The sequence below is a fragment of the Solanum tuberosum genome, unplaced genomic scaffold (assembly GCF_000226075.1).
Source record: "Solanum tuberosum cultivar DM 1-3 516 R44 unplaced genomic scaffold, SolTub_3.0 scf00188, whole genome shotgun sequence".
In the NCBI taxonomy this organism is placed as follows: domain Eukaryota; kingdom Viridiplantae; phylum Streptophyta; class Magnoliopsida; order Solanales; family Solanaceae; genus Solanum; species Solanum tuberosum.
In genome coordinates, this window is record NW_006239119.1 from 212,768 (window position 1) to 276,727 (window position 63,960).

The 63,960-nt window shown below is 36.6% G+C and overlaps 3 protein-coding genes and 1 long non-coding RNA gene across 6 annotated transcripts; 2 read left to right on the top strand and 2 right to left on the bottom strand.

Moving 5' to 3' along the window:
- Positions 1–16,741: 16,741 nt before the first annotated feature.
- On the bottom strand, positions 16,742–20,182 carry LOC102587735 (pentatricopeptide repeat-containing protein At4g21065). Its single transcript, XM_006355216.2, has one exon. The coding sequence runs from the start codon at positions 20,088–20,090 to the stop codon at positions 18,333–18,335; it is 1,758 nt and encodes a 585-aa protein (XP_006355278.1). The 5' UTR covers positions 20,091–20,182; the 3' UTR covers positions 16,742–18,332.
- Positions 20,183–21,522: 1,340 nt separating this feature from the next.
- LOC102581450 (uncharacterized) lies at positions 21,523–27,419 on the top strand. Of its 3 annotated transcripts, none has more exons than XR_367902.2 (4): positions 21,523–21,699; positions 21,803–21,885; positions 23,556–23,691; positions 27,171–27,419. It is a non-coding gene; the product is annotated as an uncharacterized lncRNA (long non-coding RNA). The 3 variants fall into 3 exon arrangements; XR_367901.2 differs by lacking the exon at positions 27,171–27,419 and adding an exon at positions 24,280–24,474; XR_001474405.1 differs by lacking the exon at positions 27,171–27,419 and adding an exon at positions 24,286–24,474.
- A 12,229-nt stretch (positions 27,420–39,648) lies between these two features.
- On the bottom strand, positions 39,649–40,483 carry LOC102581776 (U11/U12 small nuclear ribonucleoprotein 25 kDa protein-like). Its single transcript, XM_015312286.1, has 3 exons — positions 40,185–40,483; positions 40,017–40,098; positions 39,649–39,787 (listed from the first exon to the last, which is right to left on the bottom strand). Exons 1-3 carry the CDS (start codon positions 40,324–40,326, stop codon positions 39,649–39,651), a joined length of 363 nt encoding a protein of 120 aa, XP_015167772.1. The 5' UTR covers positions 40,327–40,483.
- Positions 40,484–41,932: 1,449 nt separating this feature from the next.
- On the top strand, positions 41,933–45,514 carry LOC107062066 (uncharacterized). Its single transcript, XM_015312287.1, has 9 exons — positions 41,933–42,904; positions 43,001–43,090; positions 43,196–43,432; positions 43,619–44,059; positions 44,171–44,380; positions 44,549–44,664; positions 44,806–44,896; positions 44,987–45,106; positions 45,179–45,514. The coding sequence occupies exons 1-9, from the start codon at positions 41,933–41,935 to the stop codon at positions 45,512–45,514; spliced, it is 2,613 nt and encodes an 870-aa protein (XP_015167773.1).
- The last annotated feature ends 18,446 nt before the right edge of the window (positions 45,515–63,960 follow it).

Below are 63,960 nucleotides of genomic sequence, written 5' to 3' on the forward strand. Positions count from 1 at the left end.
TGTTTCTGGAAGTACTTTGGCTAATTGAATATAATTGTTGGTTAAACCAAAATCTAAACCATTTTCTTCGTGGGATCGACCCCAACCTACAAGTTGGGTTCTTTACTTGATAACGATCGCTTATACTTCTTTAGGGAGGTGTAATTTGAGCGTATCAAGCATACTGAGATAAGGGAGGAAGTGGAGACTAAAAGCTCATTGATCCTTATTACAAATATGGATCAGAGGTTGCAAACTAACCAATCTCATTTTTCTCTGTCACAACCCGATTTCTCGAATCATGATGGCACCTACTATACCCCACCAGTAGGTAAGCCAACCCGCAACCCAGAACATCAAGTAATTAGCGTAAGGGCAGAAACTAGCGAAAACAATAATCTAAACAAGGACAACAAGGCGGAAGCAAACCAAAATAAATACATACAAAAATCCCTCCTAGAACCTAGAAGTCACTAATACAGAGTTGTCTAAGAAAGAGTACAAGTCCCAAAAGTGGACAACAACAAAGCGTATCTCAAAAGCAACAAGACTAGCTAAAACAAAATAAAGAGACAAGACAAACCCAAAACGTCAAGCGCTCACCCTCATCTCCGAATTACAGCTGCAAAAGAAGGTTGGAACTAATCACCACTGGTAACTGGTACTGGAACCTGCATCACGAAATAGATGCAGAGTGTAGCATGAGTACCAAAGTAGCAAGTACTCAGTAGGCATCAAAGGTCGACTGAGTAAACAGGGTAAAAATAATAAGAAATGATAGAATCTTAACACAGAGAGGTCAAAGCGGTTATAAAAAGAAAGCACACGAGCATACCAGAAATAAACTAAGTACATCTAAACTAAACCTAACTTGACCCCAATAGCCCAGAAGGTACACTCGTGCGCAAGGTTAAATAAAACCTAAATGAACCACCATAAGCCCGACAGGTACACATAATAGCTAAGTCTATTGAGAAATAAGAAAATCGGGTTCCAAGCCCAAAGTAACCAAGATAACCCATCAAACTCCACCCATCCAGCAGTGCACTCTCAGCCCAGCTAGAAAGAGTGACCCCGTGAGAGGCACCCAACCAGACAGTCCACTCCCAGCCAACTAGAAAGAGGGACCCGAGGGTGAGGATGATATCGCGAGTCGTCCTACCATGTAGTCAGCTCCCAACCCAACTAGAAAGAGAGACCCGGGGATACCCAACCAGCAGCACACTCTCAGCGTAGCTAGAAAGAAAGGCCCGGGGGCGATCACCGAAATCACCGAGTCCACCCAGCCAACAATTCGCTCCCAGCCCAGCTAGAAAGAACAAACCCGGGGGTGTTGGTATCTCCAATAGGATCCAATCCAGCAACAGCCACTGTGGAACGCCGCCATTCCAATAAATCATAGAAAAGGCTCCAAGTCTATACTATCTCAATCCCGCACCTCTAGTGACACACCGAACCTCCGAGAATGCATCAAAACCGCCGAAATAGAGGGAGATGATACAGAAGTGGAACAAGCAACGATAGTGACTAATCTAAGGCTCAAACTCAAACTCAAGTCTTCTACTCCAGTCTACAAGGAGCTAAGTCATCTGAACAACGTCATTAGAAATTTAAGGCTATCCAGCCCACATGGGTCATAAGTCTAAGGCAATGCTAGCCTAACCTAGACTAAGGACATCATGATTAAAGTTGACGATGAACAAAGCATACAACACATAGCATACAATAGCATTTAACACATAAGGATGCAATTCTACTAATCCGTCTAACATGGTACTATGCCTGAAATATGGCCAATCGATCCTAACACAAGGTATCTGATCAAAGTAAGGTAAGAAACTGGTACCCGCCACCAATTCACTCATATCCACATGTTTTTACACAATTATTCTCAATCTAATAGAAAGAAAGTTGTAGCCTACCTTTAGGCCGACTGCGCTCCAACTCACTTTGTTGGAGCTTTTCCTGCCCGAACGACCTTTGAACATTGTCACACTATCAAATATAGGATCACAATGTTAGTATGGTCGTTTAGACACCAAAATTACAGCAAATGAAGACAGGTCAATTTTTTAGTCGAAACGGGAATTGTGAGACCCGCACCGAACTGTCTAGATTTGACTCTGCCAAAAGACCCAAAACAGTGCCCCGAACTAGTGTTTCAATATGAAGCACAATTCGGGGCACAAAACACAGCAAAACCCAACATGTAAAAAAACACACTTTAACCAACTTAAAGAGAAAGCATGCAGCAAGCTAAAATCGGAATTTACAAAAATTGAAGGGTGCCCACCACTCCTTGAACACTTCACAATGTAGGCTCGATAATTCTCAACACGTGGGACTTCGAATCACCCAAACCGAGCTACAATAAGCAAGATACCACCAATTCAAGAAAGCCAAAAATAAGAACTCGAAAAAGGACTACAACAGTCTGGTTTATCATTATTTTTACCTCGAACAACATGCCCCTGACAACTTCCAAACACTTTACAGAGAAGCCACCAAAAACACGAAGCTCTCGCACTTTGAATCGCCTTTATTTGGCTGAGAAATGAGGGAGATATAGGCTTTTAAAGGTTTTAGAAATAGAGCTGATTTTTCTGCATTAATACCCCAGATTTTCAGCATTTTTTAGAAACTTAAAAACTCCGACGGGTAGTCCAAACTCGTTCAGAAACCCCATGCACGCAAACGAGATATGCAAATATACCAAATTTGATATTTTGGACTCAATGGCGCAGTTAAAATTTCTATACGAGGTCATCTTGATAAAAAGTGAGTCCCACACCCAACAGTCATTTTAAGTCAAAACCACAAAAGGGCTCAGAAAAGTCTCGGTATCCTCGTGACACGAACAAAGGGTCAACATAGACCAAATTCAACATTCCAGAGCTAACCGCGCGAACGTAGTTCTCATCCGAGCCCTTTTGCTCAGAATGTTGACTAAAGTCAAACTTAGGCTTAAACTTTAAAGTTAAAACACCTAATCGCACCGACTCTCACTGAAAACCTCGGGAGTCATGTCGACAATGCTACTAGCCTAAAATGACCATTTCGGAGCTGATGGAATTGTCAGAATTGGATTCAGATGTCATCTTCTTGAACTTTTGATCGAAAATGATCGTCCAACGTTCACAAGCTCCAAAAATACTAAAACTCGTACAATAACCAAACGAACAACCAGGTGACTGAACTATCAGTCCCAGCAAGTCATAAATGACTTGGGGTCACTACACGAATGCTCTAAACAACACACAAAAGGAAAACCATAGAAATGAACAAGAGGGTCATTACAACATCCACTACTAAAAAGGACTTTCGTCCGTGAAAGTAAGGTTCAAGAAGTACCTGAAGGCTAAAACAAGACGGGAAACTGCTCTCGCATCTTCTGTTCGGTCTCCCTGCAGTTAGCCTCCTCGCCTACGATGCCTCGAATGAACCTTAACAGTAGGAATGGCTCTCGAGCGCAATCTTCTCACATCTCTGGCTAGAATGGCAACTGGCTCCTCTACAAATGTCAAACGGTCATCCAACTGAACTATATCATACTGGAGCACATGAGACTCATCAGGAACATATCGACGCAACATCGAGACATGGAAAACCGGGTGGATGGCTAAAAATGCTGGAGGTAGGACCAACTCATAAGCAACCTCCCCAACTATCTGGAGTATCTCAAAAGGCCCGATGTACCTGGGGCTAAGCTTCCCCTGCCTCCCAAACCTCATCACGCCCTTCATGGGCAACACACGGAGGAACGCCCTATCACCAATAAAGAATCTCAAAGGTCGAAACCTCTTATCCGCATAACTCTGGTGCCTATTCTAAGCCGTCCCGAGTCTATCCTGAATCACTCTCACCTGGTCCAAAGCCTCCCGAATCAAATCTGTACCCCGCGGCCTAGGCTCTGTAGACTCAAACTAGCCCACCGAAGAGCGATAATGCCTACCATACAACGCCTCGAACGGGGCCATATGAATACTAGAATGGTAGTTGTTGTACGCAAACTCTGCCAAAGGCAAGAATTGATCCCAATGGCCACCAAACTCCAAAACACAAGTCTGAAGCATGTTCTCAAGGACATGGATAGTATGCTCCGACTGACCATCAGTCTGCGGATGGAAAGCTATGCTAAGATCGACCCGAGTGCCTAACTCATCCTGAAAGGTCCTCCAAAAGTTAGATGTGAACTAAGAACCCTGATATAGTAGAAATTTGCACCCCATGAAGTCGAACCACCTCACGAATGTAGATACGATCCAACCTCTCGGCGCTAAATGAAGACTGGACAGGAAGGAAGTGTGCTGACTTGGTCAGTCGATCAACGATGACCCAAATCTATCAACACCTCTAGAAGTTTGCGGTAGGACGGCCATAAAATTCATGGTAATGCGATCCCACTTCCACTCCGGAATGGGTAATCTCTGAAACTCACCACCAGGCCACAAATGCTCGGTTTTTACCTGCTGGCAGCACAAGCAACGGGAAACATAGTCAGCAATATCTCTCCTGATGCCACTCCACCAATAATGTTTTCTCAAATCATGATACATCTTCACTGTGCCCAGATGGATAGAGTATCTAGACTCATGGGCCTCACAAAGTATCAACCGTATAAAATCCCCAACTCTTGGAACACAAATGTGATCTGCGAATCTCAACACTCCATTAGGATCTAAGGTAGCCTGACCACCATCACCCGCTAACACTTGATCTCTAAGGGCCACCAAGGCCTCATCCTCAAACTGGAAACCACGGATCCTATCAAGCAAAGAAGACTGAATTCCCATATAGGCCAAGACGCGTCTAGAATCTGAGATATCCAATTGAACCATGCTATTGGCTAAGAACTAAATGTCCAAAGCCAACGGTCTCTCCTCAACGGATAAGAAGGCTAGACTACCCATACTCACCGCCTTCCGGCTCAAGGCATCCGCTAACACATTCGCCTTGCCCAAATGATAGAGAATAGAGAGGTCGTAGTCCTTCAGGAGCTCAATCCAACAACGTTGCCTCAATTAAGGTCCATCTGGCTCATAATGTGTTGAAGACTCCTGTGATCGGTATAGATCTAACATCAAACTCCATACAGGTAGTACCTCCAAATCTTAAGCGCAAAAACTACTGCCGCCAACTACAAGTCACGGGTGGGGTAGTTGCGCTCATGCAACTTAAGATGCCTCGACGTATAAGCAATAAATCGGCCTTACTGTATCAATACACAACCCAAACCAATGTCGAATGCATCACAATAAATTGTGAAGCCCTCGCCCTCAACTGGAAGAGTCAATATATGAGCGGTGGTCAATAACTCATTGAGCCTCCAAAAGCTCGTCTCACACTCCTCTGACCAAACAAAGGGAACATCAACACGAGTCAATCGGGTCAGAGGTTCTGCCAAGGTAGAGAAACCCTGCACAAACCTTCTGTAGTATCCTGCTAGTCCGATGAAGCTCCAAATCTCAGTAACTGAAGTGGGCCTAGCCCAATCACAAATAGACTCAATCTTCACCGAATCTACCATAATGCCCTTCTTGGACACAACGTGCCCCAAGAACGCTACAGAGCCTAACCAAAACTGGCACTTTGAGAACTTAGCATAAATTCGCTGATCTCTCAAAGTTTGGAGCACAACTCTCAAATGTTGCTCATGATCACCCCTGCTCCGTGAGTATATCAAAATGTCATCAATGAAGACTATGAAGAATGAATCAAGATAAGGGTTGAACACCCACGTCATCATTCATCAAGTCCATAAAGAAAGTTGGGGCATTAGTCAACCCAAAGGACATCACTAGAAACTCATAATGGCCATAACAGTTCCAAAATGCAGTCTTAGGGATGTCCACTACCCTAATCCTCAACTGGTGGTAACCGGACCTCAATCAATCTTAGAGGGTACTGAGGCTCCCTGTATTTGGTCAAATAGGTCATCAATCCTAGACAGAGGATACTGATTCTTCACCGTTGCCTTATTCAACTGCCTATAGTCAATGCACATGTGCATCGTACCGTCTTTATTCTTTACAAAAAGAACGGGAGCACCCCAAGGTGATACACTAGGCTTGATGAATCCCTTACCAAAGTGATCCTGAAGCTAAACACTGAACTCCTTGAGCTCTCTAGGAGCTATTCGATATGGCGCAATAGAAATAGGTCGAGTACTCGGCTCAAGCTCAATCGAAAAATCAATATCACGCTATGGGGGAAGGCTAGGTAAGTTGGTAGGAAACACATCTAAGAAGTCACGAACAACAGGAACTGACTCAGCCGGAGGGACCTCCCTACTCACATCACGCACATAGGCCAAATATGATAAGCATCTGCTAGCCACTAGCCTCCTAGACCGAATAAAAGAGATAACCCCAACAGGTGTGCTACTACAAGAGCCTTGCCACACCACTGGAGGAATACCAGGAATAGCTAAGGTAACAGTCTTCGAGAAGCAATCTAAATAAGCGCGATGAGGGGATAATCAGTCCATTCCTAGAATCACGTCAAAATCAACTATGTCAAGCAATATAAGGTCAGCCTGGGTGTCACACCCCTAGATAGTAACTAAGTAAGACCAAAATACCTAATCCACTACTAAAGACTCACCCATGGGGGTCGACACACGCAACGGCGCTACCAGAGGCTCAGAACTCATACTCAAGCGAGAAGCATAGTAAGCAGAAACATATGAAAAAGTAGTGCCTGGATGAAATAAAGTGAAAGCAGGCTGCTGGCATAAAAGAATCGTACATGTGATAACATCATCCGATGCCTCAGCCTCCGCTCTCACTGGAGATGCATAGAAATGGCTATGTTTGCCTCTGCTCTGACCATCAAACCTACCACCTGACCTACCTCCTCGAAGACCACCCTGTATACCATGATGACCACCTCTCTGGTCCTGACCCTGACCACGACCTCTAGCTGGAGGTGCTGGAAAAGCTGGGGGAGCTACGTGAGGAACGGGAGCAATCCGACCATGCTGAGGGCAGTCCCTGGCCCAATGAACTATCTCACCACACTCGAAGCAACCCTGCCGAGAGGAATTCCCAAAAGAACGGCCATCATGGCCTGAAGTTTCTGACTGAAACACCTCGCAGCCCTGACTCAAACTGGCCTCGCTCCGACCACCATCTGATGCCTGAAGAGAGGCCTGGGTAGGCCGGTTAGTCTGACCGTGTTGAAACCGTCGTTTGGTCCTGTCATGATAATGCTTAGACATGGGGAAGGTGTCACTGTAGCTGCCCTCATGCCTAGCTCTCTTCTCGCTGCCCCCTTGGGCCTTGCGACAAAGATGTTTCATAGTACTGGCATGGTCAACTACATCTAAAAAGGATCGACCCGCAGAAACCAAGGACTGGTCTTAAACCGAAGCTGAAATCTCAACCCACGGACAAATCACCAAACCCTCTTCTCCTCTGTAGGTAATATCATCTCTGCATGATGGGAGAGCTCGTGGAACCTAGTCTCGTACTCTGCCAGTGACATGGAACCCTGCTCCAACCTGCAAAACTGATCCCTAAGGCGGTCTCTGATGCTACGAGGGATAAACTTGGCCAAGAAGGCCTCAAAAAACTCACCCTATGACACCGGTGGAGACCTAATTGGCCTGGTCTGCATGAACGTGCACCACTACTGCCTGGCGGGCCCATCTAGCTGGTAAGCGATGAAGTCGGCCCCTCTAGACTCCACTAGACCCTAAGTGTGAAGCCTCTCATGGCAAGTAGTAAGAAACTCGTGGGCATCCTCACCCACAGCCCCAGAAAATCTCAGTGGTGCCAACCTGAGAAACACACCAAATATCTTCTGGTCCTCGAGTGGCATAGGTTTGTCCACTGCCAAGGGATGTAATCCCTCAGGTGGTACATGGATCTAAGGTGCCCTCAATGTAGGTTGATCCTGTGGTATTGGTGCTGGTGTAGCTGGGGCGGGTGGCTGTTGCATACCTCCAAGCACACGCAAGAGTGTACAATAGCGACCTAGACATCTGGAGTCAGAACAAGTCTGGGTGGCGGCTGGGCTAGCCCCAACCCCACCGGCGGAGCTGGTATATGAGTTGTTGGAGGGTCTGCTATTGGCTCTGGATCCTCCTCTCTCTCTTGGGCTGGTGCTGGTGCCCGAGCAGGCATGGGAGGTCGACCGCACCGCCGGAAGTAAGAGCCATCCCTGCGAAAAGAATGAAACAAGAGAAATTTCAAGGAACTGACAATAGACATGATGTAGGATATGATACAAAATAGAGAAATTTCCTTAAGATACCTTATAACCTCCAAAAGATAAAACACGGACGTCTTTGCGTCTATCTGTAGGACTCTACTAGGTGCTAGCTTTGTACAAGTGAGACATGTGAACCTAGGGCTCTGATACCAACTTATCACTACCCGATTTCTCGAGTCATGATGGCACCTACTATACCCCACCAGTAGGTAAGCCAACCCGCAACCTAAAACATCAAGTAATGAGCGTGAGGACAGAAAATAGCGAAAAAAATAAATTAAACAAGGACAACAAGGCGGAAGCAAACCAAAATAAATATATACAGAAATCCCTCCCAGAACCTGGAAGTCACTGGTACAGAGCTGTCTAACAAAGAGTACAAGTCCCAAAAGTGGACAACAACAAAGCGTGTCTCAAAAGCAACAAGACTAGCTAAAACAAAAGAAGGAGACAGGACAAACCCAAAACGCCAAGCGCTCACCCTCATCTCTGAACCACAACTGCAAAAGAAGTCTGGAACTAATCACTGCTGGTACTGGTACTGGAACCTGCATCACGAAATAGATGCAGAGTGTAGCATGAGTACCAAAACAAGAGGTACTCAGTAGGCATCAAAGGCCGACTGAGCAAAAAGGGTAAAAACAATAAGATATGATAGAATTTTGACACGGAGAGGTCAAAGCAGATATGAAAAGAAAGCACGAGCATACCATAAGTAAACTAAGTACAGTTAAACTAAACCTAACTTGGCCGCATAAGCCTAGAAGGTACACTCATGCGCAAGGTTAAATAAAACCTGAATGAACCTATAAGCCCGACAGGTACACAGAATAGATAAGTCTAGTGAGAAAGAAGAAAATTGGGCTTCAGGCCAAAGTAACCAAGATAAGCCATCAGACTCCACCCAGCCAGCAGTGCACTCCCAGCCCAGCTAGAAAAAATGACCCAGTGGGAGGGCACCCAACCAGACAGTCCACTCCCAGCCCAGCTAGAATGAGGGACCCGGGTGAGGTTGATATTGTGAGTCGTCCTACCATGCAGTCAGCTCCCAGCCCAGCTAGAAAGAGCGACCCGGGGACACTAGCCAGCAGCACACTACCATCCCAGCTAGAAAGAGAGGCCCGGGGGTAATCGCCGAAATCACCAAGTCCACCCAGCCAGCGATACGCTCCCAACCCAACTAGAAATCACTGAGTCCACCCAGCTAGTGATACACTCCCAGCCCAACTAGAAAGAACGACCCCGGGGTGATTGTATCTCCAATAGTATCCAATCGAGCAACAACCACTATGGAACGTCGTCCACTCCAAGAAATCACAGAAAAGGCTCCAAGCCTATACTATCTCAATCCTACACCTCAAGTGACGTACCTAACCTCCGAGAACGTGTCGGAACAGCAGAATTTGAGGCAGAAGATACAGAAGTGCAACAAGCAGCGATAGCGCCTAATCTAAGGCTCAAACTATCATACTCAAGTCTGCTACTCCAACCTACAAGGAGCTAAGTCATCCGAACAACGTCGCTAGAAAGTCAATGCTATCTAGCCCACATGGGTCATAAGTCTAAGACAATGCTAGCCTAACCTAGACTAACGACATCATGCTTACAGTTTACGATGAACAAAGCATACAACAGATAGCATACATGCATACAATAGCATTTAACACATAAGCATGCAATTCTACTAACCCGACTAACATAGTACTATGCCGAAAATATGGCCAATCGATCCTATCACAAGATATCTGATCAAAGTAATGTAAGAAACTAGTACCCGCCTCCAATTCACTCCAATCCACATATTTTTACATAATTAAGCTCAATCTAATAGAAAGGAAGTCGTAGCCTACTACCTTTAGGCCTACTGCGCTCCAAATAACTTTGTCGGACCTTTTCCTTTCTGAACGACCTTGGAACACTCTCACGCTATCATATATAGGATCACAACATTAGTACGGTCGTTTAGACACCAAAATCACAATAAATAGAGATGGGTCAAATTTGGAGTCGAAATGGAAATTGTGGAACTCGCATCGAACTGTCCGGATTTGACTCCTCCAAGAGACCCAAAACAGTACCCCAAACTTGTGTACCAAAATGGAGCACAATTTGGGGCACAAAACGCATGAAAACCAAACATGCAAAGAAACACACTTTAACTAACTTAAAAAGAAAGCATGCAGTAAGCTAAACTCGTCATTTACAAAAATGGAATAATGCCCAACACTCCTTGAACACTCCACGACGTAGCCTCATAATTCTTGACACGTGGGACTTCGAATCACCCAAAACCAAGCTAAAATGAGCAAGATATCACCAATTCAAGAAAGCCAAATATAAGAACTCGAAAAAGGGCTACAGCTGTCTGGTTTATCGCTATTTTTACCTCGAACAATGCATTCCTGACAACTTCCGAACACTCTACAGTGAAAGCCACCAAAAAGACGAAGCTCCCGCACTTCGAATCGCATTATTTGGCTGAGAATTGAGGGAGATAAAAGCTTTTAAGGTTTTAGAAATAGAGCTGATTTTTCTGCATATTAATACACCAGATTTTCAGCATTTTTCGGAAACTTAAAAACTCCGACGGGGTAGTCCGAACTCGTTCGGAACCCTGTGCACGCAAACGAGATATGTAAACATACTAAATTCGATATTTCAGACTCAATGGCATAGTCAAAATTTCCATAATAGGTCATCTTGACAAAAAGTGGGTCCCACACCCAACCGTCATTTTAAGTCAAAAACTACAAAAGGGCTCAAAAAAATCTCGAAATCCTCGGGACACAAAAGAAGGGTCAATCTAGACCAAACTCGACATTCCGGACCTAACCACACTGACGAAATTCTCATCCGAGCTCGTTTACTCAGACTGTTGACTAAAGTCAAACTTAGGCTTAAACTTTAAAGTTAAAACGCCTAATCGCACCGACTCACACTGAAAACCTCGGGAGTCATGTCGACAATGCTACTAGCCTATAATGACCATTCCGGAGTGGATGGAATTGTCAGAATTGGATTCAAATGTCATCTTCTTGAACCTTTGATCGAAAATGATCGTTCAAGGTTCATAAACTCCAAAAATACTAAAACTCGCACAATAACCAAACGAACGACAAGGTGACTGAACTGTCAGTCCCAGCAAGTCATAAATGAATTGGGGTCGCTACACAAACGCTCTAAATGACACACACAGAGCAAACCACAGAAATGACCAGGAGGGTCATTACATTCTCTCCCTCATTGTATTTCCCTTCTTTTGCAGGATTATGATGATGCTCACACTTTTGAGTGGAGTATGTTTTTAGAAGATAAGAGTGTCAATCGGGCAAAAAAGGGTGTACTTGATCCATGTTCATGGAATTCCTTTCCATTTGACCTCGGTAATGAGTTGAATAGTTACATTTGTGTAGTGATTCTTGGTCGAGATGACAAGCATAATTTGGATGAATTTATTGGCACATTTCCCTATGATTGAAAGTCCTTATTGAGGGTTTACAATCCACTTTAGGGGCCTACGTTGTGGAGAAGGGTAGTTTTCTAAACCCTTTTCTTGACTATATCTTTGTGTATGATCATGTTGATTGTGCATCTTATGGGGATAGGAGTTATTTGTCAAGAGAAGGTGAAGTTTATCTTAAATTCGTCATGATGTCCTTGTGTGCTCCATCTTGTGATGTAATGAGTGTTAGGATCCTTGAACCTAGTTGTGATCTTGCATATAGGTACACCTTAGATGACCCCAGTGTGCATGACACCTTTCTCTACTATCTCTTTGCATATGATGAGTCTCTTATTTGTCTTAAAGGTGCATTGCATTTGGGTCGGGGTATCATTGAGGTCTATACTTGTTTGTATGACTCGATTATGTGGACCTATTATTATCTTGACCCCGGTGAATGTTTGGGAGTATTTGAGCTTGTAGAAGTGTCATCTTTTGGGTGGTATTATCCTTTGATGTGAAGAATAGCCAATTTCCTTGTTCTCTATCTATGGGCTTAATAATCATGATAATAACGGATACTTGGTTGTTCCTTGAGTTTGAGTCTCCTTCGTGTAATGTTTTTATGCTAACCATTGTACTAACCTTCATGCTATGAGGATATGTTTGTTGTTTGTACTTTACATGGTTTTGCAAGATTTGGACTCGAGGACGAGTCTCTTTTCAAGAAGGAGAGAATGATGTAATTCGGATTGCACCAAGGCCGTTCACTCGAAGTCAATCTCGGGACCTTCAAAGAATGCAAGCTTTGTTCATGAAGTTAGACGTTTCTGAGTTTGTGTTGATGGCAAAGAAAGGGTTCCATGCCTTGAAGATCGCTTGGGGAAGTGAAGGGAAAACAGTTGAAGAAACTGCCACTTTAGGCGAGCAGGATCCATTCGGCGACTCGCCCAATTGCTTAGGCAAAGACCCCAGCTCGCCTAAAGTTCCAGAAGTCCCAAGAGAAGGGGTCATCTCGCCGAGTCCCTTAGGCGAGGTCGACCCAGCTCGCCCATTTCTTATTTTGGGCCACTTTTGGGACTCTTTTGTAATAATTACCTAAAACAATAAATAGCTAATTTGGGTTCTCATTTTAGGTAGGCTATTTTGAATATTGATATTGTGAAACTCATGAATGAGTGTTGAGAGCTTGGTACAGGCTTTGGTTGACTTTTGTTTAGAAACGTTGGTTGCGAGGTGAATTTATTTCCTTCGAGTCTTCGTAAGAGTTAGGTGCTTCTTGTAGGATTAACAGATTGAGGTCTTAAGGTTTAATATACCTTTTGGTTGTTTTCTATTTCCTCTTTTTGTGTCTATCTATCTATCTTTATTTCTTGTCTTTGATTTCCGCACTTTCATTCGTAATTCGTAGTGATAATTACATCAAGTATCAATCAATATACTCGTATAATATCATTGACTAATGAGTAATTTTTGAATAAGAAACCTTAATGATACCAATACAGAATATATATATATATATATATATACTGATTTAGTATCAATTAAGTGAAATTATTAGGCTTAATAATACCAATACAATATATAATTTATTTATTTTGGCAATTAAAAGGAATTTTCATTACCAAATTGTTGTTCTTGTACAATATCAAAAACTACTCTGGCATGACAGCCAAGGATCAATCAAAACACTATCTCCTACTACATCTAACACCATAGTCAATCACCAAGCCTAGGAAACGAAGGATAAAAGTTCAGCCCTTCCAGTCTTTTTGCATTTTTTGGATAACAGAGTCCTCTGACAAACACCTCTTGTATGATTCTCCTTGTGTTTGACAAGGATGTACTGCTCTTGGCTTGAAAAATTCTCTGATTTCTTTCTATCCAAACATGATATATTTTTTATTTAGTATCAGTTAAGTGAAATTAGTTTGTAGGGGGCAGGGGTATATAGCGTAATTATTTAGTGTGGTATAAATGTAAAAGGGTATATGGTTGTAATTATTTTATTTTTATGGGGTATTTACTTAATTTCCCATAAAATATACCATGCATTTTTATAACGAAACGCAACTCAAATAGAAGATTTTTTTTATTAATTGAGTTTTCAAATTGAAGATAAAAAATGGGGTATATAGCGTAATTATTTAGTGTGGTATAAATGTAAAAGGGTATATGTTTGTAATTATTTTATTTTTATGGGGTATTTGCTTAGTTTCCCATAAAATATACCATGCATTTTTATAACGAAACGCAACTCATATAGAAGATTTTTTTTATTAATTGAGTTCTCAAATTGAAGATAAAAAATTAGACAAATTGTATTCGATGGAAAACAAATTATTTATAATGTTTATAATAAAATCATTAGGTTTAGGTTGAGCAAGGCGAATGTGAATCCACTAAAAAAATAAAATTGTTAGTTACTTTTTAAAATTTTGCACACCCTTCATAAAATGTTTGGCTCCGCCACTGCATCTTAGTTCAGTTCAAAATTAAATCAGACAAGTCTTAAATTGTGTAAAATCTCAAATAGTGGTCCTCTCAATTTTTTCGCAAGTTCCTAATCAGATCGGAAACACATGACATAAGTTAGATTAATGGCTAAGATTTAATATACTAAAGCAAGATCCTAACTACATTTAGATACTCCCTCCGTTTCACAAAAAGTGGCCTAGTTTGACTTGGCACGGAGTTTAAGAAAATAATGAAGACTTTTGAATCTTGTGGCCCTAAATTAAAGTTATGTCAAATGTACAAAATTGTCCTTTAATCTTGTGGTCTTAAACATGCCACGTGGAAAGTTGAAAGTAAAATGTTACCAAAAGATAAAAGGGGTCATTCTTTTTTAAACAGACTAAAAAGGACTGCATCTTAGTTCAGTTCAAAATTAAATCAGACAAGTCTTAAATTGTGTAAAATCTCAAATAGTGGTCCTCTCAATTTTTTCGCAAGTTCCTAATCAGATCGGAATTTTTCGTGCCCAACTAGATTAATGGCTAAGATTTAATATACTAAAGCAAGATCCTAACTACGATTTAGATACTAAATATGTTCTTATCAATTTATGAATATTCTCAATTATATCTCCGATTTATTTAATCTCTTTACTTCTTTTTCGTGCCAAAACATATTTCTGCTGTAAAAAATGTTGGCAACACCAAAAATAATTATCACAAAGAGTTCTTTGAGATTTTTACCACATAATTCAATTTCCTCAAGAAAATTGTTAAATAAAAAATCAACAAAATAGGCCTATAAAAGAAAATATATAAAATATTAATTATTTAAATCATGTTAGGGCCATATTTTAGTAGTGGAGCATCTCCAACCCTACACTCTATTTTACACTCCAAATATAGAGTTTTCTATTTTTTTAGACAACTAACCCAATTCTCTATTTTTTCTCTAAAAATAATTTTTTTTCTCTCTCCTCAATGTTACATTATTATTATTTCTATTTCATTCTTATTTCATAATATAAGTCTTTTATTTCTTTTTCCCAATAATTACTTTATATAATTGTCATGTGATATAAAATTTTTATTTAATTTAAATTTATATTTTATTTCTGAATATATATATATATATATATATATATTAATGAACAAATTACAAAATAAAAGTAGAAATACAATTACAATAAACATTACATAAACATACCGGATTACTAAATTATTGTTGTGATAAATCTGGAAACGGCCTACCGGATTACTAAATATTGTTGTGATAAATTAATTATTATGTTATGTATTGTAGTTTATCTTGTATCTAAATTAATATGTTATGTATTGTATTGTTATCTTGTATTTAAATTGTCATATTATGTATTGCATTTTTAAATTAAATTTTTCATCTTATCATTTTAATTTTGTGTATTCTTGATAGTGAAAATTAATAATAAAATCAAATTATATTATTGACGAAAATTAGAAAAAATTTAAAAACTATTAATTCGGGATGAAAGTAGTATATATTAAATAATGTATTTTTTAAAATATTATATTATATTTAAAAAGAATTATGAATATTAGATATTTAATAGTAGACAATATGTAAAATAATATGTTAATTAGAAAGTAATAGATATAATAATAAAATATTCAAAAAGTGAAATAGAGAATGTAAATAGTAGTTCTTCAAATTTGGAGAACTAGTGTTGTAGGGTTTGGAGTGCTCGTTCTCTATTTTACTCTCCAAATATAGAGAATGGAGAGTAAAATAGAGGTGGATTGGAGATGGTCTAAGTTAGTAATTACTCCTAACTTATGTCATGTGTCTCCTATCTAATCAAGAACTTAGGTCAGGTGTCTCCCTTCGATCATTAGGTTTTACTCCTTACTTTTATTCCTTGTTGAATTAAAATTTAATGTGAGCTTCAATAAATTTTTGCTCTGAATTTATCTTTCCACTGTTCTAATCGTATATATTAGGGTCGTTTGGTAAAGTGTATTAGGAGAAATAGTTCATGTATTATATGTTGTATTATTTAGTATTATGTTAGGTGCAATTTTTAGGCTTATATTAGTTATATTGTATTAGTTGTATTAGTTATATACTCTATTTGGTATTATAGGGTGTATAACTAATACCTTTCATTTGGTGGTATTAGTAATACATAGAATTTAATATCATGAGATTAATATATGTAAAGATAAAAATACCTTTCAAATCCTTCTTATCATTTTGTTTATTTTCTTAGTTTTATGTTTTATATTTGTACTAGTAAATTTATTTAAATAAATTAGTTTACAAATTTTATTATTTAGAGAGAGTTGTTTGTTGCTAAATAAATCTAATACAAATCAGTACAATATATGACCACATGACGTTTGTGATCTTAATTGAATGTATTGTTTGGTCATATATATATATGATTTTCTAATTATTTGTATTTTGAACAATTTATAAAATTGTATACAGATTAAAACTACAACTTGCAATTTTTATGAGTAAACATAGATGGTTTATTTAATTTTACTACTGTTTAAGATGACAATTATTTACCCTCAAATAATTCAAGTGATAATATCAAAATGAATAAAGAAAGAAAGGTTGCAAAGAAAATATACAGAGCCATAGAAAGTGGAGGGTATTTTTGTAAACAAACAATATTTTTAACTAAATATAGGAATACATATTATTTTTAACATATCAAACCAAATATTGTATAAGAAACAAGCCCAGCAATACTAATTTCGGCATTACTAAATACTAATACACCTTATTAAGTACTATTCTTATGCACTCTACGAAACGGCCCTAAACACACAATATTAAGTACAACAATACCCTATAATTTGTACTAAAAACCGATTAAAAATACTAAAGGTGAGGCAAACAATGGATAAAAAAAAATGATTTTTTGGCTAAACTTCAATTCCCTTCCATCTTTTTTGGGATTTCAGGCATACCATCATCCTTATAGCTAAATAGCACATCTGGCCAGAAGCCTGAATCAACTTTACCATTGATCATACCTGGGTCAAAGACCTCAGAAGTTTGGGTAGTTTTGTAGTTCAATAGACCTGTCATTAATTATGAGCTGAAATGAAGGCTGGAGATCCGAGACTTCTTCAAAGTTTCTATTTTATCTTTGGACAAAACCGCACTTAAGCCATGAAATTCATTATCATAGGAATGAAGAAACTTTGTAGCAGAACAGAAGGTTGGCCAGGATTGGCAATTTTGATCGAATCATTATTGATGGCTAACAAAGACTTCAGGCATGGAGGACTTCTCCTGGTGAACAGTGTAAGTGATTCTCTATGCAATACAGAAGTCCTCCAGGCAATTTAGTCCACCCCATGATTGATCTTTGTCTGGTTTCTGGAACTATGCCACCACTAGTCAAACATGCCATCATGCTTCAACAACCAACTGAAGCAACCCATTCCAGATCATTTTCCATGGACATGCTTGTTACTTCCCAATCAAAGCAGTTTATTCTAAAATTCCCAATCCACTCACTTCCTGATCTACACTGGGCAACAGTTGCTTCAACTGCTTCCACTAACCTAAAAGATCTGGATACTTCAGCTCCAGGGCTGTGTGTCCCGACCATGCATCTTGTTGTTGTGGGAGCATGTTGGGCCTAGAAGACACCTAAAAAGATATTTATTTATTTTGAGCATAAAAGTTTGAGAACCCATGTAGGTCATTGTCAACTAGAAATGGAATGTGTATCAACAGGTTATGAAAGGAATTCGGAAGAACTCTTAGATACTTGATTTATACCTGCTGTAACATGGAACATAGCTGTCAATTGGGTATTAACATCTAAAATCTAGCAGATTATGCAAGAATACTGAGTATATATCCATACTAGCTGAAAAGAATGCGCAATCATCTGATGTTATTAAAGGCTTAGTGAAAAGTGAATGAATCCCATTTGCTTAGGATCAGAAAACACCTTCCCTTTTTTGTGACTTATATAGAGCCCAGGACGATCTCTTGATATGATACCCAAAACACTGTAGAAGGGAGTTGAGGAATTTTTCTTCAGAACGTATAGAGTTTACATATCTGTCCACCAAGCAATGACCTAGAAATTCATATCTTGCTCTCCGTAACCTTTCCTCGAGCACAGAACGTAGATGTTGTCAGATCTTGTTCTCCACCATCTTGTTTTTTCAGAAGGCTATGCTTTAATTTAAGCAACTTATGCAAAGTCCAGTTCGAATTCCACAATTATGTCCTACCAATAATCTTTACAAGAGCAAGATCCATTGGTAAAATGGTGAAACCGGCTACGATCTCTAACCACTATCTCGCGATCAAAAACCTTAGATATTAGTTTAATGGCAAGGTGGCAATCAGCACAGACCCTTAAGTTCTTCACAATTCTAATAGGGGTCCCAGGCGGTGTACTAATCAACATGAATGCAATTGCAATTTTTTCACTATGGTAAGCCAAAGCAGTCTCCTTCTCCTCTTCCTCTATATCAGCAAGCACATTTGATGTATGAGGGACATAACCTTCCAATCTCAGTAATCTAGTCATTTCTCCAAGCATAGCATATATAGCCTCATTTTTAGGATGGGACCTATCTCCCATAACAAATTCATGCACCCGATTTCCTAACTCAACAAGGCTATGCCCTGGGACTTTTTTCACCCCTTCTTTAAGCATAGTGGTCCTTAGTTGATGCACATCTGACCAACGCCTCTCGGCTGCATAAAGGTTTGAAAGGAGCACATAATCCCCAGAATGATTAGGTTCTAACAGCTTAAGGTGATTTCTAGTCATCTCTGCCAGAGCTAAATGACCATGTATTGAGCAGGCACCAAGTAATGTTCGCCAAATCACAGCATTGGGTTGCAATGGCATGTCTTTAATATACTTGTATGCCTTTTTGACTAAACCAGCCCTTCCTAACAAATCAACCATGCAGCCATAATGCTCAATTTTCGGCTTAATTCCAAACATTTTTTGCATCCTTTCGAAGTAAGCAAACCCTTTGTCCACCAAACCACAATGGCTACAGGCATACAAGACCCCGACGAATGTGATCTCAGTAGGCACAAATCCTTTTCTTTCCATTTCCTCGAAAAGCTCAAGTGCTTTCTCACCAAAACCATTGACAGCCAAACCTACAATTAAAGATGTCCAAGACACTACACTATCCTCCTCCAACTCATGAAAAACTTGCTCTGCCTCTTTCACATTCCCACATTTAGCATAAAGATCCAAAAGTGCATTTGCAGCATGTAAATTCTTATCCAATCCCACCTTCAACATATACACATGTGCCCTTCTACCCAACGCTAACGCACCAAGCTCAGCTGAAGCAGTCAACAAACTGACCAAAGTAAACCCATCAGGCCTAGCACCTTCCACAACCATTTTCCTAAAAAGGGTCAACGTCTCATTAGGTCGACTATTCAAAGCATACCCATTAATCACTGAATTCCATGCCACAAGATTCTTGTCAGACATTTCCTCAAACACCTTATGTGCTTTTTCAGCTTGACTAATTGCTCCATAAAAATGAACCAAAGAATTCTGAACAAACACCAACGATTCAAACCCATTTCTAATTGCAATGCAATGCACCTTTTCTCCTTCCCTAACATCAATCACCTTGGCAATAGCTTTTAGAAGAAAAGGGTATGTATGTGTGTCAGGGGCAACATAATTAACACACATTTGGTTATGTATTTCAATTGCTGGATATGGATTTTCACTCTCAGCATAACCTCTAATCATTGTATTCCAAGTGAATATATTAGGAAATTGAATTTGATTAAAGATTTTTTTAGCATAACACATTGGACCTGAAAGAGAAACTAGAGTGAAAATCAAGTATTTGCCCATTTCTGGGCTTGATAAAGGGATGCGGCGCCTGATGGAAAATGCATGAACTTGCTTGAATTTGTAAGTAGAGGAAGCACATGAAAGCAAAAGAGCAATGCATTTCTTCACTATGTACGGTTTTGTGCTCTCTCCACTCATGTTATTATTGTTATTGTCACACTATAGTAGTTGCCAAATTATTTGTCCACAACTAATGATACTAACACTTCTAATTAACCTTCTATTCACATTATGTGTCGAGCCTTTACTTACTGTGTTAGCCCAAGTTCCATATCCTAGTTGCGTAAGTGAAAATGTTAGTTAGCCTATGTTTCTACTTGTCACATTTAAATTTTGAGAGTCAAATCATTAATTTTTTACAGTACTAAGTAAAAAGTACAATTCATATAAATAATTCAATTTTTAAAAAATATATTATAAAAAAATATACGATCAAAGAAAAACTTATTCAGATCTCGAAATCTGAAGATGAAGGGAGCATTTCTTATAAATATATTTTATATAATATTTTGAATCTCTAATTTATTTTATTTTTCAAAAAAGTTATAGTAGTTACTTTGGCACCAGGTTAATTTTTTTCTTATTAATACACGTGTTCTCATTAATAGATTTGTCATCCCTTCTCCCTACCTTTCTTTTCAATATTCTTCTTCTTGCTTTATTATTTATAACACGTTACCAGCACAAATTTTTGCTCGGAACACTTTTTTATGCAAATTATGGACTAAGGTCCGTTTATTCAATATCAGTCCAAAAGGCTCTAAAAGAACCCAAAAAATAAGAGGAATTTTCGAATATAAGCCACTCAAAAATAGCCTAATTTCGCTCCATAGTTATAGCTTGCTAATTACAATTCGTAACTACATGTTATAAGAAGGAGAGTGGCGAACGAGACTGGGAGAGGGAAGAGAGAGGTGAGCGACATAGGGCTGAGAGTGGGAGAAAGGTGAATTGTATATGTATATCGGTTAGATAATTATATATTATACATATGTATTTGTATATTCTGGCGAGAGAGGCGAGAAAGAGAGGACAATAATTTGTATAGGTACATTTGTATAATTCACATGTTTTTGTATAATTGAGTAGTATAAAGTCTGAAATTATACAAATATAATAAAACTCAAAATAACGAATTGATACAAACATAAACATATGAACTTTAAACAATTATACAAAATATATTATACAAAATCCGAAAACTACTCGTTTATACAAACTTTAAAAAGTTATACACAAAAGATTGAATGTAAATGATGACAAAACTAGAAAAACCAAAAGGAAAATACATCGTCATATACAAATACAGATCATCGTATACAAATACAAATCAAACAAAGAATTGTTAGTTGTGAATTATACAAATGTGGCGAATTATACATATACAAATGTGGCTAATTATACAAACTCGAAAGCAGTCCACGTAATTAAAGTTAATGTTAGTCGCGAGTAATAATTATAGCAAACTATAGCTATGATGAGTAATTAAATAGTATAAATTTGTTTAACCGCGTAATTTTCTCAAAAAATAAACTGGAAAAGAAAAAGGAAGCAAAAAATACTTACACATAAACTCGGTCCAAAAGTGACCAAGTTCAGATAGACTGAACACCCTAAAAATAGGATTTCCTAATGAAAGCAACTTCAGCTTTGTCTCCTCCGCTCCCACCACCAAAATGTCGCTTCGCACCCTTCATAACAAAGACCTTCACCAGCTCGTCCTCTGGGTGATCAATATTCTTCACCGGTGATTCTCGATCTTCATCCTCAACTTGTAGAAGTAGCTATTTCATTTTTTATTCCTGATATTTGTTCAAAAATCCCGGCTGATGGGCATCCCAAATTTTCAGGTGTGTATTTCAGTGGAGGTTTAAGAGTTTGTGATAAACTCGAAAAGGGGTTAGAACTGGGTATTTAAGTTTTGTAGCTCACAGTAAGTTAATCCAGTTCTCCCATTTTTCTTTCATTATCTAGAGTGATAACTTTTTTGTTGAATCTACTTGATGTAGTGGATGAGAAAACTAACTTGCTCCCAGGTTCCTCCGTTTGATCACTCAGTTGTGTACGAGTTGAGTCTTGCCAATTCAGTTTCAAAACCCTGGTTTTTTTAACGGTGATCCTTTTAGTTTGGAATTTTTTCCTCTGCTTGATTGATGGTTATGTTGGTGATGTAATCGGCTAGTTGATTAACTTCCCTGAAAATATGTTTGACCTGAATGTTGATCTGTTCATTAAATCTTTGATTTCCTCCATCCTCTCTATTAGCTCCCAGGGTATTTTGCATTCTCCAACAATCATCTTTTTGAGACCTAGTGAATCAGTCTCCAGAATGATGTTGTTGAAGTTATGGAGAGTGCAAAACTGGATGGCATTCCAAATGGCCATCGACTAAGCTTCCAAGATAGTTGCAATTTAAATGTCCTTAATTTGCTTTGCGTAAAAGAGTAGTTCCCTGGATTGCCTTTGCTAGCCCCATATATATTGCACTTCACCCACCTAATCTTTGATAGGTTTCACTTCACAATATGATAATAATGAAGTGGCGGTCTATAATGTTGTAGATATCAACCATCCCTTCCAAGTGGTTTGGAATCCTCCTCATCGAAGGGTACTTTACCATGATGAGTTGATTAAGGGATAACGATCTGACAAATATTTCAATTTTGATCGAATTTGCTGTTATGATACTAAACTTTCATAAGGACTTATTACCTCTCTAGACTATTTAATACCGTATTTTTTATCTCTGTAATTATTTTAATAGTGTATTTTAAAGGTATATATGTGCTCACTTGGACACATTACTATTTATAATTTTTGCATTATTTTTTATGTCCACGTGGACAAATATATATGTTTAAAATATGGTATTAAATAGTCTAATGAGGTAATAGGTCCTCATGAAAGTTTAGTATTGCAACAGCAAATTCGACCAAAGTTAAGGTATTTTTCAGACTCTTATCCCGTTGATTAACTGCTAGTTGACATTGTTGATGTTGATACCCAATTTTGACCCTCTTTTCTTCAATTTACATTTTTTGAGCTTCTAATCTTGTTTTCTAAACGAGTTCATGAGGAGTTTTTGAGCTTTATCTTTTTTAAGAGAATCTTTTTGAGTAATAATCTCAAGTTGAGGATGAGTTATGTTTTTAAACATATGAGAATGAGTTATATATTATTGGGAGTAGTATTGAGCACCGATATGGGGATGGGTTTAATTAGACAACTCAAAATGCTCATAAATCATGTGCATACATGGATAAATGGTCATATTTTTTAGATGATTCTTTATTGCTTTTAAGCATAACTTAGTGGACCCACTTAGTTGAGGATGTCCTATACCCCGACAAGGTATATGAAAGTTTTGGCAGCGTGGACGAGACGTTACATCATCACGTAGCTCATAGTGATGGTTGTGGGTTAGAGAATCTCCCAAATAAAAGTAAAGAGTTTATTATTGTATTTTTATATACATCTGAGTTATTACTTACTTTTTTTAAAGTTTGATATATTCATTGCATCTTTTATCATTGCTTTCATGTTGAGTTGAGACGAGGTGAGTGTCTTCCTTTCTTCCAATTCAAGTTTATGTTTATATTTCAGAGTCCCCCTTGCATGCTGTTACATTCAATGTATTGATCTGATGCCATTTGGACTGCATTGTTTCATGATGGAGATACAAGTATTCAAGATCATCAACCGGTACTCAGTTGATCCAATCATATTTCAGCTAGCTTTGGTGAGCCTCCTTGCTTTTCAGAGTGTTACACATTGAGATTTTCAGTTTTATTTTGTTAGGATGTCGTGAATCTTATCTCGACTTCCAGCATAGTTATTAGAAGCTTCATAGACAGTAGTGTTTCGAGGAGTATTTTCCATTTCCATTATTAATGTTTAAGACTTGAGTTTCCTTCTTTGGCTAGTTGAATGTTTTCAAACATTCTTGAGCTTAATTATTTTAGGAGAGTTGACATATGCGAGGGGTGTACGGATTTTTTTTCGTGTGACCGTGTAGCCTACTCACTCGAGTTGTCCACTCAGGAACCTTGCGTCTAGTACACCCCCTCTTAATCTATCTAGGATAGAGCTAAACCAACACATTTTATGATTCATGCATCATGTAAACTTAAGAGACTTAATATCATTGGTATATTAAGTTCATTAGTCAGTTTTATCCAAATGTTCAAGTGAGTTCACAATCCCGAGTGACTCTTATTATTTATGTGTGCATTATTGAAAATAGTTGTGTCAAAATATGGACCGTTTGTTCTAAATTAATTAAACTTTAGGATGGAGGATATTACTAACCCTTTTATAATGCATATAGCTACAGATCTTAAGCTTTGGCCTATGAAGATTAAGCCACGAGCATGTCATGAGACGAAAATGTGTAGATGCGATGGAGAACTTTATTATTTTATTTTATTTTACATGTAATAAAGCTTAAGTTTATTTTTGTACTTAATTTGGGTAATAGATTCATTTAATTAATTAAAGAGAAATGGAATGACATATTTTGGCATATTTATTTTTCAAATACATGTTAGGCCTACCTTTGTCATAAAGATGTCACCTATATATGGGACACATTATTTAATATACTTGTGTTACATGCTTCATAAATATTTGCTAGCTTACTTGCTACGTGACTTATATGAAACATAATTTTAATTGATTATTACTAACATCATCTTTATTTATTTTTTGTTTTTAGAAGAGATAATTATTTGCCTTTATTTATTTACTATTTGATTACTTATGGCATCTTTACAAATTTTTATGTCATGTTTATACATTTTTCATTTCATATAATAATAATTTCTCCGTGCTTAACACACTTTAATGACTCTAGAGCATAATTATTTCAAGCTCGTGCAAGCTCCGAGTGTCCCAAATTAAAAAACTTGGGTGTTTAAACTTCTACCCTCTCAAACTCTTCTAAGTCCCTTCGAGTATAATCTTATTTTTTTAACCAGCAATATTTTTTCATTAGTTCCACATTTCGTAGAATCTATTTAGCATTTGATCTGCGTCATGAGAGTTTTACTTAAGCTCTAAAATTCTTCCACTTTATCATCAATCTTCACGCCGTTTGTTGCTTCTTAAATTGGTAGATGTCCAAATATATTTGTGCAATCTAACAAATAACAGTTGCCAATATTTATTCAATTTTTATCCCTCAAATGCAATACTTCCTCAATTCAAAATAATTGTGTCATTCTTATTAGGGTTTGACAACATTTATTCTTACGCACCCATTCTTCATTTGTGTATAAGGTCTTACCAAGTGATTCTTAATTGTTCTTACGTGTTAAGTTCAATTCTTTAGTATAGAAATGATTTTGGATATGAATTAAGGTCACTAGAATTTCCTAGCACAATGTTGAGTTGAAAGTCTTCTTACCGATTGAGTTTCAATATGAGATTTTACTTGGGTCAACTTAAAATGACCATATCTCTCGGCACATAACGAATTAGGTGGCTCATGACCTATCAAATTAAAGGTCTACGAGTCCTATTTCCAACTCCACCAAGTTTTCTCTATTTCAAGTTTAGAGTTAAAAGTTATGCTTGTTTTAGTAAGACCTTGTCAGATAGTTGAAGTTTTACGGATGATTATACGGCCTGTGAAGTGTTTCACGGACCGTGGAACCCAAAACGATCCGTGAAGCCTTCCTTTTAGGGGACTTCATTAGTTTTTAAATTAGGGTCGTTTTGTTCTTTCCCCTATGTGTTTGTTACCTAAGCTACGTCGTTTTAATCCCTATTTTAAGTCTAAACCACGATGTTTTACACCTAGTTAAGGGCTTAGAAGGTGTTAATCAGTTCTTTTAAATTCATTAACACTTCAAATCTTTAGAGAAAGGTTTCAAGAGGAGAATAAGCTAGGGTTTTAAGCGTTCTTCGAATTTCATCGATTTTGCCAAGAACTTTGTTCTTCCAGGTACGTAATACTATCATAATAATGGACTAGTTCGTCCTCACTCCCTACATCTACTTTCAAATCAGTAAAAGAGTAATTTAGGATTCTATCCTTAAATTTGAGTATTCTTGAGATGAGTTGATGTTGAGTTCTAAGTTCTTGAGTTATTGATTGTTTTTGAATTATGTTCCTAATTATTGAATTTCTCTATGTTATGCATTGAGATTCTTGAGTTGATTGATTCATATCTATATTTTAGCATGAACCCTATTAATTGAGTATTCTTAAGATAAGTAGTTGAGTTCTGAGTTCTTAAGGTCTGAGTATTGAGTTTTTTTATATTATTATTGAGATCCTTGAGTTGAGTTATTCATCCCTATATTTCAGCATGAACTCTATTTTGAGTTATAAATTTTGAGAATCTTATAAAGAAAACATTTTTGTTTTAAACTGAATTTTTGAGAAAGTAAAGAGGAATTTGAGAAAGAGTTTTAACCAAGATTTGAGGAAGAGTATAAGGGAACTAAGTATTTTCCAAATGTTTCATATTTACATGAATAAAGAGAGTATTCTTTTGAGAAAAGTAAAAGAGTTTAAAAAAAAGATTGAGTACATAACAGTTACCTCTTAAAGAGGTCTTTTTGAGTAATTATCTCAACCCAGAGAAAGTATTTTTACATTGAGCAAAGAGAAACCTTGTTTTCTAAATGAGCAATGACTTCACAGATATTTTAGAGCAGTTACCTCTTTTAAGAGGATAGTTTGAGTAGTTATTTCAAACCAGATAAAGAGTATGTTTTTTATATTTGAGCATGAGTATATATATTATTGGGAGTAGTATTGAGTACCGATATGAGGATGAGTTTAGACAACTCAAAATCCTCATAAACAATGTCTTGCAAACATGGGTATAAGATCATACTTTTTAGATGAATCATTATTGCTTAGTGGATCCACTTTTGAGAGGTTCTATACCTCGACACGGTATAGGAAAGTTATGGAAGCATGGGCGAGACGTTGTATCATCACGTAGCTCATAGTGATGGTTGTTGGTTTCAGAATCTTCCAATAGATTTAAAGTATATTTTAATATATCACATATTATGTTGAGTTCAGAGATGAATAAGTATTTTGTAAAATTTTAAATGGTTTACCTGCTTTGTTTCTTTACATTCAGCTTGAGTATATCTTATCTATTGCAGTCCCTTCATTCAGTTATGTTCGTTTCGGCTATATTACATACTCATACATTCAAAATATTGATGTTATTCGACCTGCATCATTTTATGATGCAGATACAGGTGTTCAAGATTATCAAGCTTCGTTAAGATCACTCTATACTCCATCTAGCTTTTGGTTAGCCTCCTTGCATTCCTGAGGACTTCACATTTACTTTCTAGTTACTAGTTTTTGAGATGTCGTGCGTCTTGTCCCGACATCCTTCGTTAATAGTACGAGGTGTCTCTTAGCATTTATTTTCTTGTAAGTTTTTTAACAAACTATATTATTATTGAGTATTTTCCAGTCTTTATTAAATCAGTATTTGAGTTTAATTGATTTAATTCTATTTTGAGCCTATCATTGCTTGATTAAGTATTCTGCTAAGTAGTCAGCCATGCCAAGGGTTCTCTTGGAGACAAGCAATGATTCTCAAGTGTCGGTCACGTCCAGGGTGTAGGCTGAAGGCATGACTATGGTCAATCATCAAAGTGGTGAAACATAAACCTACGATGACACGTAGTTATGAGACTTGAGTTTCATAAACACGTGTCCTCTCGCTACTAAATAGTCTTCCCAAAATAACATATATTCATATAATGCTTATAGGTATGAAAATCATGTATCTATTTGAATTATATGTGAGACTAAGCTCGAAAGTCGTACCTAAAATAACCTAAATTTAGGTTGAAACTCTTATCATACTAGTTTTCTGGCTTAAAAGTCACAAAGGTTTGAATGACCATAAAAGTCATGCTAAGTAGTATAATAATATTTTAAAACCAAAGTGAAAAAATGAAAACGTAAACTATTGAAGAAAGATCATAATTTCATAAAAACCCTAGCTTTGTTTCTAGTAATGCTGTGAATTTTTTGAGAATCAAAATACTTTAGTTATGAGAGTGAAGGATTTCTCTCATTGAAGCCTTACATGCTTGAGAGATTGAGATTTGAAAGAAGAACTTGCTTGAAAGACTTGAAGCCCTAATGTATGCCTTGCTTATGTAGTTTCTGAGTTTGAGGGAGTTATGAGTGTAGGAACCGAGTCTTGGGCATGAAACCCCTTTTAGGATATGGGTAATTTTGTGGCTTTAGACTTAGGAAAAGTGGGATTTTTTTAAAAAAGAAACCCCAATTAAAAAGTTGTCAGAAACCTTCCATGAGGCCATCTATGGTCCATGGTTTGATCTACGGGTTGTAGATCCCATCCATGGAAGTCAGACTAAGACTTTGAGTTTCTGAATTTCATTATGTAGGCTAAAATTACGGCCTGTAATTGGGTTTACAAATCGTAATCATATCCATGGAAATCATACCCGAAAATAGGTTTCAGAACATCATTTTATGAGCCCAAATTATAGTCCATAGATGATTTTACAACCCGTAACTCGGTCCATAAGAATCAGACCAAAAAATTAAATTTCTAAAGTTTATTTTAAGATTTCACAGTACGGGTCATACTTCTATAACCCATAAATGAGGTTCTTAGGTATCAGAATCTAAAAATTATGTTGTGGTAGTCTCTAATAAAAATGGTCAGGACTTTTTACCCACACTACAAATGGTGCAAACTTGGTGTCATTGAAACATGACTCATATAACTTTAATTATAGTTCATGAGCCACCTAATTCATTATTTGATGAGAGATATAGTTTTTTGAAGTTAACCCTTTTATGAACTAATGCGAAAAATTTAGTTGGGAGGAAGATTTTTGAACTAGACTTGGTAGTAGAGGGATCTTATGATCCTAAACCACTTTCAATATACTTCCCACACACAGGAATGAACCTTTACACATAAGCACAAGTAGGACATCACCTGATTCAAGCTTATATACTTACAACGAATGATTCAAATTTTAAGAATAGAGTCGTGACGTGTTACATCTAGTTTCACATTATATTGATACTATTGTTCCTAAGGTTAATGTCTTTGATGATTTTTTTTTCCAACAAGATATTTTTTGTTATGCTTCTTCATTTGACAAAGCCAGATTAATTTTGATATATTATCAATGACACGACCCCAACTAATCTCTCATGAAGCATTCCAGAAATATTCTAATCAGTTAATGTACTCAAAATGATAGGCCTCAAGTCTATGAATTCTTGTACATTATTCTTTCTTGAAATCAAGTACGACATTGGTATGTGTAATGAATTCGGACAACTCTTGCCCACAAAATAAAGACCTCACTAATTTAGTAGTATCCTCTCCCACAATGTCCCCGTAATTGTGAAAAACTAATTCTGAGTGTAAGAATTATTATTAATTATTTTTTACTTATGGCCCAAGTTTACTTGTAACGCAAGTAATATCATAAATAATATTTAATAAGGAATATATCTCGTCCGTACATTGATTATTTGATGGACGTACTAGATTAAGTCATAACCTCTATAAATTGGTCCTCCCTCCACCCATTAGGGTTATCACATATTCTCTACAATAATTCCATCGCTGACGGTTGTGGTAACATAAAGTTAGGACAAGGAGGTAGAAATCAATTTACGACTAACGCTTCCGCTTCTCTCTGTGATAATGTCTTCCGCATCAGGTATGTGCCCCTAACAATCTCTATGTAAGATTATCGTGTTCAAGATCATGAAAGTATTTAATCTTACATGTGGCATCTGAGCCTGAATTGTTTGAACGAATAATCTTACATATATATGAAAGTATTTATCATGTAACGCAATGGAATTTTGATACGATAATGTCAACGAATCAGTGCCTCAAACCTTTGTGCGTATGGAAAGGTTTTGTTTAAGACGTGTGTGATCTTAGCCCTTAAGTAAATAAACAAATAATAACTAATTTATTATTGAAAATTTGGTCAAAACATAAATAAAGTCATGTGCATGAGTGAACCAATCTTCTGACGAATTTCCCACAAATTATTTCTTCTTGTTTTTGAACAATTTGTGCACGTATTTTGCATATCCGCATACATTTATGATTTCCAACTTTATAAGTCTGCAGAATATTATGATCTCTGATGAGATATTGCGTAAGAATGTATGAATTTGTATACCATATAATAATTTTTCTGTGACATAATTAATATGTTTTGTTTCAAATCGTTCAATAAATTAAAGTGGTCGTTATACTAAGCAATAAATAATATGTGCGTATTTTTTGTGCAAAATAGTTTGTTAGTCACCAAAGTGGCCAAACTAGATAAATTGACGTCTACACATATCATGTTTATGATCACTTGATGCATTTATTATGTTTCTATAGTTTGTTAGTCACCAAAGTGACCAAACTAAAATGTATAAAATTATTCACATGCACAAAATTTTATGATATTATGTGTGCATTTGTATTTATATAGTTTGTTAGTCACCAAAGTGGCCAAACTAGATAAATTGACGTCTACACATATCATGTTTATGATCACTTGATGCATTTATTATGTTTCTATAGTTTGTTAGTCACCAAAGTGACCAAACTAAAATGTATAAAATTATTCACATGCACAAAATTTTATGATATTATGTGTGCATTTGTATTTATATAGTTTGTTAGTCACCAAAGTGGCCAAACTAGTATGATTAATAAAAATGTGCATTCATAAAATTGTCATTTATCTATGAAAGTTAATGAAATGCCTATATTGAAGATAGATAGATAAATTGACTTTCACTATTGCTAGAACTTAAGAATTTACCCAAAGATGAATCAATCATTCTACGAATAGTGAAAATTATGAGGTAAATTAATCTTTTTAGTCAAACATATATGGTATATCCAAAGATATCGCATATGTTTGATTAAAAAATATTCAATTACCTATTAAAGATAAAATTGGCATTTAAATTATGATAATGTGTCGTAGGATCTACTCGAAGGAGAATTACGATATATTTTTATCGCTTTACTGAATTCACATTATTTTCTGATTTGTGAGCATGTATATCTATTTTGCAGTTATTCCTCTTCATTTGCATGCTTCGTCTGTTACTGTGTTCAATGGATTGAACTTCTCTGAATGGCATGAACAAGTACAGTTCCACTTAGATGTAATGGATATTGACTTGGCTCTGCTGAATGACAAACCTACTGTCATTACTGATAAGAGTAGTGAGGATGAGAAGCCTTTTCATAAATCATGGGAACGCTCTAACAAATTAAGCCTTATGTTCATGCGAATGACTGTTGCTAACAACATTAAGAGTACTATTCCACAAACAGAAAGTGCCAGGGAATACCTGAAGTTTGTGGAAGAACGTTTTCGTTCTGCTGATAAGTCTCTCGCTGGTACACTAATGGCTGAACTCACGACCATGAAGTTTGATGGGTCACGTAGTATGCAAAATCATATCATCGAGATGACTAACATTGCAGCAAGACTTAGGACCTTAGGGATGAAAGTGGATGACACCTTCTTGGTTTAGTTCATTCTGAACTCATTGCCTTTTGAGTATGGACCATTCCAAATTAACTATAACACTATTAAGGATAAGTGGGATGTTAGTGAATTGTCTAGTATGCTTACTCAAGAGGAGTCAAGACTTAAGAAACAAGGAGGTCATTCCATTAACCTCATAGGTCAAGGAGCATATAAAGGACTTAAAGTGAAGGCCAACAAGTTTAAGAAAAAGAAAGCACCTGCTAAAGTTCCACAGGATACTCATAAGGAACTCAAGGCTGATGTGTGTCATTTTTGTAAAAAGGAAGGACACTATCAGAAAGATTGCCTGAAACGTAAAGCCTGACTTGAAAAGAAAGGTACATTTAGTGCTTTTGTATGTTTCGAATCAAATTTAGTAGAAATTCCTAATAATACTTGGTGGCTTGATTCTGGTGCAACTACTCATGTATCCACTATGCTGCAGGGATTCACTACGATCCAAACTACAAATCCAAATAAGGATTTCGTGTTCATGGGAAATCGCATGAAGGCTCAAATTGAAGGCATAAGGACTTATCGATTGATCTTGGAGACTGGACATCACCTTGATCTATTACAGACTCTTTATGTTCCTTCAGTTTCTAGGAATTTGATTTCCCTTTCAAGACTTGATGTTTCATGATTTGATTTTAAGTTTGGACATGGATGTTTCAATTTATATAAGAATACTATTTTTATGGTTCTGGTGTTCTTATTGATGGTTTATATAGATTGAAACTCGATAATAATTTTTCGGAATCCCTGCTTACTATTCATCAAAATGTTGGAATTAAACATAGTTCACTAAATGAAAGTTCTGCTTATTTGTGGCATAAACGTTTGAGTCATGTATCCAAAGAACGATTAAAAGGATTAGTAAAGAATGAAATTCTTCCGAATTTGAATTTTGCTAATCTTGATATATGTTTGGATTTCATTAAAGGAAAGCAAATCAAACATACTAAGAAAGGTGCCACAAGGAGCACTCAACTTCTTGAAATTATACACACTGATATTTGCGAACCCTTTGATGTTCCATCTTTAGGTGGAGAAAAATATTTTATCACCTCTATCGATGATTTTTTACTTTGTGGATTTATCTATTTGTTGAAAGAAAAATCTCAAGCAGGGGACGCTCTCAAAGTGTACGTTAATGAGGTTGAAAGACAATTAGATAGAAAAGTGAAAATCATTAGGTCAGATAGAGGTGGTGAATATTATGGAAAGTATAACGAATCTGAACAATGTCCAAATCTATTTGCAAAATTTCTTGAGAATGGTGAAGTTAGTGGGAGTGTTGAACGACAAAGTGTGGAAATTAATGAGGTAAGGGTAAATATTTCATTGCCCATGAATGTACCTACTTCTGCACCAATCACAAATGTTGTTCCTCTTGTTGAAGAACACTTTAACAATGTTGAACAACATTTGGGTGAAACACTTCAAAAAGAACTAACTCACAAGTATCTAACGCAAATGAACCACAAATAGTGCCATTAAGAAAATCGGCCATTTCAGATGATTTTGTGATTTATTTACAAGAGTCAGATTTTGACATTGGAATTAATAAAGATCCGATTTCATTTTCACAGGCCATAGAAAGCACTGAGTCTAATAACTGGTTTGATGCTATAATGAAGAGTTAAAATCCATGGAATACAATAAAGTCTGGGATCTTGTTCAATTACCAGAAAATTCTAAAAGAATCAGGTGTAGATCAGTCTTCAAGACCAAATGCAATTCTAATGGTAATATTGAATGATATAAAGCCAGACTTGTTGCCAAGGAATACACTAAAAAAGGAGACCTTTTCACCGGTCTCAAAGAAAGACTCATTAAGAATTGTTTTGGCCTTGGTAGCTCATTATGATTTAGAGTTACATCAAATGGATGTGAAAACTGTCTTTCTTAATGGAGACCTTGAGGAGGATGTTTATATGGACCAACCAGAGGGTTTCGAAATTAAGGGAAAAGATCAAATGGTGTGTAAATTAAAGAAGTCAATATATGGACTCAAACAAGCCTCACGATAATGGTATATAAAGTTTAATGATACCATATCATCTTTTGGATTTAAGGAGATTACCGTTGATCGGTGTATATACCAAAAGATTAGTGGGAGTTAGTTTATATTTTCAGTATGTTGATGACATTTTACTTGCTGCTAATGATTTAGGCATATTGCGTGAGACGAAAGACTTTCTCTCTATGAACTTTGAAATGAAAGATATGGGCGAGGCATCTTATGTGATAGGGATAGAAATATTTCGTGATAAATCACAAGGGTTATTGGGATTGTCTCAAAAAGGTTATATCGAAAGAGTTCTAGAGAGATTTAACATGAATAATTAAGAATAGTTCCTATTCAAAATAATAGGACAAATTTAATCTCATGCAATGCCCAAAGAATGATGTAGAACGAAAAGAAATGAAATCAATTCCTTCATCTTCTATTGTTGGAAGTTTGATGTATGTTCAAACTTGCACAAGACCGGATATTAGTTTTGCGGTCGGAATGCTATGAAGATATCAAAGTAATCCTGGAATGGATTAATGAAAAAACTGCAAAGAAAGTTTGTGGCATGTTATGAAGCCACAATTCATGCATTATGGCTGCGGAACTGCATTTCAGGACTTGGGGTTGTCGACACCATTACCAAGCCACTAAAAATTTATTGTGATAATGCTGCAACAGTATTCTTCTCCAAGAACGATAAGTACTCCAAATGTGCCAAACATATGGAATTAAAATACTTTACTGTTAAGGAAGAAGTTCAGAAACAAGGAGTGTTACTTGAGAATATTAGAACTGATCTCATGATTGTAGATCCGTTAACAAAAGACTTACAACCAAAGACATTTAAAGAACATGTTCAAATTAAAGAATGGGTCTTGGTTGTACTTATGATTGATACATTTATGATGTTTTTACACTCTGAGCTCAAATTATGTGTTTATGATATACATTAATGAATTTCTTATTTCTCATAATGGTGTATACATTATTGTTTTGAGTTATTACAAGATAAGTCTCTATGAGACGTTATTGTGGACCATAATGTTATATGTTTTATAGCTTATGAACCTAGTATAATGAGTTGCTAATATAGTAGTATATGGAAGGAAGTAAGTAGCTTAAAATTTATGTACAACCGCCATAACTCACATTAGTAGTTTGTTATATTGTGGTATGTATGATGGACATTATAGAAGAGATTTATTACATGCGCCACTAATGTTTATGAAATATTAATGTTATATGGTCATTGGGCCAAGTGGGAGAATGTAAGAATTATTATTAATTATTTTTTACTTATGGCTCACGTTTACTTGTAACCCAAGTAATACCATAAATAATATTTAATAAGGAATAGATCTTGTCCGTACATTGGTTACTTGATGGACGTACCAGATTAAGTCATAACCTCTATAAATTGGTCATCCCTCCACCCATTAGGGTTATCACATATTCTCTACAATAATTTCATCGCTGACAGTTATGGTAACATAAAGTTAGGGCAAGGATGTAGAAACCAATTTACGACTAACGCTTCCGCTTCTCTCTATGATGATGTCTTCCGCATCAGGTATGTGCCCCTAACAATCTCTATGTAAGATTATCGTATTCAAGATCCTGAAAGTATTTAATCTTATACTGAGAAGCCATCAGTGCCACTATCACTATCCTCATTGAGCTCAAATACCACCTCTTCTACTTCCTCCAGGATGGGCAATTTAATTATCTCCTTATTTTGATCCTTTGTAATCACCTGTAGGATGTTCTGGAGCATGGAGAAGTCATGATTAAAAACCTTTTCAGTGAATTGCTTTGAGAAAATATCAACAACTTCCTCTCCTATTTGTAGTTTGGTGGTTACAAAATCTCCCTATATATATGGTTTATCTGAGTTGGGTGGAATTTTTTCCTTCTTCCTTTGACATAGAAGTGAAAGAATTTAGTATTTCTATGTCCTTTTGAAAACCACCTCATCCCCGATTTTCTGCTTCCAATATTCTTTCTATATTAGTTGTTATTAGATGAATTTCCAATTAAGCCTCTTTAACCATTATCACATCATCCAAAGTGGCTAGTTGTTGGAAAATATTGTCGAACACCTCCTTACTCTATCTAGTCAGGGCTATGTTTACTTCTTTGAGTTTAAACTAAAATTTCATGATAGAGCTTTCCACAAAATCAGTGTTTCAATTCTCTTTCACTATTCCTTTAAATTGATGTTGTTTGGCTCAAAAGTTTAGGAATCTAAATGGTCTGACGGTAGGTTCTTCTTCAGAAGTAAATATTATATGCAATGTGCCATGATTTGACCCTTGCATAATGAGATGGTGAACCTCGCTTGAAGGGAAACTCTCTATGAAGGCTTGATTTATCAAGATTTTGTCCGGTCTTTTGAAAATATACCCGTCTTCCATCCTCCCATTCCACTGGTGTATCTGCTTTCAATCACTTTAATATATGCTAATGCACAACTATTGATGCAGAAGGCAAAGTTAGTTGCCTTATTCTAGGTAACCACAATCCCCCTAGCTAACTTCTCCTCTTAACTTAGTATCATAATTGAGATCTCCACCACCTATGGTTCTTGAACTTCTTCTGCAATATATTCCATTTCTTCCCATAATTCATGTTTTTTTTCAAGTCAAATTTTTAATGCTATTGTTGGGGTTTGATGAAAACCTACATGATTTGTGATTGTCAATTGATAAATAGTAGTCATTACCTTGAATATAGCTTACCCATTAAGAATTAACCAATTTTAGCAATTGCTAATACCCAATTTGTAGAATTATCATCCATGCTAGCACACTCTTAAGGACCCGTTTGGCCATAGATTTCCAAGTAAAGTTTGGAAATTTTTTTTGGCAAATAGTGTTTGCCCATACAATTTGTCATTATTTGGCAAATATTTTTGGCAAATAACCCAAATTCTCAATATTTGGGCCAAATTTCATTATTTGTGATTTTTTAAAAATTCAAATTCTACACCAAATTTTTATCTTTTACAAAAACACACTCTATAATAGTTGTTTGTACTATATTACATAATTTTTTACGTGAACACTAAAGTAGTAATGAAATATTCACTTGAAAGTGATGATATGATTGTTGGTGAAAATGAAGAACAATCGGCTTAGGGTAACAAAGTTAGGTGCTTTGTCTACTTCAGTTGTATGAAATGATGTTTGGTGCACTCACTCCAAACTACCACATTGCTCTAGTGTAATGGACACTACTTGTTATTTGTTGCAACGAAGATCCAATTGACTTGTAATATAAACTTATGGTTAGTTTTGATAGTTTTTAAAACTTATGAGTATAAATCATATTTTTCCTAAAAAAGTAAAATATGTTTTCCAAATACTATGACCAGACACATGTTGAAATTTCGCCTAAATTTTCGCCCAGATAATATTTGCCAAAAATATTTAAAAATCTATGGCCAAATGCTAGCTAAGAATCCCCAATTACTTGTGAACATCCCTTGTTTAAGGCTTTGCGTTCGAGAACTTGTTACAACGTATTAAGCGTTCAAATTTGTAATTGAATCGTCATCCCCCCCATAGCTTTAGCAAGAGGATTACTACCTTTGGAAGTCAATATCGATTGCAAGGAGCTCATCACTTTTATTGAAAATGATCACCCATCTTACACAAACATGTTATTTGATTGCAGGGATCTGCTGAGCCATTTGGGGAACCCCCCCCCCCCCCCCCCCCCCCCCCACCCCCCCCCCCCCCCCCCTCACACACACACCAATGAAGTTATATGCATAAATTGGATCAACGTACAAATCTCTAGTGAAATAGAATACATCATAGGGTGAATTACTATCATCCATTCCATGTGGGATCAACCCCATCTCTTCGTTGGGTTTTATATTGCATATGTTTGTATACACATCGAATTATAAGTGTGTAGTTGACTGTTATCAAATACTTACAAATCATTATACCCAGAATCCTATACACCTTGTAACTCCTCTATTACAAGACACAAAACAATAACTCTATTGGCAACTATATCAACTACTTCTAGCTAATACAGACTTCAACAACACAACTCGGCTAACTCTAGCCACAAACTCACTCAACAATAACAACAGATGAGATGATCTATGATCCTTTATATCATAGGATTAGATCTACAATATGAACAAGAATTGAAGGTGCTACAACACTCGATCAGGTCCCTTGTTACGTATGTTAGCAGTTTTTCCTTGAGAGTGGCTTTTGCTTTTTAATATTCCTGATTGCAAAAATTAGGTTTAATCTTGTCAACATGTTCTCTTTATATGAGCGACAAAAACCTAGAAGCAACGCCATTGGTCGAGGACTGTTGTCCTTTCCGTACATCTGCTACGGTGGCCACCAACTACTGCAGACCTGCCCTCTGCTAGATCCCTCTGCGGACCAGGTCCCGTTGCACCATAGTTTCTTAATTCATCAAAACAAAGAATACCACAGGTGTGCAATGAAATAATCGAAGCTTTTGTGACATACATTTTCTTCAAAAAAATATTATAAGATTTAAAGGTAGGAAAATATCAATCTATCTGGTAGGTGCTGCTGATTCGAATTTTATGGTAGATGTTGTAATCATTTGAAATAATATGCATAAAGGTATGACTAAACATTGGTATGATATCTAATAACTGATGGACTAAACCATTTATCTTCTTATCTTTCGAAATATATAGATAGACAGAAATTATAAAGTTAAAGAGTCTAAAATTAGCAAGCTATGATTTATGAAATGGAGTATTTTTGTCAACATTTAAGTATGATCAGTCAGGGGGAGATGTTTTGCAGTAGAGCTGCATGAGATTTTTAGTGCAATTTTCCAAGTTATGTAGCTCTCAACACTGGTCGAACCCATCTCGTTTCAACCTATATACATTAATTGTCATCTATAAATTAATGAGACAGAGTAGCTAGCCGTAACAAATATTCTTTCAAATAATTGTAACTTTCTCTGCAAAGTTACAAGTCTAGAGGTCGGATCAGATTGTTGATTACAATAGATGTTCGTTCAAGTTGATTCATATCCTAGAACTGCAAAAATTGTTCTGCATGCTTTATTTCCACGTACGTCCATATCTCTGAATGTCATAATATACTTATTTTTACAAGTGGGATACCTAAGCATTTTTACAACTCTTGATGCATGCATTACTCTGTCTTCTGTTCTGCACTTCTTTCTGAAATTTCCAGTTTCTGATATGAGAATAATCCTCTAAATAAATGAAATAACCTGTATTGGCAGTTGCCAACACCACACCCATTATTCTCGTCCTCCGAACTGTTGTCTTCATCATCTTGGTGATCATTAATATACTCTTTTTCACCTTTCAGCTCTTCCTCATCAAAGTCATTCGATCTGCAGATTAAGTAGTGTTCCAACAATATTATTAGCTCAAATGCAAATCTAGAGGAAAAACAATAGTTGAATTTATGAAAAACAACTATATATATCCACGTAAAATGATGAGGATGAAATCAATATTATACAACTTACACTTTATGATGATCAAACTGATGCTCCTCTCCTTCTGATTGTGTCATTTTTGGATTGTAACCAACCGATACATGTCTCACAAAACTAAGCTGCAAAATCAACAAAAACAATTATCAATGTTAGGGTATCAAAGAAATACTCAAATAATTTCAGTTACAGCTAGCACATAAGAAAATAATAATACATTTGCATATATAAGTGCACATCAATAATGTGGTATGCAGAAAATCAACTCGAAGCTGTATGCTAATCGAGGGTTATAACAATACAGGTTCTCAGACAAAGGATTATAAATATATCTAACATATCCAAGTCAAACATAACTATCTCCAGGATTATAATTGCATATGATCAACTCCATGTTTCAGATTTACTATCTTGAAAGATTAGGAGATCAAAGATCCTTTTCGACCATGAAAAAAGGAAACTAATCAACCAGATGGACAGTGAATAAAATTATAGCTATGAAACGTGAAGATATCATAAAACCTAAAGATACTCCAGGATTCAACAATTTGAACTTTTTTTCACTCTGACCCTATATCATCCCCTTTTCCGGAATGCAGTTTCCAATATAATTACAACAAGCATACAACTATTAAATCATATAAGATAATATGAATGTTATTTTTTTATGAAAACATCCAATGGAAGAGAATAAACCTCATCGCCATCCTTGATCCCGTAGGTTCCTATTAAATCATCATCTGAAAGTAGCTTCTGTCCGCCATAGCTCAGACAAAAATGCCCCCATACATGTAACCTGCAATAGCAAAAGTTTCAAATTAGGGTGATCTAACGCTAGCACTCGCTGCTTTTAATGACATTTAAAATTCATTAATGTCATGAATATCGAATGACGGGGAAAAATAAAATTCACAATATCCCATAAAATTTTCTTTTTATTCTACCAAATTGTTTCATTAATTCTCATAGCTAGCTAGGTGAACAAAAGAAGATATGGATTGACAATATACATATATAGTACATACCATGAAATCTTGCAATGGCTGAAGGCCTCTACCACGGCCCGTTTGAGATCTTCCACGTTACCATTTCTAGGCACTTCAATATCTACAATTAAATCTCAAAATTCATCAACTAATAAAAACCCATACACATGAATATAATATAATAGAAATGTACGTATAATTAATTACCGAAAGAAGAGCCATCCAATTTGAGGATGGAAAGCTTAAGGGGTTCCTCAGGTAACTTATCATACAAGAATGGTGCTGCTACACAAATAAATGATCCATTCCTTTGTAATGAAGCATTCGGGCTAACATCTTCGTCCTCCATTATGTCTGAGGTCTGCACGACTAATATTAGTATGCAAACCTTCAATTAATCTTCTTCTTATTTCTGACTTGTACATTGATTCATTAACACCATTTTTGGTCCCTTTCCCATTCTATTTCAAAGGGGTTTGCTTTGGTTTATTGTTAAAGAATTAGATTTAGAATCTCTTTTGATTGGAGGACATTCTTTAAACACAAAGAATGAGATAGATAGAGAGAGAGAGAGGGGAAATTTGTTTAGAATTTGATGATCAGAAAAAAAAATTTGGACGTCAACCAGATTTTTCTCTTTTTTCTTTCACTACTAATTTTGGACACGTACGTTGTTGCCTCGTGGATCCCTAAGTAGAGAGCTTTATTAATTAACTGTAGAAGAGGTCAAAATTAATAAAATACACCTTTTACATTTTATATTATACATAATTTTGCCTACAGCAAAGTTAAAAAATATTGATTAGTTTATTTAGCTTGGATAAAGATAATACTCATACATATATTCACCATCAGAGGTTTAAGATGTTAATGATTAAAAAAGAAAATACAAGTGTCTCTTAGTAAACAAAATCCCAATAAAATTAGTCACTATAATGAAACAGTAACTCAGTATTATCAAATGAAAATTATGAAGGTACATATATAGAAAATAATTGATAGGTTCGGATTTGATATTTATGACAGAAAGAACTTGTTATACGTTCGCAATTGATTCACTTATCTAAATCTTCAGTCATTTCTCCTGCATGAAAAGAATACAAATAACTTTAAAAGTTGAAACCATTTGAACTCCCCGTTTCCGAAGTTGCTAAGCACAAAGTTTATGTCATCCGGGAAAAATGTTAACAGTTTTATCCTCATTTTCTTATTTTATTTGATTTTTTTTCTCGCAAAGAAAAGTCAAAACATTATCATATTTGGTTATTCTTTTCTTAGAGGAAAAGTTTAAAACTCTATAAATTGAAGATTCATCTTCTTATACTGTTAAACCAAGGAAGCAAGCTGATGTAACCACACTTGAGTTAGGCTTAACTAAGTTTGTTAGAAAGCAGTTAAAAGTTAGTTATGCAGTTAAATTAACTGCTAAGAGAATCTTCTAGATGAGCTACTGTAAAGTGTGTGTATAAATAGTCCATATCATGTAACTTGTACGCTAAGATGAATTCAATGAGAATTTAGATTTCTTCAGATTCTTCTTCCCTTTACACTTGTCTTCTTCCTCTGTTTGAGAACTTAGGAATTCTTCATCTATGAAAGTTAACATGGTATCAGAGCCTCGATCAGAGAGTGCAGCAGTCTAGATTAGTCTCATATTCAAGTTCATAAGAAGATCGAGATCATGGAAATGGAAGGTACAGTTCCTACAACAAATACATCAATTCCAGGAAGATCTGTGATTGATCACACACATCCTCTGTACCTACAACCTAATGATACTCCATGTAGCTCACTTATCTCAATTCAACTTACTGGATCTGAGAAATATGCACTTTGGAGTAGATCTATGAGATTAGGATTGTTAGGAAAAAAGCAAATTAGGATTTGTGGATGGCAGACACACTAGACATAAGTTTGAAACATCACTGCATGATCAGTGGGAGAAGGTGAATGCAATGGTTTTGTCATGGATTATGAATGCTATAAAATCTGAGCTATTAAGCAGTATCATCTATGCATCAAATGCTCATAAGGTTTGGCTAGATTTGCAGGAGAGATTTGATACTGTGAATGGTTCGAGAGTTTTCTATCTCCATAGAGAGATTGCTACACTCACACAAGGCAATCAATCTGTTTCTGACTATTACTCTCAGATGAGAAACCTATGGGATGAGTTTGATGCACTCATGCCATGTCCTGGGTGCAATTGTCCTGAGTCTCGCAATTGTGCTCAACATTATGGATATCAAAGGCTACTACAGTTTCTCATGGGCCTTAATGAGATATATGCCCAATGTAGAAGTCAAATCCTGATGTTAACACCTCTTCCAACACTGAACAAGGCCTACTCATTGGTGATAAATCACGAAAGTCAAAGAACTATTGCCATGACCTCTTCAGTAAGTAAGGTCTCTGAGTTGTTGGAAGGTGCTGCCTTCTTTAGTCACAAGGGAAGTCAGTCTAGCTATAATGGAGGAGGTATCAACTCTAGTAGGACATTCTCAGGAGGAGGTTCTAATTCAGGAGGTAATCACAATGGTAGAGTGTCCTCAGTAGGTGTAGTCAGACCTCAAAAGAAGGGATCAATAATATGTGAGTTTTGCAACTACAATGGGCACACTAAGGAGCAGTGTTACAAGCTTATTGGATATCCTTCTGATTGGCCTAAGAACAGGAAAAAAGGATCATCTCAGTTTGCAAATCAAGTAGGAAACTATGTCTCCTCTGATTCCGAGTTAGAGAACTCAAGCTCTGATAGAACAAATCAGGGCAAGTCAGGAACTGCATCACAAACACCTCCTCTTCCCTCCTTCACTCCAGAGCAGTACCAGCATATACTTCATTTGTTGAACAAAGGGAATGATGATTCACCTCCTACTCTTCAAACTGCAAATGCAGGTACTCAAAGTTCTACTTCAACCAATAATGTAAATATTAGTTGGATAGTAGACACATGAGCTTCCAATCATATGACATCTAATCCTGAGGTGTTACATACATGTCATAAAATTGCACAACATTAGGACAATAAGGTTCATCTTCCTACTGGACAGGCAGTACCAGTAGCTTATACAGGGAGTTCAAAAATATTCAATGATAGTCCTATCTCCAATGTCCTACAACTACCAGATTTTAAATTTAACCTGTTGTCAGTCTCAAGGTTAACCAGGGAATTACACTGTTCTGTAGCATTTTTTCCTGACTTTTGCATATTTCAGGATCTCTCCAATGGAATGGTGAAGGGGATTGGTAGAGAAGAACATGGTCTGTACATCTTAAAGGGCAAGTCTGTGAAGTCAGCTATATGTGGTCTCACAACTAGATGTGTCAATACTTCTAATAACTCTCTTGAGTCCAGCACTCTTTGGCACAGAAGGCTGGGTCATGCTCCTTTGGATGCCATCAGAAAGCAGGAACATCTTAAACATTCACATCATTCACATCATATGTGTATTGTATGCCCTTTGGCAAAACATACTAAGCTTCTTTTTCCTATTAGTAGTACCTATTCTAAGTCTGTTTTTGAGTTGTTGCATTGAGATATTTGGGGTCCCTATAGAATTCCTACTCATGATAGAAAAAGATATTTTGTTACCTTAGTAGATGATCACACTAGGTTCACCTGGTTGTTTCTAATTCAGTTCAAGTCTGAAGTCATTGTTGTACTGAGAAATTTCCTTACTAGAATAAAGAATTTGTTTTCAACTTCTGTGAAAATACTAAGAACTGATAATGGATGTGAATTCTTTAGTACTGAATTTCAGTCTTTTATGTCTGATCTTGGCATTTTGCATCAGAGTTCCTGTGTCTACACCCCACAACAAAATGGGGTGGTAGAAAGAAAACACAGAACCATCCTAGGTGTAGCAAGGTCCCTTAGGTTCCAAGCTGGTTTACCCTTAAAGTTTTGGGGTGAGTGTATTATGACTGTTGTGTACATTATCAATAGACTTCCTTCCAAGCTGTTAAAATCCAAAACTCCTTTTGAACTTTTGTATGGTCATCCTCCTTCTCTGTCTCATCTTAGAGTTCTTGGATGTCTGACTTATGCCTCACCTACACCATCATCTGATAAATTCAAGGTTAGAGCTGTTCCAGGGGTGTTCATGGGTTACTCCTATACTAAAAAATGATATAAAATCTATGATCTTCATTCCAAATCCTTTTATGTTAGCAGAAATGTAGTGTTTCAGGAGTCAGTTTTTCCTTTCATTCATGCAAAATCTTCTGGCTCTCCTCTTTTTCCTATTCTTGATTTGTCCAGCTTTGAGTCAGCTACTCCTATCCAGTCTACTACTCTCCATGTTACTGAACCTATTATTCCTTCTCCAAATCTCCAGTCCTCCTCCCCACTTCCTCAAACCTCATCACCATCTCATGTTGCTCTCAGAAAATCCACCAGAGTTAGACATCCTCCTACATGGATGACTGATTTTGTTGTCTCTTTTTCTACTGCAAACTAGTGTGCTTACCCCATTTCCTCCTCTGTCACATATTCACATCTATCCAAGTCCTATCTACATGTCCTGTCTGCTTACTCCTCTATTACATAACCTGTCTCCTTTCAACAGGCTTCCAAAGATCCAGCCTGGGTTCATGCTATGAAATTGGAAGTTGCAGCTTTAGAATCCAATCACACATGGTCTATTGTAGATCTCCCAGGTGGTAAAACTCCTATTGGCTGCAGGTGGATATATAAAGTTAAGTACAAAGCTTCTGGGGAAGTGGAAATATATAAGGCTAGGCTGGTGGCCAAGGGCTATAGTCAATAGGCTAGGTTGGATTACTTTGAGACTTTGTCTCCAGTTGCCAAAATGGTGACTGACAGATCTCTTATTGCTCTTGCAGCCTCAAATATGTGGTGTATCTACCAGATGGATGTACATAATGCCTTTTTGAATGGTGACTTGCTAGAAGAAGTATATATGACTATTCCTTAAGGGTTTGCTAGACAGGGTGAGTCTCACAAGGTCTGCAAACTTCATAAGTCATTAAATGGGCTGAAGCAGGCTCCAAGGCAATGGAACAAAAGAATGACTGATGCTCTTGTTCAGATGAGAATTAGACAAAGTCATTATGATTACTCTTTGTTCATCAAGAGGTCAGGAGAAGAGTTGGTGGTTATCCTGGTATAAGTAGATGATCTATTAGTAACTGGAAACAGTTAGACCTTGATAAACAAAGCAAGAGAAGATTTACAGCACAACTTTAAGATGAAAGATCTTGGAGAACATAAGTTCTTTTTGGGAATTGAAGTAGCTAGATCAAGTGAGGGAATTGTGATGTGCCAGAAAAAATATGCATTAGAGTTGGTGGCTGAAACTGGAATGAGTGGAGCAAAACCAGCAAGTACACCAATTGAGATCAATCAAAAGCTAACTTCTATAGAATATGATAAACATGTACCAGGTAAAACTGGAGTGAGTGATGAGGCACTGGAAAATCCTGCAACATATCAAAGACTAGTGGGAAGGCTTCTGTATTTGACTATGACCAGACCTGACATTGCCTTTGTAGCACAGGTCTTGAGTCAATAAATGCATTGTCCAAAAAAATCTCACATGGAAGCCGCTCTAAGAGTAGTGAGATACATCAAAGGTACACCAGAAATGGGATTGTTGATGCCTGCTGGAACTACAAATCAACTCATGACCTATTGTGATTCAGACTGGGGAGCATGCATGGAAACTAGAAGATCTGTCACAGGGTATCTAGTTAAACTTGGTGGAGCAGTGATTTCCTGGAAATTCAAGAAGCAAGAAATTGTGTCTAGAAGCTCAGCTGAAGCTGAGTTCAGAAGTATGGCAGCCTGCACTACAGAACTTACCTGGTTGGTAGGACTTTTCAATGAACTAGGAGTTCAAGTTCAACAACCTATAACCTTAAGGTGTGACAGCAAGGCATCTATTCAAATAGCTGCAAACCCCATATTTCATGAGAGAACTAAACATATTGACATTGATTGTCACTTTATAAGAGAAATGATAAGCCAAGGGATGATTAAAACTGATCATGTGTCTACTGAAGAACAACTGGCAGATGTACTCACTAAAGGACTAGGAAGAGCTCAACATGAATACTTGCTAAGGAAGCTAGGCCTAAAAGATATATTCAAGCCATCAGCTTGAGGGGAGTGTTAAACCAAGGAAGCAAGCTGATGTAACCACACTTGAGTTAGGCTTAACTAAGTTTGTTAGAAAGCAGTTAAAAGTTAGTTATGCAGTTAAACTAACTGCTAAGAAAATCTTCTAGATGAGCTACTGTAAAGTGTGTGTATAAATAGTCCATATCATGTAACTTGTACGCGCGCTAAGATGAATTCAATGAGAATTTAGATTTCTTCAGATTCTTCTTCCCTTTACACTTGTCTTCTTCCTCTGTTTGAGAACTTAGGAATTCTTCATCTATGAAAGTTAACATATACCAAACAACAATGCATCCACAGTGTAGATATTTAAGAATTTTGTTTATGCGGAGAGTTTTTTATTTTATTTATCACTATCTCAATTCACAATTGTAAGCTTCCGCATGACACTGATTCCTTTCGAACCCAACAAAAAAGTCAGACATTTATCATATATAGATTTAGAAAACATATACATGAGTTGAATTGAGGATTGAGAGTTGAGTGCTCTTTGTAGAATTTCCACTCTTCATTCATCAGCGGCTAGCGGAACCATTTCTTTGAATGAGACCATAGTATTCCAACTATTTTTTTACCTATAAATAGCAGAAATTTAATATTCAAATGAACTAAAAATAAAATTAATAATCTTGACTTACGATAAACATAGTAGTCTTCAAGGTTCAATGATAAAGAAGTTTCTCATATTCTGCAACTCTGTGATTTTTTCCTTTCAATTTCTCATTAATTAAACAAATATGTTTCAACTTCTATGTTAACTTTCACGGAAGACAAACAATCGGTTGTAGATGAGGAGGGATTTGAGTGAGTAAGATATTTAAGAGGTGTAATTATAAAAATTAAGAGAAAGTATATGAAAATTATTATGATTAATGATAAGCGTAAATTATAATTAAGTGTAAAATTATCCATTTATTTCATAAAATGAACAAATATTATTGGATATTCTAAAATAGTATAGTGAATAAATATTTTGGACAAAGAAAGTACATAGTAGTGATGTGGAGGAGTATATAAGAGAGGGGGAAGCACATGGGAAAGGGAAGAAGCTCCTCTCCGGTACATAATCTCTCCAGTTGATTCAGTGCATATTTAATTTAATGATATTTGTCAATTTTAAAATTTAATGATTCATATTTATTTAAATAAAGCAATCTTTAAACCATGATTAACTAAAAGTCTTAACTCAGGTTAATTTATTCTCTCTCTTCCCACTTCTCTCCCATGGAGTATCAAACAATTCCCCATCTTTGTTGCAGACGAACCAGTTACACTCTCAAATTTCTAAGATCTGCCAAACCACCCAGCCATGATGCAACGGCATTTCTCTTACTTTGGGGCAAGGTTAAGCGGAAATAGTGATAGCAGAAATTGGTGTCTTCTTGTTCATAGTTGTATTAGCCAAAATTAAATCGGGAGAAATACAACATCTTCAAAATTGTGCGGACTTTTAATTTCATTAATCTGGAAATATCATAGATTAAAAAGTTAGGGACTTGTAGTACTTGAAAGTTGAAACATCTATATACCTGTAAATTGGGAAATAAGAAATTTGGTTGATACACTTTGGGATGAAGAATTTGAGATTCATGATGATATATTTTTTTTTTGGGATTTTGCTTTTTCAGTTGCTCTTTCCATGCCTATGGAATTTATTTGAGACTGGTTTATTTTCCATTTTTTCCTTCATATGCACTTGTAAATTAAGCTTTGCCTTTTACGATGTCACTTTTGTAAAACAATAGAAAATATACTTCTCCAAGTATTATTGAAATTATAATTGATTCAAAAATCACTCTATTTTTATCGATTCGAGAGAAAGCAGAGAGGGTTATATGACAGAGCGAGAGAGATAACTAATAGGTTGAACTATCATGGTATTTTGCTGTTTGGAAGAGAAGTGGGAAGAGAGAGAATAAATTAACCTGAGTTAAGACTTTTAGTTAATCATGATTTAAAAGCTGCTTCATTTAAATAAATATGGATCATTAGATTTTAAAATTGACAGATGTCATTAAATTAAATATACACTGAACCAACTGAAGAGATTATGTACGGGAAAGGAGCCTCTTCCATGGGAAAGAGGATGAAATTTGACTATTGACTTCTCAATTTGTTTGGTGATTGAGATTTCAACACATCATTCCAACTAATAGGAATTTAACAAGTCACTATGAGTTGTGACCATTCTTCATTCATTTTGCTAAAACTGAATAATGTAAGAATATGGTAAAGATATTAATTACTCCTTCCGTCCAATAATAGTTATCCATTATATTATAAATAATTATCTAACAATACTTGTCTAATTTAGAAAATCAAGAAATACTTTACCTTTGATGTCTATTTTACTCTTACTATTAAAAAAAGAAAAGTGAACAAGTAATTAGGGACAAATGAAATATTGTTGGACAGATGAAGTAACAATTTGATCAAATAAAGAAATACACCATATTAAGATATCATTAATGTCTTTGATGACTTTTTATAAGTCAAAAGAGAGGGGGATTGTCCTAGGATTATAGTCCCCCCCCTCCCATAAAGAAAGTATTTTCTATTGTCACTTTATGCGATACAGATTTTGAGAGTAAAAAAAAATTAATTTTAAACGTGAATGTGAAAAAAACAAGTTTCAAAAAAATAAAATAAAAAATGTAAGTATTTGAAGTCATAATAGTTGACAACTTAAATTATTAAAAAGATATTTAAAAAATTTATGATTAAAAGAAATCTTTAAAATTTCAAAATTCAAAATATTTCACATAAAATTGAAATGGATGGAATAGTTTTATGGTTTGTGCCCTTGATTCTACTTTAGTTGACATTATTTTCTTATTAATTCGTTAAGAAAAAAAAAGACACATTCTTATATTTTATTTATGAGAGATTTTTACTGCCACAAAAATGTTACTTTAACATATCTAAAACTATATATGTCAAGAACTTTATAATCATAGAAATGTGATGTTATATTTAAGACAAGTTTCAAATTTTTTTCTTATAAAATTTTGTATCAAGTCAAGTTTATTAGGTTAAATCTATGATTTATTGTATGTTTTTTTAGAGCGTGTCATATTACTTTTGAAGGTCGTTTTGTTCGAACACAAATTATGTTAAAATTAGTTAGTCTTGTATTATTTATTACTAACTCTTTGGTTTGTTGTATAAAAAAATAATATACATTGCATAATTTTTTTTAAAAAAAATTGTTTATTTGTAAACTTATCCCTCACTTTAGTATAAAAAGGAATTGAGAAACCTCATGGATACTTTTTTTGACGTTTTCATTATTTTATTTTATTATTCCACCCTCTATCTTGATATAACTTATTCTAAAATTAGTATCCAAACAAGGAATTATTATTTTAATCATATTACTAAAAACACAGAGTATAGAACTTTGGGGTAATAAATGAAATTTCATGACTCTATCCTTGAATTCTCTATTGTAGAATCATTAAGCTTGATGATTTTATTCTTCATGATCAAAGATCTTATTGAATTTTCTGCCTAGACTAGATTCCTTGAGAGTTTTGTCATTAAAAGTGGTTATTACATTAATGAACTACCTTATTCCATTGGTGATTTGACGTATTTGATGTCCCTTGACTTATTTAGAATTTCGATGACGGTACGTAACTCACAAGTTCTGAGAAGGCATATTTGCCATCTTTGAAATTGAATGGGGCGAGTCTTTGGAGACTTCAGTTTCATATATATTGCTACAGGAAAGTAGTGGTATCGAACGTATCAAGATTTCTAATTGGCTGAAATTCATCTTAATTCACTTTGGGCCAGCAAATTTTATATTTATCCAAAACTAAAAATGTAAAAATAAAATAAAAAAGTAAATGTAAAAAAATTGTATTATTTTTGGTCCCAAAAAGAGAGTCTAGCGTGGCTTGAATTATGGTTGGACTTTTGTCACATTAAAGAAATTCAATTTATATTTTAATCATCCACTATATGCACGATTATGAATTCGTCTTACATTTTATTAAAAAAATTATTTTTAATGAGTCAAGAATGAATAAATAGAGATTGTCGAAAATAATAATAATAATATTGTTGTTGTTGTTCTTGTATATTTAAAGATTAAATTAGATATGTTTAAATCTATTTTGTAACATTTGAAATGATAAATTTATGAAATACAAAGAATTCAACCGTGGTTTCTATGTTTAAGTTAATGTAAAAAATTATAAAAAAGCTGATATATTTAAAAATCCAAATACTTTCTTTTATTACAATATTTATTAACTTTGTCCTAAATTTGTTAAGTGATTTTTCAATAGCCCCCACTTGACTTAAGCATATTGCAAACTAGCTACCCTTATTTTATTCTATTTTTTATTCATTTATTATTATTATTATATTATTATTATTATTATTATTATAAAATTCTTTCTTTCTTTGCCTTTAAGTTTAAATGTCCCGAACAGATCGTCGGGAGTGACACTCTCATTAACCCTACGGTGGGAGAACCAATTACTAAAGACTAACCCTATTCTAACCCATCAACTATTATTAAGAAGCAAACTCATTAAATAAAACACTATGAAAACATTTTAAAACTAATAAAGGATCAAGTTCTCATAAACTCAATCAATTATCATTAAAATAACTATGTAAAAACAACTCCTAGAAATTGAAAGTCGAAGTGCCAAAACTATAAAGTATCTAGAGAAAAGGGGATGTAACCCCTACCAAGAAAATAATAAACTTGAAATGCTGAAAAGATGGACAAAAAAACTAGGAGAAATCCATGGCTGCTCGGAAGAAATAACTCACCCTTGAATTCAAATGTCGCTGGTCTCACAAGTGAGGTCTTATAATAGCCGCCTAAATATACCATGTATTCAACAAGAAAAGAGCATGTGCATGATCAAAATACAATCACAGTATACTGATAGGATCATATGGTGATCAGTTTCAAGACATGAATATAAACATGCAAAAAAAAAAAAGGGTACAATAATACAATCCAACACTTATATCAACAAGTCACCTCAGATATAGAATCTCAGTCATCAATCTTGACTTAACCAACACATAAAACATGTTCCACATGATCACGATAACATATACTGATTCTCTCATGGAACCCACACCCAAACTGTTAGTGTACTGGCATGGTAGTCAAGTCAATCATTATTAGTGTACCGGCGTGGTACCTGAGTAAACCATCAATCACAAACTACATGCACAATCATAATTACAATTAACAACCACTACTCTTGAAGCCACAAGTAAATTAGATAGGTTCATTGCACGAGATTTATTAACATTATGTCATTTCATATTCACCCCTTATGGATTTTCCGCTTGCATTGCACAAGTAATACTATAAAGCAGTTAACATGCAAACTTACATACATTGAAAAGAAACAATCATCACCTACCTTGAATCAAATTGCGAAACTCTAAAAAACTCAAGTTTTCTTCTTTTTTAGTGCCTTGGCATGTTCTTGGTCTAAAACAATAATGAACACAACAATCAATGACTAGTGGCGTAATAACATAATATTATACTCAAATCCTAAATCTAGGCCAAATTCATGATAATTCTACCCAATAGAGTCTTTCCCACCATAATTTCAAGTTAAAACCCTCCCTAAAGTTGACCACCATAGATTCTAGGGCTTAAGAATCGATTTACAAGTTAGGGGAGTAACTAACTTATCTCTATCGAAGAGAATGATAGAAAACATATGAAAAAAATCCCTAGGTAACCTATGGAGTTTCCCAAAACAAGATTGCAAAATAATGATCGATTTTGGGACTTTTCTACACAAAAACCCGACTAACCCGTGCTATAGTGGCACAACTCATTATAGCAGCATCTTCGTAGCAGCCCACCTGCTATAGCGGCGTGACACCTATTATATCGGGTTGCACGGAGGCAAAAACTCGTATATACTCCCCAAAACCCTTATTTCGCAACACACATTGGACCATTAGCATCTCAACCTAACACATTCATGTCAAGATTGATATGGGAGATCTACTCACCTTAATTCACTTCCAAAAATCCCTATGAATTCCTTAATTTCTTAGCTACTAGAAAACATGATCCAAACTTAGACATTATCCCCAATCCCTTCTTGAATCACCCTAGACCCCACCTTACTCAGATTTCATCTGAGACTAGATAAAAAATTCACATGACACTACGTACTTTATGATGACTGATGGTGGGGGGGGGGGGGTCATTAAGAGCTCTTCATCAATCGTGGTTTCTCGTTTACAAATTAAAAGCCTAATATATTTTTGAATTCAAATTCTTTTTTATTATAATATTTATTAACGTTGTCCTAAAATTGTCAAATAGTTTTTCAATAGCTTGCCATTTAGCTTAACCACATTGGAAAAAAAAAGATCACACCTAGCCGAAACCATTTCAATGTCAAGTAGTTTAGTCACACACAACAAGTACATCAATCTCAATATCAAACAAGTTACGCATAAGCATCAAATGCATTAAGTCATAATAATCAATCTCTTGCTGGAACCATTTCACATTGTTACAATATCACTAGACGGGACCATTTCCTATCGTATTTATATCGAATCACTGGCCGAAACCATTTTCCATCGGCTTTATATCAAATCACTAGCCGAAACCATTTCTCATCCGCTTTATAAACACTTGTTAGAAATGACTTTGGCATCACAACACTCGTCAGAAAAGACCTCGACATCATAAATCATCACATGTCTCATCATGGTGTTCACAATAAATGCACACAAGCAATAGCACACCACACGGGAGAGAAAAAAATTCATACAATTCAAGTCCACATTCATGCTTTTAAGCAATTCATCAATCAATCAACAAGTGTTACAATAAGGCAATTCACATCATCATGTTCAACACATCCTTTTTCATTTCAACCCCTTTTTATTCATTTAGATGTAACAAGTGGGCAATTTAAATCCTTCACCTCATCCCCATTACTCCAAACGCACAATCAATGAAGGATGTACAAGAATTCTACAAGAATACAAGGTTTAGGAAGCCACTTGCCTTAACTAAATCAACAATCACTCCAAGACTTGAGTCTTCCTCTTCCGAATCACTTCAAAAGCCACACAATCTATTATAAGCAAGTATTTACAATCACTCATGGGAAAAAATAATCCCCACATCAATTATCTAAAGAAATGGGTCAATCAAGTCAAAATCCAATTTCAAAAATAGAGGTTTGAATCTGGAAAACAATACATGAAAATGATATTTAAGGCTATAGGAACTTATTAGTGAAAATCATTTTGGAAAAGGGATAAAACCCACTTCAAAATCACCATTCTAGTAATATCTTGGGTTCTGAAAGATAACCCCAAATTAATCATTTCAAAAGCTTGATTTGAATATAAAATCCGTAAATAATAATGGATAATTAAAGATTTAGTGTTTAGAATCTTTACCCAAAATTTTTCCTCAAAAACCTGGTCCTAATTGTCACCCCAAAGCTCCCAAAACTCAAAAATAGTGAAATGAGGCTTAAACCCCGAAATGACAGCAAAACCCTCTCAAATGTCGCTTAAGCGACCATAGGTTCACTTAAGTGAACCCCACAAAAATGGGGGTCTTACTTTTACAAACCAGGCTTCGCTTAAGCAAACCCTTAAAACAACTCGACCTTCGATTAGGCGATCACACCTTCGCTTAAGCAAAACTAGCTTAAGAGGAAGGCCTATCACAAAAGCGAGGTAACAGAACTTAGGCACCAGAAAAATCAGCCAACTCTCAAAATATTGAAAGGACCCTCGAGATTCGTTCGGAACCCCATGAACACAAACCACATATACAAATCAATTATACTGAACGTTATGGACTCAATGGAACTGTCAAAACACTAATCCGAGGTCTCCTTGACCCGAAATCCATAAAAACCACAAGAAACTAACTCACATCTAAAAAGGCTAAAACAAGCTCAGTACCTCTCAAAAATTGACTAAGACCTCACCCAGGCCTAAAATCATCCTCCAAGACTAACATAAATCTTGGAATTTTGATCTGAGCATTCGAACCCCGAATGTTGACCAAAGTCAACCCAAAGGCTAAAAATTTCATACTTTCACAACTTAGGACCTCAAATCCTCAAAAAGACTCAGAAACTGATACCGACAACTCTCACAACTTAGATGTAACATTTCAAGAATGATGGAATCGATGGAATCCCATTCGGACACTCAAAACTCCAAAAGACACTGAAAACCATTTTCTTAACAAATTAGTCTTTCAAACTCAAAACTTACAAAATTCTTAACTTCTAACTCAAAGTTCAGAAATAACTTTTCAAAACTCAATCATAGGAAACTCAGGGTCAATGATGGGAGGGAAAAATGGTAAATTTATGAAACTTTCCAAAAATGATTGTCCGGGTCATTACATTATCCACCGCTAAAAACCATGTTCATCCTTGAACGTAAAGAAACAAAGAAGTACCTGGAGCTTTGAAAAACTGAGGATATATGGCACGTATATTAGAATCAGTCTCCTAAGTCGCCTCATCAACTGAACGATGCTTTGCACCTTCACTAACGTGATCTCCTTGGTCCTATGCTTTCAGGCCTGCTTATCCAAAATGGCTATAGGGTCCTCCTCAAAATATAAGTCTGGACCCAACTCAACTGAATCAAGGGAAAGTATAGGGGACTCATCCGACACGTACTTCCAAAGCATGGAAACCTGAAACACGGGATGCACAACTAACAAGCTAGGTGGCAAGGCCAAATTATAGGCCACCTGTCCCACATGACTCAAAATCTCAAAAGGTACAATGAATCTAGGTCTAAGCTTTACCTTTTTTCTAAACCTCATCATACCCTTCATGGGTGACACTCGAAGCCAAACATGATCACCCTCCAAGAATACTAGGGCTCGAACTCTCTATTTTGCATAACTCTTCTGTTGACTCTGGGTTGTCAACAATCTACCTTGGATCATACAAGCCTGCTCTATAGCATCTCTAAGAAAGTCTGTATCTAATGAATCCATCTTAGCTGAATCAAACCATCCGATTAAAGATCCACACCGTCTGCCATTCAACACCTCAAAATGGGTCATGTGAATACTGGAATGATAACTATTGTTATAGGAAAACTCTACTAAGGGTAAATGTTGATTCCGTCTAGCACCAAAATCAATCGCACAAGCTCGGAGCATATCCTCCAACACCTGAATCATTAGCTTGAACTGACCATCTATCTGAGGATAGAAGGCTATACTCATATCTAACTAAGTACCCAAACTATACTGCAAAGCCTTCTAGAAATGGAAAGTGAAAGACAAACCTCGATTAGAGACAATAGAAATCGAGACTCCATGCAGTTGGACAATCTGACTGATATAAAGATCAGGTAACTTCTTTACCGTATACTTCACCCGAACCAAGATGAAATGGGAAGACTTGGTCAACCTATCAATAGTCACCCAAATGGAGTCATAACCACCCACTGTGGTAGGTAGTCCCACAAAAAAATCCATAGTGATCCGGTCCCACTTTTAAGTAGGAATGGGCATCCCCTGAGATCCTCCAAGCTGCTGGTGCTCACACTTTACCTATTGACTCGTCAAACAAACAAAATCTGCAATATCCCTCTTCATACCACACTACCAATAATGCTCTCTCAGGTCATGATACATCTTTGCCGCACCCAGATGGATGGAATATAGGGAACAATGGGCCTCCCCAAGAATCAATCTAATTAACTCGCCCACCTTGGGCACACAAATCCTGCCTCCAATCCACAAGACACCATCAGAATAAAAGACAACTCCTTGGCTTCCCCTCTCATAACTTTGTCTCGAATGATACACAACTTCTCAACATGATACTTAGCGCTCACGAATCACCTCAACAAATAAAGAATGAGCCTTAATAAAAATAATCAAATCACCCATCTCCTCAGAAAAATGTTACCGGGCGAGACGTTAACTAACCTACGAATATCTGTAGCTAATGGTCTCTTCTCCACACTAATAGCGGTAAGACTTCCCATGCTAGAAGTCTTCCTACTCAAGGCATCGATCACCACATTGACCTTCCCTGGATGATACAATATAGTAATGTCAGTCTTTCAGTAGCTCAAGCCATCGGCGTTGCCTCAAGTTCAGATCTCTCTGACTGAAAATATACTGAAGACTCCGATGATCTGTGAAGACCTCACAATGAACCCTGTACAAATAATGTCGCCATAGCTTAAACACAAACACTATGGCTGTCAACCCCAAATCATGGGTAAAGTAATTCCTCTCATGGGTCTTTGAGTGTCTAGCGGCATAGGCAATCACCTTGTCTTTCTTCTTAAGCACACCACCTAATCCGACCCCAAAAGCATCACAGTACACGATGAAGTCCACACTCTCCTAGGGTAAGGTCAAAACAGGAGCCGACGTCAACAAAGTCTTGAGCTTGTGAAAGATCTCCTTGCACTCATAACACCACTGGAAACTCACACTCTTCCGAGTTAATCTAGTCAAAGTAGATGCAATGGTAGAAAAGCTCTGAACAAATCATCGGTAATAGCCTGTAAGTCCCACAAAACTTTGGATCTCAGTAACCGATGTAGGTCAAGTCCAACCTCTCACTGCCTCAATCTTGGCTAGATCTACCCTAATACCCTCTTTGGACACCATGTGTCCCAAAAATTGCCACATAATCAAGCCAAAAATAACATTTTGAGAACTTGGTGTAAAGTTTCTCTTCCCTCTTGAGTACAATCCTCAAATGTCAATCGTGATCCTCCCCAGTCTTGGAGTAAACCAAGATATCATAAATGAACACTATCACAAAGAAATCCAAATAAGGTTGGAACTCCCCGTTCATCAACTCCATGAACGTTGAAGGGGCGTTAGTCAAACTGAAAGACATCACAAGAAACTCATTGCCTATAACGAGTCCTAAATGTTGTCTTAGGGATACCTGGTGCACTAATATTTACCTGGTGATAGCCGGATGTCAAATAAATATTTGAAAATAGAGATGCACCTTGAATGTTATCAAACAAATCATCAATACAAGGAAAAGGAAACTTGTATTTAGGTCACTTTGTTCAACTGTCGATAATCAATACATATCCTCATGGATTCATCCTTCTTCCTCATAAACAACTTAAAAGCACTCCATGGAGAAACACTAGGGCGAATAAACCCCTTACTCAACAAATCCTGTAACTGATCCTTCAATTCCTTCAACTCAACTGTAACCAAATGATAAGGAGAAATAGAGATGAGCTTTGTACCTGGCTCCAAGTCAATAGAAAAATAAATATCCCTATCCTTAGGAACACTTGAAAGATCAATAGGAAACACATTATAAACTCTCAAACCACGAGAACAGAATCCATGGGAGATGACTCAACACTAGTATCCCGAATGAAATCCAAATAGGACAAACACCCTCTATCAACCAATCTATGAGCTCTAATGAATGAGATAACTTTGCTCGGATAAGAACCACTAGCACCCATCCACTCAAATCTCGGTACACCCGACATCGCTAAAGTCACAGTATTAGCATAACAATCAAGAATAACATTATGGGGAGAAAGTCAATCCATACCCATAATAATGTCAAAGTATACCCTTCCCAAAATGATCAAATCCACCCAAGTATCATACCTGACAAAAGAAACAAGTCAAATCGAATCCACCACTAAAGATTCACCCACTGAGGTAGAAACATGAATAGGTACAAGTATGAAATTATACAACATATCAAACCCAACAGTAAAATAGGTAAACACAAATGAGAAAGTAGACCCTGGATCAAACAATACAGACGTAGTCGATGGCAAATTAGGACAGTACCTGTGATCACAACATAAAAAATCTCAGTCTCAGACCTCCCTAGAAAAGCATAACACTACCCATTTCATCCGCCTGCAGTCTGAGTAGAACCTCTACCTTTACCGTGCAGAGCTGGAGTACCTCAACCAATAGTCTTGCCACCTCTACCAGGCTGAACCCTACCTCGACCACTGGCCTGAGGCACAAAATCCCTAGCTAGAGCAATTGATAGGAACGTTAAGGTACTGAATGAATCTGTAGAGGACACTGTCACTTTATATGACCTAGATCCCGACAAGTAATGTAAGATCTCGGCACAGATAACTGCTGTTGTGAACTAGACAAACTACCGTGACCACCTCGGCCACAAACATAAGATCCTCAGGCTAACCTCCCACTCTCAGCTGGTGGCATAGAATCATGAACCGGCCCATGGTGATGGAAAGAACTATTACCTCTATGCACACCTTTGACTTCAGATGAGGTGCCAAAAATCTGATTAGAAGAACGGGCCCTCTTGAACTCCCCAAACTACTCTAAAAATCATATTTTCCTCTTTGGCGGTGCTCATAATGGACTTGAAGGAAGCCCCTTCTCTAGCTGCCCTACACACATAAGATCTGACGGAGAAAGTTAACCCTCTCACAAACCGGTGAACTCTCTCTGCCTCATACGGAATAATAGTCATATCATGCCTAGAAAGTTCACAGAAATGGGCCTCATACCTGGTCACAAACAAACTTCCCTGATTCAAGCTCTCAAACCTCAGACGACTGTCCTCTCTCACGCTCCAAGGAATGAAGTGGTCTTGGAAAGCACTAGAAAACACATCCCACTCTGTCGAAGGAGATCCAAGTGGTCTAGACCTCACAAAAGTCCTCCACCACTCTTTGGCACGACGACAAAGCTGAAGATGCAAAAAATCAAAAACCACGAGCATTCACCATACCTAGAGCCTCAAACATCTCATGGTACAAATTCAAGAACTCATGAACATCCTCGCTCTTACCATCCCAAAACTAGGGTGGTTTAATATTCTGAAACCTCTCATAACACTGTTGATCAACCGTTGTAAAAATAACCTCGGGAGAAATCTATGCACCTACACCCACCTAACCATGAATACCTGGAGTCTGCTGCTGACCTGGTTCTACTCCCCTACTCTCTTCTAAGCACCCTGTGGCGTACCTATTGATGAGTCCTAGATTTGGACTCATTTAGGGCTTTATTTGTATAGATTTAGTCTCCTCAAATGTTTATTTTGTGCCAATAACTGATGAAAAAACCCTTAATTTCCACGTATTTGTATTGAGGAACAAAACATGGACACTAATTTGCAAAAGGAACGAAGCGAGCTGAAAGAACGAAGAAATGAAGGCCTGGTGATCGCCAAGTCCCTTTGGCGAGTCGCCGAATGGCCACCATCTCGCCTAAAGTTCCAGTGTGCGTGTCGCCGAGTGGTTCTGCGATGCAGTATTGGATCACCCAAAGTTACAGAACTTGAAGATGCTGAAGGCCAAAGAAAAAAGGCGATAGATCTGACTAAAGGGCAGATCGCCAAGCCCGACTTACTGCGCCAAATGGTCCTTTGCAGCATATTTTTGGCGACTATAAATACATTTTCAAACATTTAGTTTAGAAAGAGATCATCTATCTAACGAGCGCCAAACGACTCTGAGAGTGGTCATGGGGAGGAATGTACCTGTCATTCTCCCCGTCTCTCTCTTTCCAAGTGGTCTTTTGCCTTTTGGAACTCGTTAGGTAGATGATCCCTTTCTAAACTAAATGTTTGAAAATGTATTTATAGTCACCAAAAATATGCTGCGAAGGGCCATTCGGCGCAGTAAGTCGGGCTTGCCGATCAGCTCGGCGATCCGCCCTTTGGTCAGTTCTATCGCCTTTTTGCTTTGGCCTTCAGCATCCTCAAGTTCTGTAACTTTGGGTGATCCAACACTGCATCACCGGACCACTCGGCAACACGCCGACTGCTCCTTTCTCTCGCCAACTTGATTTTATCCTTCAGGGATTGGAACACTGGAACTTTAGGCGAGATGGTGGCCATTCGGCTACTAGCCAAAGGGACTTGGCGATCGCCAGGCCTTCATTTCTTCGTTCTTTCAGCTCGCTTCGTTCCTTTTATAAATTAGTGTTCACGCTTTGTTCCTCAATCCAAATACTTGGAAATCAATGGTTTTTTCATTAGTTATTGGCAGAAAATAAACATTTTAGGACACTAAATCTATACAAATAAAGCCCTAAATGAGTCCAAATCTAGGACTCATCACCTATCACACCACCCAGAGAAAGGTTCTCTAATACATCTAGCATCCTTAACAAAGTCTCCTAAACAAAGGAGCTCTAAACTTGGGAGGACCAACCTTAACTCGTGGCTTAGGAGAAGTATCTCTAGCTCGACCTCTGGCTGGTGCTGCTCCACGGGCACGACCTTTAGCCACTACTACTCCACAAGCACAGTTTTAGCTTGTGCCCTACCTCTGCCTCACCTCTACCACTGGAGACAATAACTTTGGTCCTCGATATTGGCCAAAACAACACGCGATAACTCGACACTAGAGAAGGTAACCACACACGATAAAAAAGGATGAATAAAAGGAAGTTTCCTAACAATATTTGTAGCCTCTTGATCATAAGTACAAGCATCTCCGTATCGATTTTGAAGACTCTACTTAGACTTGGCTTTTCCACACGTGAGACCTATGAATCTGGGCTCCGATACCATTTGTCATGACCCAAAAATAGACGTGATATAACCTGTCTTTTCCTACCAAGACAAGTCAGTCTCAACCCAACAAAATGAAAGAAAAGCGGAAAATTGAAATGTAAGAACAAGACAAAAGCGGAAAACTTATTAATTTTAAAGAATACTCCAAAATTTGGTTGTCACGTGTACAAGCCATTAATGAAAATATAGAATTTGAAGATAAATACAAGTCTCAGTCTTTATTTCTCAAGTAGAACAAAGATTAAAGAAAAGGAAAAGAGGGTCCGCTAGGATGACAAGTAGCTACCTCTCAAATCCTTCACGACCCTCAACTGTCAAGAGATGAAGAAGAAGATCACATGGGTCCGAGCTCCGAACCTACATAAGTGTAGAAGCAAGGGGTGGGTACCAACAATGCGGTACCCAACAAGCAACCTACTAAACAAAGTAACTAGCTAGAAAACGAATACCCCTTACACTGCAATGAACCTCCTCAAACTACAACCTACACATAAATCAACCCAACCTACCATTTCTACAATGCATGACTCACAAGGCCCAATATTCACAATTCAATCTTCACAATTTAACAGTCAAAAAAATAAAATAAGTCAATATCAATGTCAAGTAGTTCAGCCACACATAACAAGTATATCAAGCTCAAGTATCAAGCAAGTTGCATAGAAGCATCAAATGCATTAAGTCACAACAATCAATCTCTTGCCGGAACCATTTCCCATCGGCACAATATAACAAGCCAGAATTATTTCCCATAAACAGTGTATCAAATCACTAGCCGGAATCATTTCCCATTGGCATTAGAAACACTTTCTAGAAATGACCTCGGTGTCACAACACTCGCCGACAATAACATCGGCATAATAACACTCACCGACAAAGATCCCCGCATCACAACATTCACCGGAAAAGACCTTAGCATCATAAATCATCACATGTCTCATCATGGTGTTTACAATCAATGCACACAAGAAAAATCACACCATACGTGACAGACAACAATTCAAGTCCACATTCATACTTTCAAGCATTTCATCAATCAATCAAAAAGGGTTACAATAAGGCAATTCACATGATCATGTTCAACACATAGCCTTTCTTATTTCAACCTCTTTTTATTCATTTAGATGTTACAAGTGGAATATTTAGATCCTTCACCTCATTCGCATTACTCCCAACACACAATCAACGAAGGAAGTACATACATTCTACTAGAATATAAGGTTAGGAAGCCACTTAACTTAAATCAATTAACAATCACTCTAAGAGTTGAGTCTTCCCCTTTCGAATCACATCCAAAGCCACATAAGTTATAGTGATCAAGTATTTTCAATCACTCATTGGAAAAAAACAATCCCCACATCAATTATGTAAAGAAATGGGTCAATCAACTCAAAACCCAATTTCAAAAATGGAGATTTGAATATGGAAAACAGTACTTGAAAATGATGTTTAAGGCTTTAGGAACTCATTAGTGAAAACCATTTCGAAAAAGGGATCAAAACCACTTCAAAATCACCAATTTAGTACTAGCTTGGGTTCTTGAAGATAACCCCAAATTAATCATTTCAAAAGCTTGATTTGAGAACATAAATCCAAAAATAATATTGGGTAATTGAAGATTTAGAGTTAAGAATCGTTACCCAAAAGATTTTCCTCGAAAACCTAGTCCAAATCGCCACCCCAAAGCTCCCAAAACTCAAAAATGGTGAAATCGGGCTTAAACCCCGAAATGGAAGCAAAACCCTCTAAGGTGTCGCTTAGGCGACCATAGGTTCACTTAAGCTAACCCCACAAAAATTGGGGGTCTCGCTTTTGCGAACCAGGCTTCGCTTAAGCGACCATTACTAAAACGAGCCCTAGTTCAGTTAAGCGAACCCTTCAAAAAGCTCGGCCTTCACTTAAGCAAAGCTTGGTTAGGACGAAGGCCTATCGCAGAAGTGAAGGTTACATAAATCAAGCACTAGAAAAATCAACCAACTCTCAAAATATCGAAAGGACCCTCGAGATTCGTTTGGAACCCTTTGAACACAAACCACATATGCAAATCAATTATACTAGATGTTCAGGACTCAATGGAACCGTCAAAATATGAATCTGATGTCTCCGTGACCCGTTATCCGCGAAAACCATTAGAAACTTTCTCACACCTAAAAAGGCTAAAACAAGGTCGGTACCTCTCTAAAATCGACCAAGACATCACCTAGGCCTAAAATTATTCCCCGAAATAAAAGGAACTCTCAAAATTCTGATCTGAACTCCAAACCTAGAATATTGACCAAAGTCAACCCAAAAGCTAAAAGTTCCACAATTTCACATATTAACACCTCAAATCCTTAAAAAGACTTAGAAACTAAAACCGATAGCTCTCACAGATCAGATTTCACATTTTAGGACTGATGGAATCGACCAAATTCCATTCTGATACTCGAAACTCCAAAAGACACCAAAAATCACTTTCATAACAACTTAGACTTTCAAACTCAAAACTTACCAAATCTCAACTTTTAACACAAAGTTCAAAACCAACTTTTCAAAACTCAAACATAGGAGACTCGGGGTCAATCACGAGAGGGAAAAATGGTAAATTCATGAAATTTTTCAAAAATAAATGATCGGGTCATTACAGATGGAAATTTGGTTTCATTATTTATATGGTTATGTTTGATGTTGAAACTAACGAGATGTACCTTGAAATGGTTATTTGGGAGTTCTGCACTATCACTTACTCAAGTTTTCCTAATTTTTCCATTCTGCATGCTTATCTCTTTCACTTGTCTGATGCTGATGACAAATGAGAAGAAACAACTATAAGAAGGCTTGAGGAATCTCCTTCGGACATTGTGATGGCCTAAAATCATCCTCTTTGCGTGGGAATTGTACATATCAACTCTCCGATTATAGAGACATTTCTTTTCTTAAGGTGAGTATTCCTTAATACAATACATTTTACTTTCAATTAGCATTCCCTGTTACTTTTTATTAATTTCAATTATTTGTTTTCTTCATAGGTGTTCTTGAATGGCATAGAAGAGCAACGACCCATAATTGTACAAATTCATGAGTCGAGTAAGTACTAATTTTGAATGGTACTTTCTTGAGTGAAAGATTCATGTCATTCCACCCCATTTCTTTCCTGATTGAAAAATGTAGTTTCGTTCAAATGAACTTTGAGTTTTTCAACAATTTTTCTTTCTTGATTTTATCAAGGGATAAAACCAATGTCAATGCATGTACACCTATATAATACTATGGGATTTGTTACACAGATAACCACCCCTACCCCCACCCCCACCCCCAC

Bases quoted from the DNA above. Each gene is read 5' to 3' on its own strand.
- LOC107062066 (XM_015312287.1), top strand. From the start codon at position 41,933: ATGGTTTTGTCATGGATTATGAATGCTATAAAATCTGAGCTATTAAGC. The intron at 43,433-43,618 runs GTATGCCCTTTG...TTTCTAATTCAG, and splicing joins ATTCACATCATATGTGTATT to TTCAAGTCTGAAGTCATTGT. The intron at 44,381-44,548 runs GTTAGACATCCT...TCCTTTCAACAG, and splicing joins CTCTCAGAAAATCCACCAGA to GCTTCCAAAGATCCAGCCTG.
- LOC102581776 (XM_015312286.1), bottom strand. From the start codon at position 40,326: ATGGAGGACGAAGATGTTAGCCCGAATGCTTCATTACAAAGGAATGGA. The intron at 40,099-40,184 runs GTAATTAATTAT...ATTTAATTGTAG, and splicing joins ATTGGATGGCTCTTCTTTCG to ATATTGAAGTGCCTAGAAAT. The intron at 39,788-40,016 runs GTATGTACTATA...TTGCTATTGCAG, and splicing joins AGCCATTGCAAGATTTCATG to GTTACATGTATGGGGGCATT.
- LOC102587735 (XM_006355216.2), bottom strand. From the start codon at position 20,090: ATGAGTGGAGAGAGCACAAAACCGTACATAGTGAAGAAATGCATTGCT.